Source organism: Dendrobium catenatum, unplaced genomic scaffold (assembly GCF_001605985.2).
Source record: "Dendrobium catenatum unplaced genomic scaffold, ASM160598v2 original_scaffold_117933, whole genome shotgun sequence".
Taxonomy (NCBI): domain Eukaryota; kingdom Viridiplantae; phylum Streptophyta; class Magnoliopsida; order Asparagales; family Orchidaceae; genus Dendrobium; species Dendrobium catenatum.
In genome coordinates this window covers 415,002-486,299 of record NW_021436368.1, presented here as the reverse complement: position 1 = coordinate 486,299, position 71,298 = coordinate 415,002, and the positions used below count along the sequence as shown (strand labels likewise).

The window sequence follows — 71,298 nt, the reverse complement described above, 5'->3', positions numbered from 1 at the left end:
ACCTTCACTGCGGCGAGCTCCCGTTTTGCTTCCGATCTAACAGGAAGGGAAGAGGTCGGAGGAGCAAAGTCGTTCAGCCACGGGTGAGCCAAAGAAGAAGCGAAAGGAAGAAAGTTAATTTCACAGCCGACGAGCGCCTGTTCTTGCTTCCGATCAAAATGTTGGGACTTCCGGTCCGGCCAGAAGGGGACGGCGTCGGACGAGCGAGTGAAGTCGAACAGCTACGAAGGAGGCGGGGAAGCACCTGACAGCCGGCGAGCCCCTGTCTTGCTTCCGATCAAGCTGTCGTAACTTCCGATCCGACTGAAAGGGTAAGTCGACGTCGGAACGAAGTCGTCCAGCCACGAAGGTGTCGGAGAAGTCGCACGCAAGGGAGAAAGTTATTTTCACAGTGAGCGAGCGCCTGTTGTTGCTCCGATCAAATTGCCGTAACTTCCAATTCGACTCGAAGGAAACGTCGCCAATGGAGCGGGGTCGAACAGCCAGAAGGAGCCGGAGGAGTGTTCGACGGGGAGAGAATTACCTTCACAGGCGAGCTCCCAATCTTGCTCCCGATCCGATAGAAGGAAAAGTCGTCGAAGGTGCAGGAGATCGAGAGAGAGCGAGAGTCAGTTGTCAAGAGAGGCCAAAGGCCTCTTCTCTTCAGCCCTTTAATGATGCCAAAGTGAGATCGTGCGTGAAATGGTGGATGCGACATCGATCGTGCGCGACGTGCGGAGTTCGGCGCCGAACAGGTACGTAAACTCTCTTTTTTTTTCTTTTTGTATACAGTTATGGGTCAACAGTTTTCAATGAAGGAATATTGGTTGTGAAATGAAAGATATCTAATTCTTTCACTTTAAATCTTGAGGCGTGACGGCTCTCTTTGTTATTGGAAAAGATTTGTATGATTTTAATTTGTTGGTTCACTATGTATCATTCAGTAAATGTCTTTGGTGTAATATAATTTTTGGTAATGATCACATTAATATCCCCCTTACATAGTTTGTTGTCCAAGTTTAGAAGTTGTTGCAGACTGCAGACAATTAGGAAGGACCCTTTTGCAGCAGACGAGGAAATTGGTAATGCCACATCCATTTTTGATGACTTTCTTCCGAAAGCTTCTCGAGTTTTGGGCGATGGCTTTGTTTCTAACACTTTCCCTCATGCTTCAAGCTTATTGTTCTATTCCATTAGAAATTTAAGCATGATTTTATTCTTAATGATTTGACCACACAGCGCTACATCGCTGAGACAATTTCACTTGTGCGCTTCAAATAGATCTAGTTGTTACCAATAGTGCTGGATGGAATTATAGTATTGAGTAACATAGGATTTTACTTTCCAAAGTAAATGAATAGTACTTCCAATAAAATATAGATCTGATGTATTTTCAGAGTTGGAATAGTTTTCTTTGGTTACATCCTAAATCTCTTTTGTCGTGTCAGAGTAGATAATTTGTCATTTTAGCCGAGTAAAGCTCGAGTATTCAATGCGAGAATAATACAAATATGTGTAAATTACATTCAATTGACGCCCATCACTTCTACACTTTTTATCCAATTCTTGCTGTTTGTCCAACTATCTAAATAAGACGTATATTTGCATTCGCGTTGCTACTCCTTTTAAACCATCACCAGTTGCCTGTATGTTCTGCCAGTCACCAACCCACTAGAAGGAGAAAAAGTGCAAGGCCCTACATCTACGTCTGTGCTCTATGATTATTTTCTTTCAAGTGAATTAGTGCTCATGGTTATCCAGCGGAATGATCCCTAACCATGATAAGGATATTGAAGGAGCTTTGTTTGCTTAGAAATAGCCTGAAATAACTATTTTATAGAAGTTTTGTTGTCAAAACTTCTTTTGAAAGTTAGAATTTACCTTTTAAAAAAATTGAAATGTTATTCTAAATCCAATTATTTGAAGTACAGAAACCCGGATTAGTTTTTTAGAAAAAAGGTGAATAAGCGCAGTGGTTTTCTTTGTCGCAGGTGATAAAGAATGGGGAGATGCTTGGAGTTTCACATCTCAGGAACAGAAGAGTTCTATCTAATGGGTTTGCTTTACTAGGAAAGGAGGATTTACAGGTATTGACTAATTATTCTTTGATTTTGCAGTTCTATCAAGGATCTAACTTGTATTCCTCTATTACAGTTGATGTATAGTGATGGTGACAAAGCATTTGGAACATCCGCAGAACTTTGCATTGATGAGAGGTTAAGAATTGCCTTTGACGGAATAATAATTGTCTGGTATTGTTCTAATTTATGCATAAACTTTTTCTTAAAGGACAGTCAAGTGCTTCTAATTTCGTTGGAAAGTTTTTGGATGGAAACTTGTATTTCTTTTGAAACTAGGGTGGGAAGCTTACACACAGAGTCGCCCTTTTTTATGGGGTTTGGAATTTTTTGTTTTGATTTTCTTGTCTTGTTTTTTGTGTCGCTTTCTGGATTTTAAAGAAAACAAAATTATGTTTGGTCATTTTGTGAAAATTGGTGTACAAACACTTGTTTTAAAGGGCTATTAATCAAAAAAGAACGTTTGTATTATTAACACTTTAGCAATTAACAAAATTATTTTAGTTAATTTAATTAGATTTAAATATCTTTAATTTATTAATATTACAAAGTAAAAAAAATATTTAAATAAAGTATCAAAATAATGATAGTTTTGTGTCTATGATGCACAGACACGGACACGGCGATAAGGACACTATATGACACGAGACAAGTTAATTATTGAAAATATAGGACAGACACTGGTTGGGTACGGTATTATAATTTTTATATTTTAAAAATATTATATAAAAATTGAATATGCAAAATATTAAGAATAATTGTGAAATAATAATTTAATTATGATTTATGCTTAAAATGATTAATATTAAAATATCGAGAGTTAAACATTGATGTCGTGTTTGGCATTGAGAGGAGATGATAATGCTTTCGACAGTCAAGCATCGTTATTGTGTAATGAGCATCATGCATTAATGTCAAGATAGCGTCAATCATCAATCTCGAGATGGAATTGGTCATCGATGTTAAGACAATATTAGACAAATATGAGATGTCAAGATGGCATTGGGGCATGATTTTGGGTGTCTAAATAGCTGGCGTCAAGCATAAATGTTAACACAGAGTTAAGACTTTGATGCTGAGATAGTTTTGAAATATTGATGTTGTGACGGCATTAGATGTCAATATTGAGATGACATCGAGTATTGTTGTGAAACCATAAAAACAACCTTCCAGAGAGAAATGAAAAAGAGGATATTCAAGGATGAGGTGTAGAGTCCAGGTGATTGATTTGGGCTTTGGATAGAAAATAAAAAATTTATTTATTTTTACTAAATAAAAATTTGAGATATAATAAATTTTATTAAAAAAAATCATGCTGGATAGATGTGTCCAATTTTTTTTTTTTTTTTAAATACATCTTCAGGGTGTCCGACGCGTGTCGGATGTGTGTCGTGTCCAGTACGTGTCAACCTCTTTGAGGAGAAGTATCATTGCATTATAGTTTTGTGTCCCTTTAGCTTAAAATTGCCTGTACAAAATTTTAAATTGTTATTTTATTATTAAATATTGGAATAATCTTGATTTTAGTTTGATCATGCAATTAATAAGAATACTTGAGTAATTTATAAGACTTATGAAATTTCTATAGCCTTCTGAAGAAAATTAACCATCTATTCTTATAAAGGGCTTGGGTCAATTAAAGGAATCTAATTTGCCTCTTTTAACAACCAATCTTGTACAAGAAAGTGGAGATAGCCTATGTAAAAGTAAAGCTTTATGTAAAAAATGAAATAACTATTGAGTTTGTTTGGCAAGGGCATGTTAAGAGGGTGGATTGTTCTGGGTGTCAATGGAGCACTTTGGACTTCTTTTGAAAATTTCTAAAATCCGCCAATTCGCAACTCCCACAATCTAAGTACTAACGAAAGTTACGGGAAATATAATAATTAAATCACAAATATACAACAAATTGTATGTATAGAGATATGATATACACTATGTATGTAAATTAATACAAAGAGTGCAATTATTTGCAATTTATATGTGAATAGTAAAGTATTGTACCTATATTAACCAAAGTAGGTGTGATTTACTAGTCCGTTAAAGTGGTTCGCATTTATTAATAGTAATGTTTTCAATGGTAGCATGGAAATTTTACGCCCGCAAAGCATAAATGGGTCCTCACAAGCATGCCTGAAAGGAAAAATACGAATTAGCACTCGATGTTTGTGGCTGGATAAAGGGAAGTTGTTGGATGCACTATACAAAGCTGCGCATGCTGCATTATCAAGTTGTCCCGTAAATTGTCCATTGTTTCACATGGAAAGGATTGTAGCTGAAGTATTGAGGAAGGTGGTCAGAAAATACTGTAGCAGAAGGCCCGAAGTCATTGCAATTGCTGTTGAGAACACTGTTGGTGTTCTCTCTGAAGAACTTAGGGAACGAATAGCAGGAAAGACTTATGACAACTTTGACCTGTCTGCAATCAATCAACTCTCAGATATGCATATGAGGAAGGTTTCAGGCAGCCGGTTTGATGAAGATGCACCGGACATAATGAGAAAACTTCTTGAAGCAGGGGCAGAAGGTAATACTGGTAACGTTTCTTTTTCCATTTTGGTTTTCAGGTGTAACTTTTGGCAATTTTTTATTCCAAGGGTGAGTTTTCTTTGAACGAGTGGTCTTCTAATATGGGTACAAAGTGGGGATGGGGTGAAAGGAGCATTATATTTTGAACCAATATAATAAATAATATGAAACCTTCTAAGCCTTCGTAAAATATTCTTTCAGATGATGATTTTGATGTTGAGAAATCGGATGCAGAAGTTTCTTTGTCAGAATCAGAAGATTTGGAAGTTGAAAACATATCTTCAGTAGAACATTTAGCATCCAGTAAAGCAAGTGGAAGGGAATTAATGAAGGTATCAGAGGCAAAGACTGGAAGTCTTAAATCTGGAAAAAGAAACAAATGGAAGCCTGAAGAGATTAAGTGGTTGATTAAAGAACGTGGTGATTTAAATGATAGATTCCAGACTGTCAGAGGGAGAATGGCTCTATGGGAAGAAGTATCTTCTAGCATGTCAAGCCATGGGATAATCCGCACTCCGGCACAGTGCAAGTCTCTGTGGGCATCACTTGTTCAGAAATACGAGGTCTTTACTTTGATCTGTAATGCTTATTTTCTTCTGTCTCAGTTTCAAGAAAATTTTATCTATATAACCGTGTAGATTTCAGCAATCTGAATAACAGTTATTTCAAGCTTGTATTCTAATTTCTAACAACCCTATAGCGTTACAAGCTATTTTCCAATGCAAGTTAAAAGGTGCATTTACATCTGAGGGGTGCCTTTTCATGTTGGCGTTTGTAAAGATATTTTTATCATTTCATTTGTGCGTTGAAATATGAGATTCTTGTCAGAGAGCTCTTCCTAAACCATCTGGCCAGGTTAAAATTGTAATTCTAGCATGGTTGGGAATCGAAGTAGGCTTTTAGCTGTACATTTGGAGCAGGAATGCATATCAATGTAGTTTTTTTATTTTTGGGGAAAGCTAAATTGTAGTTTTCTGTAACACATATCTTTGTGATTTGCATTTAACTTCGAAATTGCTGCAGCTTGGTTCACCTTGGTTTAGTCAGCAGTACATGTTTACTTTATTACGTACTCCTTTTCTCCTTTTCTTTAAGGATGATGCGCCAACAAAGGTGACTTCTGTTCATCTGGTTGCATGTCTCCTAAATTTTCCTTCAGAGATATCACTACTGGTTAATATATCTTGGGAAATTTCATCCCTTTTTGTTTGTTTTTCTTATATATTTCATTACACTGTCGCTTGCAGCTTATGAGGGAACTACTATATAAGCCTGGATCTTCTATTTAAAATATATGTATTAACAAAAGTGATTGGACATTTGTATGTTAGGATACTGAAACTTGGTTCAACTGACATCACTTCGTTTCCTCCTTTACAGGAAAGTAGAAAAGATGAGAAATTTAGAAAGAGCTGGCCATACTTTAGTGCAGTTGATAAGATCTTGTCAGCGCCTCAAGCGGCAGCAAAATAAGCAAAAGCCATTTGAGGATTACTAGGTGCAGATAAGCTGACCATATAGATTCTTTAATCCATTTGAGTAAAAGAAAAGCTGCCATGTCTTTCATGCTCAGTTACACGCCATGTAAGTGCAGCGGACCATTAATAAAACATGTTTTCCTTAGCAGTTCATTGTTTGGCAGTTGTTTGTTCCTCATGTTTTTAACCATAGACTCAGAAGAGTTTGTGAGAAGTCGTTTTTCAATTAAAGCATTACTTGATCTGGGGAACTAAACAAGAGTAGAATAGGATTGCTATCTGCAAAGGAGCTTTGTATTATTAGCAATGCGAAAATTATTTGTTTAGATTAGGTTCAGATACAATTGCAGTATTAGACGCTTCAGGAGAGCAATAAAATTTGTTTTTCATCAATTTTGAACGGAAATATGTTTACCTTTTTTCTTGAACCTGTACTGTTCTACGCTTAAACTTCTGCAATCAAAGAAGCACTGCTCTAGCTATGACCATCACAGACGGTTTTTGTATAACATCCTAAAGAAGCTTTTTAATATAAAAATTTTAATTTTTGCACTACTATTTTAAGAAGCGGTAAGAAAATCATCCCAAATGAAACTGTTCGCCTAACAGTTGCTTTGTAAGAATAATAACTGTATCAATTATTTTTTATTAATCCTTCATTGTCATTTTGGGATGTTGACTATTATGTAAACCCTGTTGAACTTAGTGTGTTTGGGATTGCTTTTCACAGCTGCTTTATTTTACAAACTGTCGCCACTTTTTATTTGGTTATAATTTTTTTCTATTTCCATGTTAAGCAGTGTTGTTAGAAAATATCTAGTTTTATATATATATATATATAATCAAAAGAATTTTTAATTTTTCTAATAGCCAGCAATTTCACTGCTAATGGTGAAATAGTTGTAGCCTGCCTAAATGGGCCTTTAAGATTTTAAGATTTTATTTAGGGCAATTCTTTTACTGTTTTTAAAAATAATTTTTCAGTATAATTTTTTTTAAAGGAAAAAAAGTGATAAAAAATTGTCCTAAATGAAGCCCAAGTCATTTAAAACTTAAGGGATTTAGTCATGGCAATTTATTGTTATTCTCATTTTGATCTGATGTGTGTATGACTGAGTTGATTAATGTAATTTTATTCTACTCTCAGTTGGAATTATATTCATGAAGAATATCTTCTAACAAGAGTATTGTCACTTTCGTGTTTCGAATGAATTATAAAACGATTGTGTAGAGGCAACCATCTTTATTTATGAACTTGGTCGGAGGTAAACATGTAGAGGCTATTAAGGTTTCATTTAAGCCTACGCTTCTCATTAATTTTCAAGAGAAAGTTCCTAGCTTAGAGCAATCAAATGAGCCGTAAGCTATTCAGAAATCAAATGACAGCCGAGCAGTTCACCGTAAGCTACAGATGCATGTCATATATTCATAGATTTAAACCTCTTTTTTTTATTTTTTTTTATTTGAAGGCCACCATTGTTCATTTGTTCAGCAAACAAATTAGGAAAATCAAATTCGAAAAGAAAAAATTTAAACTGATACGCTCACATAGCAGCTAAAGAAGCAGTTGAAGAAAAAACCCTTCCATAAAGATCCTGCAACATCAAACCTCCAACTGATATTGACAGTTTTGGAGAGAAGATTAGCTCATTATCTAACTTCCATCTCAAAAATAGCTAAATAAATGTGATCTTATATGACAATTGAGGCCCACAAGCTTTCCTCCGTTAGATCTTTAGGGGCAAAAAATCTAGCATAACTTTTTTTTTTTTTTCTATTTTTAAAACAATTTCAAAAAATGTGTAAAAAAAAAACGGTCTAATATTTTCATCCAAACAGTTCAATAAAATGAATACCAATGCAATGCAATGCAATGTAAGAACTGCCACTAACTGAAACATTTTACAAAACTCCCGCATAAGGGCTTCCCATTTTCTCTCCTGCTATAAGTACTAAAAGTTTCTGATACAATATTTCAAGCCTCAATGACAGTTACTACTTCCTCGTCAGTTGTATCTGATGCATCGCACGCAACAATTTCTTCCCGTCGTTCATCTTCACTTACTGTATCATCCCTTTTTGTCCCCACATCAGTTTGAGTAAAAGCCTCTCTCAGCTTCATCATTAGGTCCTTCCGTGCTTCTTCATTTCCTGATAAATAGAGTTTCATCGCATCTTTGCCATGGAAACTCCGACCATTCAACCTGTAGAAAGCACCGCCTGACTTCGTCACGAATTTATGCTTCAGTCCCAATTCTATTAGCTCTGAAGCAACACAGATGCCCTTACCAAACTCCAACTCAAACTGAGCCGTTCTAAATGGTGGGGCATGCTTGTTTTTCACAATCTTCACCACAATTTGACTTCCTACAGTCTTCAGAAAGGAAATTCCAATTTAATTATTGCTATTTAAAATGGCTAGGATAAACAGAAATCTGTAACATGAAATTAAACAGGAAACTGGGAACCATCGGGATGCTCATGTTCAAAATACTTTAGTTCATGAAATGAATAATTAAAAACTTTGTTGGGATTTTAATGACAGTGAAACTTATGGAAGAATATTTACCTCTTCACCCTTCTTAACATAACCGATTCGTTTGATATTCAAGCGAACAGATGCATAAAACTTCAAGGCGTAGCCCCCAGATGTAACTTCAGTGGGCCCACCAAACCCTCCAAATGTGCTAAGCTTACATCTCACCTGAAATTTCAAACTAGTTTTAACCGATAAACACTCCAAGGAGGTGAGTGGTGCCCATCAAATAAAAGTAAGAAATAGCATAGCTTAAACAACAAAGTAAATTGGTGGATAAAGGCAATTAAGAATAGAATCAAGACAAGTTCAGTTATTTTTATTGTTTCTAGAAACTATCAATGGAAAACTGAACTTTAACTCACCTGATTAATAAATATCAATACTGTCTGAGAAAGAGAGAGAGAATGGCTCAACTTGCGAAGAGCCTGGCTCATCAGCCTTGCTTGAAGGGCCATATGTGCATCTCCCATCTCACCATCAAGTTCACTTTTAGGAACCAAGGCAGCAACCTGATTTTCAAAAAAAAAAAAACTAAGGGCAGGAGCTGACCAATATCTCCAAAAACCTACATAGGTATGCAGGCAGAAAATGTTTTTCGAATAATGAATGTATGCGTGCTTGATTTATGTTGGACATAAAGACAGAAGCTGCAACAATGGGTAGGAGAGTAACATGACTTACACTGTCCACAACAACTACATCAATCGAACCACTGCGAATGAGGGTATCGACAAGGCTTAGAGCCTGCTCGCCACAATCTGGTTGAGAAAGAAGCAAGTTATCAGTCTTTACACCAATAACCTTAGCTAGAGCTGGATCCAGGGCATGCTCAGCATCCACAAAAGCACAATAACCTGTAAAAGGAACATCACAGTGAATTTGACTAAAATGACCCCGTAACTGAAAAGGTCAAAGAATCTTAGAAATAATGTAATATTTGCATAAAGCATACAAACATGTTTTGCAAAATAGATTTTCACTCATCATACAGCATGCAGTACAAATGAATAGAGAATGGGAATCCATAAAGCCAGTTGGGATAAGAGGAAGATGATGATTGAACATACAAGTATTTTCTAACAAAGAGAGCACAATATGGTTTGTGAAACAGTCATAACTCTTATCACAATAAGTAGTCCATCAGTTACTGCACAACCAATTAAATTTAGGAAGAAGCCAATTGGATTGTCATTATGAGCTTATGACAAGCAAGGATTGACTGTATAATAAGAAAAATGAACACATCATCATTAATTTTTCAAGGCAATGTGTAAGTACTTCCCTTCTAGATATCTCATTATGCTTACTCATTATAAAGCTAGCAATCCTTATTTGGTTCGCTTTAGAAATTATTTTTCTCATTAAACACAGAACTATTGTCAGATGGACCTGAACTAAATAAGAAAATAAGCTACCTCCAGTTTTTTGGGCTTCAGCAATTACGTGAAGAGCAAGAGTTGTTTTCCCTGAAGCCTCTTGACCATAGATTTCCACAACACGACCCTGCCAAAAGCCACGGTTGAGGAGAAAAAAAAGTTGGTAAATATTAAAAGAATAATGAAATGGTGCAGGATAAGATGAACAGCATTGAAAAAGAAGCAAAAGAATCACAAAAAGCATCTGTTTCACCTTTGTAGTCCATATACACCAAACAATCAAAAAAGTAACTTGATACGGTAGATAAAAAGGACAAAACTGTGAATCATCATTATTAGGATACATGTAATACTCCAAACTGGTGACACTTGGTTTCATTGCTTGGAGTCGAGGAAGACAAAGGAGACGCTAAGAGTTCCATCTCCTGGAGTCGCGAGAAAGGGCAAAGGGTCCACAAGTGAGGGAGACAAAGGGCTTTGTCACCTTTAAAAATTGAGAGAGGAGAGAAAGCGGAGGGAAGGAGAGTTGATAAGGCTGATAAGCATGAGCATCTTGCAATTTTATTGGCGACGAGAGGGAAAGAGACGAGTAAGAGCGGGCGAGCAAGCGAAAGCTTAGGATCAACCGACAATTGAAAAGATCAAAGAAAGGTTTGTTAAAACAAATTTTAAGTTTAATTGATATTAGGATTATTTATGATCTATTTTAGAAAATTTCAAGTTTAACTTTTAGAAAACTATATTAGAGTTTATTCTTTAGATTATGAGAGTTTATAATTTCAAACTATTTTTTTAAGAATAATGTGTAAGGCAATATATTTAAAAGCAAAAACTAATTAATTATGATATACTTTTATTTAAATGAGAGAAAATGTATATATATTTTTAAAGGAAGAAAATTTAGTTTGCAAAAGTAATTTTAAAATATCATAATAACAAATTTTAGATTATGATCCTTTTTTTTATTTAAAATGATGAGAGGTATATATATATATATATATATATAAAAGTAATGAATTAAAATAAAAAATGAGAGTTAATTATAAAAAGAGATATTATTAGACATATAACTTAGAATAACCTTACGAAATTATACATGATTATAGATATCTAACTATCGAAGTCAGAGTAAGAATTAAAAAGGGACAAAAGCTAGTTATTTAAATTCAAGGTGAGTAACTATGTTCTAAATTTACAGTAATGACATATGTTTCTTCTAAATTTAATGCAACGAGTATTATTATTATTTAATCACTTGTTGTTAATGCTTTACAAATTATCTGTGTTAAAGAAAATTGGTCATGTTGTATCGAATGAGATAAATTTAATATCATAATTAGGTCACTTATCATGTATCGTATAATGCTTAGTTGCTTACTATACATTAGCATGAAATGATATGAAGACTGTAAATAAAATGATCTATATGTTTGCATGTGCATGATTGAGTGATGGAGTGCACCTCTTTATGGTACTGGATGGGATCATAATATACCCAGTAGCGTAAAATGAAAAACTTTTGAAAAAGAATTTTAAATTGGAAAGGAAAGTACCTTAATTGATACTATTTAGACAATGCCTCTTGTAACAGTTGTATTAAGTATAGAAAAAGATAATACATGATATGTATGTCATATATGGGTATGCATAACATTTATGGTCATTCTCAAAATAAAATTTAAAAAGAATACTTTATTTTATGTTTTGTAGCAAGCAAGCATATTGCTCAAAAAATCATGAGGATATTGTAATTTAGAAATATAGTGTGCTCACTAAGTTATGTTATAACTCACCTCTACAATTTGAAAACGTACGCATGTATTATTCTAAGATTTTATAAAAGTTGAAGAGGAAAAAAAAGTCTATCGGAGGCGTGATGCTTCAAGAGAAAGATATATATTTGAAACAATAATAATATTTTACATTAACATACATTTAGCGTTTTAGTGACTCTTTCAGTGCACTAAAAATAATTAATGGTAATAACATTAGAGGTATTTTTTTTTTTTTTAATAACCATCCTACCGTTTGTTCTTACCTTGTTAATTCGAATCTCTAGGCCTATCCATAAAAATACAGCTATATTTTTTTAGATTAAAATAGTGCTAAATTTTTAATTTTTCTTTTTCATTTTTTTAACAAAGCCTTGAAAAACTTTGTAAGTGAGTTTTAATCTTATAATTTAGTATTGGGTGGCTCTTACTCGTTTAGAAAGAGCATAGGGTGTAAGACTTTCTTTGTGACGTGGAGATGAACTTATGGTTGGGACTAAGGTTTTATAATAAAAATTTAATCATGTTTTGGCTTATATCGAACTCAAATCAAGCCAAACTCAGAGCTAAGAGTCAATTTTTTGGCTTAATCTAACCTTAGAGTATACTTTGAGTTGGTTTTTGGATCATATCAACTCAGCTCAAGGTTGGCTAAAAGTATATATAGTTTGTATATTTTTAAAATTTTGTGTGTGTGTGTGTGTGTGTGTATATATATATATATAATCACATAGATGCATATTATAAATGTTTAATTAAAATAGAAAACAATTTATTTCAAGAAGGTTGGATTCAAATTCAAGCTAGCTCAAAATTAAGCTAATTCATGTCAGTGGAAATCAGGCTTATTCAAGCCAACCCAATTTGAAATTGAATCAATTCAACCCAAGAGTAGATTTCAAGCCGGCACTAACTGACTTGAATCAAATCATTCTCATCCCTACTTACAATAGCATGTTTGACATTGTAGCAACCCAATATCGTGAGAATCCTATATGGGTTGAGGTCTAGGCTTGTATGTGGATCAAGTGGGAACCAAAACACAAAAAATAATAATAATAATAAATTTGATGTCCTGAATTCTCTATAATTAGATTTTAATTCTTGCATTTAACTATTTTATTTACTTATAAATTGCTTGGACTTTAAATTATTATAGCAATTTAAATTAAATAATTTTGTTTTGATTTAATATTTCTTATTGTGGCTAAACTACAAATACTTACATTTAAGCACTAACTCATTTCTAGCCATATATTTTTGTGTTAACAATGGTTAGCAACATTAGACCTTAGCGAATTTAGTAGCATAACTTGCATGATAGAACAATTCATAGGTAATTGCACTTATAAGTTTTATACTCAGATTAGCCTTTATCATAAACTCATACACCATAGTTCACCTAGGTTTTATTTGTAACAACTTTTCGACTGCTTTTGCAGTAGAAAAAGCTATCAATAACAGTTGATGAGCATTTTGTTTATATATTTATCATTTCTCCTTTAAAAATATTTTTGTAAAAGCATGTGGCTTTGGTTGAGAAATAAGTTTTTAATGGCAAAAATAGATAAGAATAAACTGTTTCAAATGAAGCCCTAGAGATGATTAGATTTGAAATACTTCTTTCATTAATCATCTCAAAAAAGTTTAATCATAACATCTATTTAGTTTTTTTGTTATTAGTATTAATTGTGATATTGAATTTGTAGAATTTCATAAAAACATTCTAAGTTTGAAAATTTAGAAGTGATTCCCCTGCCCCCACCCCTAGTTGAATATTATGAGAAGGGAAAAATAAATAAATAAATGTTGACTATTAAGAGAAGGGAAAAATAAAATTGCTACCCTTGCCTCAACATGAATAATGACAGGGATAAATAGTGGTTGCAAATAAATTAAAACATACTTAAAGGCAAGCAATGACAACATATAATAATGCTTTTTTTGAAAAAAAAAATAGAAAAAATTCTACGCATATATTCTCTCAAGACCATGAATCGCATGTTGAAGATGGACCTGGATAATAATGAACGTCCCTAACACAAAAAGATACAAACATTCTTCAGCATCAACATGACAATTTAGAATGAGTGAGCGTTGTTATGTGCCAGAGTGGGGATTCAATATCATCAAAATACCGAAAGGGCTTAATAAGCAATGCAAATGTTCAAGTTCAATTTACCTTAGGAAGTCCACCAATTCCCAATGCTAAATCCAATGAGAAAGAACCCGTAGATATAACAGGAACTTCTCTAGGAGAATCAGAACGACCAAGCCACATAATTGCACCTTTTCCAAATGAAGCTGTAATCTGATCCAAGGCTTGCTGTAATGCCAAGTCTTTTTTTGATAGATTCTCATCACCAGAATCACTTGTATTTGATTTAGACTTTTTTTTTCCTAAAATAAGAAGGGGAAATACTTAGGTTCACTTTGCAACAAATATGACGCTTGCTTCAGTATCATAAATTAAAAAGTCGCAATGAAGTTTACATAAATCTTTTCAACTGTGAGATTGTGACAGATTAGAAAACGCTTTGCATTTGAAGAAGGTGGCTATTTGGATAGCCAAATCATAACATATGAAACCACATAGTGGATCCTTGTCCTATAGTAGAACTAATGAGATGGTATTCAAGATTAACGTAAAAGAAATACTGGACTTTATGAATACAATTTACATTTCAAGAGTATAGGAATAAGAAATCATGTAAAATGTCAAACATAAAGAGTGTCCAAATAAGAGACAACTACAAAACTAATATGCTACATAGATGGTATTGTGAAGCTCTAACTGTTACATAAATGCAGAAATGCAACTAAAATTTTGAGTACTATTTAGATGATTTAACAATGCTATTGAAGTTTAAGTCTATTTTAAGGATATTAATGAATACAAACTTCATAAATTGTCGATGATTTACAGGCCTATTGAGGGAGAATAACATGTTAAAAGTATAAATGTATTTATCTTGTAGGAGCATGGTATGCACAAAATTTTCAAATTAGGCTAATTTGTGGTAGCATACCTTTTGTGGAGAAATAACAAATTTGAGAAGGCATCAAGGACCCTTGTCTATAAACCTGCCAAGCAACAAAGCATTCTTCAAAACCATTGTAAAGATAACAAAAGATCATTTAGGCCTAACAGGCAATCCTTGCACGAGAGAAGCACACCACCAAAGACATTATTCTGAACTTAAAGTGTTGTATGTCAAAAACATCATATATTATGACTAACAAAAGACAGCTTTAAGCTTTTCATGGAATTTAGAACAAGCAGATCCAATGCCTGAGGAAAACAGCAATGATGCCCTCTAAATTGCAATAAATAGCGTCACCTATAGTTTACATAATTGAGATCACTAAGGGCAATGGCTTGTTAATGGCAAGCAAAGCAAGCAACAGTATAAAGATAAAAGCAAGCATTCAGTTATTCCGGGGCTCCTCTTCTCCAAATAACCCCACAAAGTTAAAGCAAGCAACTCCCAATCAAGAAAATCAACCCCTAGAATCAATGATGGTTGCCCAAAACTTGGCCTTTATGACATTTCGGCAAATGGTAGCAGCTAAAGCCAAAGGAAGTGTAAAAAGCGAAACGGGATAAGAAAAGCCCATGGAGGAAGAGACGAGTGAGTTAGCGAAAGTACGAGGGTACATGGAAGAACCTGCGAAACGAATAGATCTCTCTTCAAGCAAAAGGTCCGAAGGAGCCTCGCCATAGTGATTTAAGTAAAAGAGGTCCCTGATCCTAGCCTCAAGTTAGCGACATCTTCTTGCAGGGATATGAGCATAGAAGGAAAGAAGTGGGAAGTAGACAGAATCCAAGAGACTGCACTTCAGCTCACATAATGATACAAAGAAAAGATGGCGCGGTAGAGGCGGGAACGCTTTTGTCGCAGTGTTCACCGTTTTAACGAAGAGCTAAACCCTAAATACAAAGAACTCAACAGTGGAGTTTCCAATCAAACTAACATATTTAAAAAAAAAAAATACATTTTTTTATGGTAAAGAGAAAGTGAGTATGCCCTTATTCAACTATTGATGAGATGCTTTTGGTGTAGTGGTAAATTTTCATTGGAAATTATATAGTTGAGTGTGCTTATGTAAGAGCTATCTTTTGAAAAGTTATATTAGGAGGGCAAAAACATGTGAATAATTAATCATTTAGAATTGAGGCTATAATAAATGGTAATTAGTCTAGATGTTGATGCACAATATTTAATTTTAATTAGAACGTTTTTTTGTGTGAAAATTTCGTGTCTAATAAATTTAAGATCAAGCATTATAGTATAGATAATTAGTGAATGAATTTTTTTTATTTTTTTTTAGATTTTTCATATGTCTTTTCAACGAATATAATTGTATGAATTGATGTTGTCATATGATTCAATATTGAACCATAAAATAATTGGTCAATTCTTTATTCACTATATTATCTTTAAATTAATCAATTAACCCCTTTATGTTAGTCTATTGTTGAAATCTTCTAGATTTGATGGACCATCCTCATTCTCATTGATTACTAGAGAAATCATGTGCATGAGGGACTTTCTAGTGTCGTTGCCATCATTGTTAGTTGGGAGGAGGCACTAGACTAGTCCTCTCATAACACTCGCTTCATCTGTCATTTTCCAGCGAAATTATTATGTGCGATGGCAGGATGTCGTCTAGAGGGCAATCAAGATGTGCTAAGCCATCAATATATTGTGTATTGTCACACGTGTATTGTTGTGTATTAGATGATGTGGCGCGTCCTAATTGACCTCCATACCATCTGGTAACCTCACGTGATAATTTCTCCATTTTTCAACATTATTCGATTGAGATGTGTATCATGAACAAGAAATAGCATAACACTAACCAAATTTCTCAAAAAGGTAGTAACTGTCTAAGATAGAATATTCTTGACATTTGATTTGGGATACACGTGACATTCACCCCCTCCTAATCAAGGAATAGTCATTTCCATGGGGATTCAATCTGATCTCTATCACATAGGTTAACATCATCAAGAAATGCTTTAACTAGTAATCTCGGATAGGTCAAATATCATAGGAGAATGTCAATCAAATCTTAAATTCTTGATTCAAAAATTGCACAATCTTAATTATGTCTCAATCACTATATGATTAATCTCAGGGGAATTTGATCTGACATCTTCCGCATAGTTAATATCATTTAGCAATGCTTTGACACACAACCTCGGATAGGTCATACATCCTTGGTGGATTCTCTCGACCTCTTCCATACATGTTAATATCATCGAGCAATGCTCTAACAAATAATCTCAAATAGGTCACATCATTTATGTATTCTTTTACCCTCTTCCACACTGGTTAATGTCATCAAGCAATACTATGATAAATAATCTCGGATATATTATAAATCCTTCGTGGATTTTCTTTGCCTCTTTTATATAGGTTAACGTCATTGAATAATGCTCTAATAAATAATCTCAGATAGATCAAACATCCATTGTGGATTTTCTCATCATTTTCAATATAAAGCAACGCTTTAACAAATAACTCCATGAAGGCTCACCTATAAGGCAGCCTCAAAGAAAAGTTATTAATATATAAGGTCCTCACTAAAAAGACTCCATAACAATTGGTTGATATGATCATCACTTATTCAAATACCATAGAAGGATAAAAAGCCTCAAAAGGCACAGATATACAAATACCATAACATGCTACAAAAGCCCAAAAGGCAAATGTATACAAAGATCTTAGCATGCTAAAAAGCCTCGAAAGACACAAGTATACAAAGACCTTAGCAGACTGAAAAACCTTAAAAGACATGGGTATATAAAGATATTAGCAGGCTAAGAAGCTTCAAAAGGCACTTGTATACAAAGACATTACAGGCTAAAAAGCCTCAAAGGCATAGGTACATCAAAATCTCAGATGGCTTAAAGTCTCAGAAGATTACACTTATTTGATCATTTAAAAATCTCATAAGAATAAAAGTTGCAAAAAGGATAATTTCCTCAAATCTAGCTGCTCTAATTGGGGGAAAAATATATTAAATCATATCTCAAAGATGTATAAACATTAGTTTCCTCTAGGGGACAAGTTCATTTCAAATAAAAAAAATAAGCATTGAACTCATATAAAATATTTCAAATTCATATACAATATCATTGGATTTACATAGTATAATTCTATATTAGGTTTGAGTATACATTCATTTTCACTAGAAGTTAACATTAAAATTACATCAACATCATCTTGTGCATTGTAATAAATCAAAATGATAAAAAAAAATCCTTGCAAACCACTGGCCTCCACTTAATCGACAACTTGAGTGTGCTGATAGATTATTGCGATCGACATAATGTTTGATCCCATCAATTTGCATATCCATCTTCTGCCTCAATCAGTATAATATCTCCAACAAAATAAAGCATCTCTTTCATCAAGGAAAGATTGGAGTCCTGACAAGCCTTCAACTATTTGGCACTTTTTATATGTTGTTAAACTGCTTCCATTGGCACACCACTTAACTACCTTCGTTAGGTAATTCATTATTTTCATCAAGTTATCATAATTATCTACTACACTCCTTGAATACAACTCAACCACCACCACCACCATTGGCCCTTCGCCTGATATCTGTTGTCAGTCCTTCACCTCTTATCAGCCATAATCAGCATCTCGCTCAGCTTCTATTAGCACCACACCATCCAATTGTCTCCTTCGACTCACCACCCCACCACCGACTTTCGTCGGAGTTCCACCTAATGGTCAATCACCGCCAAACTTCCACCTAGATGCTAATCAACACTTCACCCACATGACAACACAAGTCGCATCTAGTCTTGGGTGGCCCATCGGTCAATTCGGCCGCCTATGCACATTCGACCCTAATTTTCTGCCTTGATAGTCCAATTCGGGCTTTTTGGGAGTCCTTGAGATTGTTTTTCGATTATTCGGATACAATTTTGACTTTTTTAGAACTCAATTGAACTTTCACAATCAATTTCAAGTAATATCAATCATTTTTTAGCTCAATTTTTTATCTTAAAGAATAAGCCGATCTTAGAACAATCTAAAATTATATTTAAGGTATTTTACTTGGTTTACGTCCCCGAGCGGAGGTCCATGTTGATGTTCATGGAGCACTAGCGCCTCATAATTACCCACAAATTGTAATTTAGAATTGGAATGATTTGAAGAGCTCTGACATATACTTTCAAACTCTCCAAGCATCAACTTCTAAAAATAGGGGGTAACTGATCTATCACGAAAAAATTTTCTTGATCAAGCATGAATCTCGAGGCAATTTTGTATCACAAACTTTTAAAATTAAATTTGGGATCATCCAAACTTTAATTTCATTAAACTTATAGTTGAACTGAATGCCTCAGAGACAAACCTAATGACACCAAATTTGATCAAATATGAGTCCAAATGGGACCAAATCAAGGACCCGAAGCTTGGAAGATTCAAAACATAAACTGGACAGTCATATAAATTCCAAATATAATATATTTATAGTTGAATCGAGTAGTTCAATGAGACCAATCTAATGAGCCCAAGATCGTCAAATTCTGACATCACTAAAGCACTCAAATGGTCAATAAATGGTGTATGATCAAGAGAATCAATATCGGTCGCCCATTCGAACTACTCCCAACATGATTTGATCTTCTCCCTATTTACTAACCATGCCACTTTTAGAAAACTATAAATATACCCTTGATTTTTCATTGAGGGAGGGAGGAAGAGAAAGGATGATAAGATGAGAGAAGAGTAAGAGAATTTTGAGATCTCTCTTGCCACCAAGCTCCTCCTCAATCGTTGCCCGACCACCGATCATTGTCGGATTTCTTCCTAACCACCAACTATTGTCGGACTTGTAACTGGCCACCAACTGTCACTGAACTTTCGTTGGACTTCCTCCCAACTATTGATTGTCATCGAACTTCCGCTCGACAACCAAATGTCGTTGGACTTTGCTAGACTCCAGCCCAGCTATCGGTTATCATCAACTATGGCCTCTCCAACCAACATATTTGACTATGGTCCTTACAACATCCATCATCATAAAAACAATCTTTCTAACCACCATCACCCTCTTACTACTAACCTTCTGATAATCGCCGCCCAACTATGGTCTTTCCGACCTACGTCGCCCTCCAACTATAATCCTTTCGACCATCATTGCCAATTATGGTCTTTTTGACCTACGTTACCTGCTAACTATGGTATTTTTGACCTCCATCGCTCGTCTACTATGGTCCTTAGGACCTTTATTGCCCATTGACTATGATCTTTCAAACATTCATTACCCGCTAACTATGATCTTTCAGAACTCCATCGCCCGTTGACTACGGTCTTTCCAACCTTCCACTGTCTTTTGACTACAGTCTTTTTGACTTCCTTCGCCCAATGACTATGATCCTTCTGATAACCGTCACCCGACTACGATCTTTCTAACCTCCATCACCTGTGAACTACAGTCGTTACATGCTATATTATTCACCAACTATGATCCTACCGACCAAACGAATATGTCAACACTACTTCTTCCAAATCCTACCATATAATGCATTATATATAATATATATTTACTACATCGATCCCATGCCTTTCCCCAATGAAGGACATCATCTGTAGTTAACTGTAAATACATGTGTATTCATTTAAACTAGGCCAGACCCCGTAGTTTTTTCCCCATTTTTAGGAGTTTCCACATTAAAACTCTAGTGTTTCTTATGAACAAAATACCCCTCTATTTGATTTGTATGCTCTCTAAATCTCCGTACAATGATAAGATGCTAAAATTTATATTTCTCTACCTTCGTGAATGTTCCAGGATGCAAGAAGTATATTAGAGTAAAGATTATAAAGGATTTTATTGAATACATTGAATGTTAATAGTTTTGAATTCATTCCATCAAATGTAATTAGTTTTCTTAGGGATCAATAGAAAATATTTTAAAGTGAATTCGAATAAATTTTTTATTGCCTCTTGGATTCATTTTGATGGTCGTAAAGATGATTCAAGTTAGTTATACAATTTTTAAAGTTATTTTATATAATTTTAATATATTCTTTAACATTTTTTATGGAGTTAGATCGAGATATTGCCAAAAATATTCTTATTATATAACTTCACAGGCTTATTAAGCCTATTTTGCTTTAATCACAACAAAATACGATCAAAATCGGAAAATCCTCCACTAGGTCGCTCTATTTTCTTTTAAAAAATGAACAAATTTCATCATGGTGAATCTATGATGAGAAATCTAAGAGACTTAGGACCATATAATAATGAGTTTAAATTCAAAGTAAAAGGTGGAAGTAAAATCAAACTATTATATTAAGACGACAAATATAAAGAGAAAAAAAAAAAACTAATCCACTCAAAATAAATAAATATTATGTGAAGTCTAGTCTATTTATAATCATTAGAGTAGGTAAATGGCTATCTAGTAAAATTTGCATCCATAAGGTCATAATGCATTTTCTCATTGTAAAATTATTTCTTAGATCATTCGTTAGTAGGTAAAAATCATTTTATTTCATTTGATTTAAGCATAATTTTAATATATTTCCCACCATCAACATAAGATTCATCATTTTAGAAATAACATAAAAATTCATTCAAATACTAACTACACTATCTTTAAAACATTGGTGTACATAATGGAAGCATTAACAAGTGTACAAATAAATGATGGTTTATAAAAATTGAGGAGTGTCAGAAATGGGAACACACAAAATGAATACATTTTAAAAAAGTCAAAAACTTATTGGATGAATTACTAGAGCACTTCAAGGACCTATGTATTTTTTTATACATTGATTGTATGAAAGTTAATCATAGTCCCTAAAATAGCAATGATATGAAGATTATGAAATTCAAAGAGTTTTTGCAAGTCTTTTTGTGTTCACGATTTATCACTGCCTCTGAAGGTTTAAATCACAATATGATCTATTCCACTTCAGAATAAATATTTCTGCTATTTCCACTAGAACTCTACCACATCTCATACCCTCTAGACTTCGTGCTGTGTTAGTAACTGGAATTATTTTTGGGTTGTCGAACTCATTTGATTGTGGACATTAATGATCTTACATATTATAATTAAACTTGATATATATTCTTTCCTTATTAATTGGATTTGCTCTTGTATGAAAAAAATAACACCAAATCTATGATTTTAATGGTGCCCACCCCCTCTTACCCAACATGCCAAGCCATTTGGTGCAGGATGTTAGCCCCATTGCTATCTTTTGCAATATAAACTGGATCAAAATATTACAAATTGGCTAGCAATGGGCCAACCCAATAGAACATACAATGAACATCAGTCCTTGAGTTTTGATATCCAATTGGTAGAGGCCAATCTAGGGGAAGACAATAAGTAACGAACAACCAATGATAGGAGTGAGGGAGGTGAGATTGTTGAGTTGAGCATGAACTGTTCGGTAGAATGAGGACTCGACTAAGAAATACTCATCATGAAAATAAATCAATAATGGGAGCTTAGCATAAGGTATGTTGACTTCTTTTGTGCATAACACTGATGTGATTCTACTGCCAAACTCAACATCAATGTCTTTGGAGATTACTTGGGGTTTGAGTGAAATGAAAGGAGGAGAATGATATTACGACATAAATGTTTGAACTTACCATCACGATGAACTCGAATTAGAGGGAGTAGCTTGAACCCAATTTTATCGGTTAAACCAATGACATTTGTGATTTCGGTGGAAACCTTGATTGTAGTGAAGATGATGGTGGCTAGGATGGTGAAAATAAAGGGTAAGATGTAAAAGGAGAACATTGAGGTGGCTTGGGAGGCAACCGTAGAGCAAGTGCTAAGCAAACTATTTTATTTTTATTAGAAATATATACACGGGGAGTTAAGTTTCTGCTCATTTACTTTGAATAATTTATCTCGGTAGTTTCCTCCTTACGAATTTGTTAGTGTGGCATGAAATACATACATATGATTTGATATAAAATAAGAATAACCATTAAGATACACATATAAAAAGCAAGCAGACCTTCAAAAAAAAAAAGGTAATAATTTATAATTGGAAGGTTTAGAGGTTAGCAACCACACCCACACTTTTTAATCAATAGATGATGCATAATTGTCTTTTATTGAATAAATATTTTTTAGTCTCCTAATTTAAATATTAATGTACTTTTGATGGGATGAGAAAAATATTTAAATTGAACCGTAGAAACCAAAATGATTAGAAAGTTTGTGTTTTGATTTCATTTGACTCGATTAAATTGATATTAAAATAAGATTAAAAAAAAATGAGATAGAAAATTTATAGCGAATTTGAAAATCGATCAAATTTAAAAAATTTCAAAATATTCAAAAATTAAAGTAATGAGCGACTTTCAGATATTTTTAAAATTTATTTTATATATTTTTACTTTAAATTAAATACAATTTTTTAAAAATTTTATTAATTTAAAATATTTTATGACATTTTTATTTCAAGCCAACTAATCTCCAAATCAAATAAAAATTTTTATACTTTGAAACCAATCAGCCCTAAACGCGGGAGAGAGAGAGAGAGTCGGACCCCGTCTTAGCGCGATCACAGCACCAGTGTCGCAGTAGCGGATCGCTGATCTCCCCCTCCTCGCATGTCAATTGCCCTCGTTCTTTGGTAAATACATCTGACTCACACACTCTCTCTCTCTCTCTCGCTCTCATGAAGCAGAACCCCTTGGGTTGGCTGATTCCTTAGGTTCGTGACATTATATACCGATCTCATCCGTTTTTGTGACAATCATGCAACGAGCTCATCTCCCGCTGGCTGAAATCCGACCTTTTAGACAAAAAAATATCATATGAATTCAATATGAGCTATTTCGGGATGAACTCGGTGAAGCCGATGCAATATTCTGTTGATTTATTCTTCCAACTGCTTTGTGATTCTGTCCCAGACAACCTCTATGATCTGAACTATCCCGTATCGATAGGTTGAGACAGCTAATAAGAGCCATGGATGAAGATGAATTATTTGATTTGATTAGACATTTTATCTATGAGGAAAACGGCCCATTTTCTTTTTCTTTTTCCCGGAAGCGAAGGAAAAGCCCTCATTCAGCTAAATACTTGCACTAGATATCACAAATTGTTATTTCAATTTATAATTATATAGTTTGTGTTGTAGTATGTTTGATTTCATCTTATGTTTGTTAGAAAATATTGAAAACCCTTGCAAATGTTTTTCTATTTTTACCCCTGATAGATACTGGGGTAGGGTTGATTGATATGCTTGATACATCTTTAGCTGCATCATTTCTTCAGCATGTTCCCAATTATACCTCGCCGACAGAAAAGGGCCTTGTTGTTCAATGTTGGCTAGCACTGCGCAGGCGTGGATTACATCCTTTGATGGTAGAAGATCGTTTGACAATTCTGGCTTAAGGTATGTGGTACATTTGGATTATTCCTTGTTTAATATTTTTCCATGAAGAATGGTCAAAGGAAGATACCGTTTGCAACATTGTCTCAGGATGTACATTTAAATATCAAAATTATTATTAGTTACTTGGAGCTAATGGAAAAACACTTTGATTTATAGATTTGAATGATGAGGTTAGTTTTAGGTATCTATATTGCTAGAAATGAGAATATAGGTGTGATATGTTTTAAGTATCCTGAAACTATTACATAAAAAAAAATGATGCTATAGATGGGTATATAACTTTATAGTTAAGTTTGAGTGGTTAAAATTGAGAAGTGACTTGAGAGCCGGAGTATATGTGATATAAGAAAATCATGCAATTAGATATGTTATATTTGTGTACCTTTGACTTCAGGAGTAATAATGCCATCAATAGCAAGTTTTTCACAAAAATAATTGTGATTGCTAAGATAATTGCACAAAATATTTGAATGGATAAGTTGATGAATGATTATATTTGGAGTAGCATCTATCGAAAATAAGGATATTGAAAATAGACTTATAGTGGTTTTGACATGTATAAAGAAGGGTAAAAATGCAGCATTAGGTAGATAAAAATTGTGTTGAAGAATTAGGAAGGGGTAGACCAAAGCTAACATGGATAGAATTTATTCAAAATGATTTGCAAGGATAGGTTTAATATCTTTTGCAACACTTAGTAGGAATGAATGATAGATAAGAGCACAAAATTAACCCTAAGTAGTTGGGATAAAGCTGATAATGATGATGATATTATTGGTTTAGTTGGAATACTTTGAGCAGCTAATGTGAAATAAAAAATGGACATGTTCTGTCTAAGTTTTATTGGAATATTAAGAAACTTATTTCTTAACTTTTGTCACTAAACTTTTTCTCTTTTGTCACTTAGGTTGGCATAAGCTGAAAAAAGATTCTTGCGATTAACTTATTATATTACTGCATACAATATTTTTTGTGTGATGCTATAAGAAATTTAGCAGTGTAGAGAGAAAATTAAAAGCCATAATTTGTTATTATTTATATAATAAGCTCAGCAATAAGAAAGAAGAAAATTGGATATACAAATAGTTGGGATAAGTTTAACAGTTATGATTGAATTTAAGTTACAATAATAGAAGTATTAGAGATTATGGGTCAATCTTGTTGAGACAAAAAGACTAAAATTAGTCAGGGATTTGTTAGGAGCTTGTTAAGATTGGATAATGAATGTTAAAGCCTTTGAGTGGCTTAAATGTGATATCCATTAGATTGATATTACCTTAATCTAACAGTTGTATTGCTATTTTATTGGATCAAACACTTTACCAAGTTGATGATGCCAACTTGAAAATGAAACTTTTCATAATGTGTTATGATAATCAAGTAGATGAGTCTAACCATGAACTTTGTATTACAGGTTTAAGACATTTCTAGATTGTTTTCTGAAACTCTCTCAAACAAGCTAAACTATGATTCATATGTGATAGATAAGAAGAAATAGATGGTTATTGTTTCCAGTATGTTTGTGTGCTTTAAACGCTTTCTCGGTATTTTTGGAATGTTTATGCTATGCTTGTTCCTTGCTAATATTACATCCTATCGCTTGTTAGAAATAATATATGTGCCTATTCTAGCTTTAGATGCAGGAGACCCATGAGTGGAGCTCTTCAATCGTTTTGGCATTCTAGTGGGCATTACCTGGTTGCGTCCAAGATTCATGTTGCTTCAGATTACTCAGATTCAGCAGCTGATTTTTCTAACTATGCGGGAAATGGAAGTTATCATCCCTTTGAAGAACTAAAATATTATGGGAAAGGCAGAGATGTACTGCTTACAGATGCTGAAATAGCCAGGACAACTGTTGAGGTAATTTTTCATTTCAGTTCTTTTTATTAGTCTCAAACATAGGGAAAGATTTCTAGGCCCTAAGTCACATTAACCCAACCAGAGTGTAATCTGCTAACAATAATTAATAGTACGAAACAAATTAACTAAAAAAGCTAATTATATGGCTAGGAAATTTAAATCCACAATCTCATCTATTTTTAAAGAAATATTTTTCTTGTAGTATTCCTATAAAAATTAGCAAACCAAAATACGACTAAATGATTAGATGTATTAGTTTTGCCTACAAAATAGTGTATGCAATGATAAGCTATCACAGAAAAACACTAACCTAAATGTCCAACATTCAAAGCAAAGAAATTTTCTTTGTGAGCTGTAAACTACTGCAAGATAATTAATGCATCATCAAATAACCAACTATTTATGGGGATCTAGCGGATGGCATGATAGGAACTAAAAATGCTGCTTGAACTCGATGTGGGCATATTCCAAATAGTTTTAACTTTTACTGTTTTTTTTTTCATTTCCCACATTGTATAATAAGCAGCCGAGTTGTATTTTTGGTTGGCCCATATTTTGATGTACTACTTGGAAATTTTCACAATCATATAAATTGTCATTGAAGATTTAAGGTTGATTAATGAAATTCCATTTAGGATGGGAAGTTTTTGATTGTTCCAAATATGGAGTTTGAAGAAAAGGTTGTGGAATTGCACATCCTTGATCTAATTCTTTCTCTCTTTTCTCTTTAGTGCCTTTTTCTTCTCAGCTAATTCCTTTTGTCTTAGTGATTGCTTATGATTAAAGATTTGTTTTCTTCAAATCTTCTATCACTTGGTTTTAAATTTCTTATAATAAAAGCATAATAAGTATTATGCTTTAATGATCTCATTTCTTGCTATAGATCTTATTTAGCTGGTAATCCATTTTTCTATTTCATGTTATCTTGATTCCCTTAATTCTATATGTTGTATCAATAAAAGTAATTATTATTAGCATTATTTTGGAAAGATTTAAACCTTTCACCTCCACTTTGGAGATCAGAAGCAATAACATTCAACCATTTGATTGGTGAAGTTATTAATTGTTTATATTAGATAGCTTGCTTCTAGGAAAGTATTGTATAATATGTTGTGTTTGGGCTTTGAATTAGATCATCATAACTCGACTCTACTTTGAGTAGAGGAGTCCATCATTCATATTACTTCCTATGGATTTTATGCTTCCTTTTCCAGTGCTTCCCTGTAATTTACCGAATTATCAACAATCAAGGTATTGCTCATTTTGGCCATTAGGCATCACAATTTTATCCCCTTGCTCTAACTTCCTAAGGGGGCCTAGGACTGATTTTGTGTGAGTACGTTTAATTTTATAGTTTCTTGCTGACCCAGCTGCAACCGCCCTCTCTTTTTATTCTTTTGTGGAATTGTTCAAAGCTAAAAAATGACTAGGGCTTCATTTGGGACGGCTTTTTTATTGCTTTCTAAAATGGAGTTTTAGTACACATTTTTTTATTTTTGTACTAAAACTCCGTTTTGGAAAGCAATGAAAAAGCAGTCCCAAACGAAACCTAGATCTCCTATTTAATGCATGGATACGAGATGAAGATGCAGTTTGATCTGAGTTTTCATATTTGCTAGGAGTCTTGTATGTAGCCTAGTATCCAAAACTGTGTTAAACATTGTTTAGAAGTGATTGTTGAGTCATGGAATATCAGTTTCATATACAATCTAGCTAGCACCCATTTTAAAGATGAGATCAGCATTCTGAAATTTGCCATTTCTACCAGTAACAATGCCATAAAGCAACGAAATTTCTTTAATTTATTTCCACAGTTTCATCTATTTACCTGTATCTACTGCAGATATTTATTTACTGTTATTTTAGTTGCTGTTAATGTAGTTTAATATCATCCATTAAATTTTCGTTTTTCAATAATATAATTTATGTGCGGTTTGTAGCTTCCAGCAGTGACACTGTTACGATTGTCCTTTTAGGCAAATAGTAAGGCATTGCTGGTTTTTCCAGGAAGAGCACATTGTGAACCTCATCGGCATGTCTCATGGGCTGAATTTCACTATGTTATTGATGACTATGGAGGTGAAGCATCGTTATTTAGATTATGTGTTGCTTCAGGTTTAGGTGCCTTTCTATATGCAAATAATAAAAATAATTTTCTCTCGTCTGTCAGATATGTTTTTTGAACTTTTTGATGATGAAAGCATCTTGAAAGATCACAGCTCAACCAATCCTGTGGTTTGTATTTTTTGCCAGATGATTTTTTTCGTGTTTGTTTAAATACCATGCGATTTGGCACAAAAATACTCTATTGGTTTCTGTAGACTGTTCTGATTGGAATGGATTTTCCTGTTAATGGGGAGAGTAGATTGGAGAGTGATAGCTTCTTTGACGATGTGGACAATGATGGTATAATCAATGCTATGCTTGATGATGATTATGAAGAGGTTTGCTGCTCAGCCCTCTGGATTAGATTGAAACAATGTCATATTGTTGCTGATACATTTTTATGATGAAATTGTATTTGAAAATAACAGATTGTTGACACAGAAATAACTGAGACCCTTATAAAATGGGGGATGCCAGAAACCTTACTTCACATTCATCCTATCTACTTTGCAAAGTTCTTGGCTAAGGTCAGTTAAAAAATAATGATCCTCCTCCTTGTTCTATGGTATCACAATAATTCAAACATGCCTTGGTATTGACGCCAAAAAAGGAGAGGTTGGTAGATTTAATAATTCTTCATTTTCTGTAATTAGCGTAGCATGATTCCTGTAGTGGTGTTGTTCAGAAGTACCGTATGGCATACAAGGTAATGTTGGCTTTACACATGTTAATGCCATTATGAACAATAAAGAGGATCTGCTATAGGTATATAACAATAAATGATAATTTAACACAAGATTGTCAACCGAAAATATCTAGTAACTTCATATAAGTAATAAGAGTAATGCCTCTAATGAAGAAGGGTACATTTATTCGTTAATAAATAATAGTTACTTCCTACCGTTAGCACAAATTCCAGATTCAATTGTGGTTTGTATGCTTTCATCAAGCGAATATCCTATAAGAATCGAAATCAAACAATTATAAGCACGCAGTTTGAGACAACTGAGTTAATCGATCTAAGATACACTCCCCAAGCTAACATTAACTATCACAAAGATGTGATCAACCTTATTGTTCCCTAATAACATTAAGTGGACAATAAGTTGATATATCCCTCGCAAGAATTTCACTTAATAAAATATTTATGATATGTTGCATGTTTAAAATTGCGCTATTATGTATTGAGGCGTCTTTTGTTCATGAGGCGAGGCGTAAGCATCAAAGCGTTTTGAGGCGTAAGCCTCAAAATAAAAAAATTGCGTAAAGTGATAATAAATATCAAAAATAATTTTTTATATAATACCTAAATAATATATTAAATGATGACATATTAACTTTTTATAGAATTATGAATTAACAAATTGACATACATATGAAACAAAAAATTGCACATGATATAAAGTGACAAGTAATAAATTCTGTGAAATAGAATTAAAATCCAAATATCATAAGAGAAAAACATTATTAAATATATAAATTGCATAAAAGTATCATATAACATTAAGTTCCACTCCAAATTACTTCTTTTTCAATTATCTATTAATTTACATTTAATTCAGAATGAAAGCTGAAATAGTTGACAACAACTTAGGAATCATCTGCACTGTCATCACTGAGGTGGTTTATATCTGAGTTATCACCCTAACAAATTAATCTATCCCCTACCTCATTCGGTAGAGTTGAATGGCTCCCAATATGCTTCTTTTTAGTTTATTTCAATCATGTTCATCTTTTAGAAATATTTTCATCAACATAAATTTGAGATTAATGCTCTAAAATTTTTAGGGTGGTGGTGTGCAACTATCAAGTGATTGTCGGTGATGGCTACGAAGGTGTTGGCTGCGGCGAAGGCCACGGGTTGAAAGTAGAGGCAACCAAGAGGAAGTTGTTGTACTCGAATGTGCATAAACGAGTGATTTATGTTAGTTTTAATAAAAAATATATACTAATAGGGTGAGGCGTAAGCCTCATGCTAGCGAGGCGAGGCGTGCCTCATGGCGAGCCTCAACCAAGCTAAGACGCAAGCCTTATAAAAAAGCCTTGATGCGTAAGCCTCGAGGCGTTTTTCACTAGAATTGCATTGAGGCGGGCCTTAAGGCGAGCCTCATATTGCGCAATTTTAAACAATATGTGTTGCCAAACTACATGATATAAACACACATGATTTATTCTAACTAAATCTTAATTTCAAAATTGAGACCCCCTCCTCGTGCAAGCTATAACCCACATGGGTAGTATTTTGGGACAATAAATAAAATTAATATTAACCTGATTTAGTTTAGCATTTGAAAAAGGGACAAAAATTATGGGCAAGGAAGGTAGGTGGAAAGTGGGAAGAGCAAGGGAAAAAAACTCACTATAGGAGAGAAAAATGGGAGAAACATTTGGTGATTGTTGTTGTTGGGGAAGGAGGAGGGAGAGAGAGAGAGAGAGTTACTGTTGGGGAAGGAGGAGGGAGAGGTTCGATGGCTGCAAAGGGAAGGGGAATATGATGCCCTAGGTTCTCCTTTCTCCTTAAATGACAAGAGTGAAGGTCGTGGTTGGGATAATCACATGAGGTGGGCAAATCCCTTGACTCTCATGATGGAAGGGTCGTGAGCCTGGGGTTGGAGATAGCTGTTGCTTAGTTTAGCTCGTGCGTAAAGGGAGGTGAGGCGGGTTGTTGGGTTTGCTTGGGGAAACCAAATTCTGAATCGGACCAATCCAAATTCGATTATTATAGTAGATGTCAAGTCCATCGTATTTATTAGGCTAGCAATCCAGGACAACACTTTTTCAAAGACATGCCTAAAATTGATTTAAACTTTTGTGTACAAAATAGTTCAAAAGATAGAACTGTCACGCTTGCATTGGAAGAAAGGTTTGTATTGGATGAATATTCCTCATTACAACGGTTGCTAGGGGATATTATCAGCAGAATTTAAGTTGGATGGTTGAAGTGGAGGAATGCATCGGGCTTGTTGTGTGATAGAAAAGTACCCCTCAAGCTCAAGGGAAAATTTTATAAGATGGTGGTGAGGCCTGCAATGCTTTATGGTGCCGAATGTTGGCCATTAAAAGAGAAGCATAATACTAAGTTAAGTGTGACAGAGATGAGGATGCTAAGGTGGATGAGTGGCTTTACCTTTAGAGATAGGATACGAAATGACCATATATGTGAAAAGGTTGGAGTAGCTCCAGTAGAAGATAAGATTAGAGAGAGTCGCCTTAGTTGGTTGGTCACATAAAACATCGGCCTTTCGATGACCCGGTTATGAGAGTAGAGGTATTAGATTTGACTTATGTTAAGAAAGGTAGAGGCAGACTTATAAAGACTTGGTTAGAAAATATTATGAATGACCTTTCTTTATTAGATTTAAACAAGAATTTGACTTTGAATAGGACAATAGAGAAAAAGGATTCATGAAGCCGACCCCATGTAGTGGGATAAAGGCTTGATGTTGTTGCAAATATTGCTAAAATATTTCCGTAGTTATAGATGTGACCTAAAGCATGCTAAGAAGTTGTGGTCGAAGATTATATGATAAGAATGATAAGGAATAATTCTTGTAAGCTATACATCTTTCCAGTGGCCACTAGTTGCAGAGCTGATCCAATTTTGTTTTTTCCAAAGGGATAATAATATCAATTTCGATTCGCATGCTAATCATTGATGGCCTTGAAAAGCCCGGTAGCAGCATCCACTTGCAGTGGTTTATCAAATATTGAATATAAGGAAAACATAACGGGCTTGTTAAGCCGGTGAGTTTAAAGACGTTGAAAAATAATCCAAATCCAAACTATGGTAATAGGAGGCTCCTTGGAACAATTAAACGAGACAACTACTTTATCGTACGCATTAGAAACCTTTCCACATAGTATGATCTCCAAGAGAAGAATGTTGAGTAATCTAATTCTTTGGATAACTTAATTAGAACATGCCGAGAATCCATAAGTCCAATAGTATAATTTCCAACGAAGCGTGGATTGGCTATGAATATGCAAATAATTTTTGTATTAGGACGACCACAAGAAAACTTGCCAATAAGAGAGAAAATAAGCAAATATATTTCCTCATTAGATAAGTTAAGAGTTGATTTACCTTAAGATGGTGCCAGCTTGTAGTGAGGCGTTATAAGCCCTTGTTGAAAAGAAAGTTGGAAAATGAGGGGAGTAAAGTAGATGAGCAGGTCCGTTGTTCCCTTTAACAAGCCTTAACAAATATTTGAAGTGTTTAAGGAGATTTCATAATGAGATAAGCTCTAGTAGTGGGAGCATCCATAGGGGTTGCTTCAGAATGTTGCAATAATTAAGGAGCAGTCGTTGAAATGAATGGAGTGGGATAGAGGAAAGATCTAGAGCCAGAGGAAGCGAGGAGACATGCCAAAAATGAGTTGAAAGCAAAAATTGAATATGCGAGTCAAACTTGAGCATCAAGAGCTCCATTGTAGGCGCTGAGGTCTAAGATGGCAGCTACGCCTAAACCAATGGGACAATGCACCATGGTTGTGATGAGGACATCGTCAGCATTTTCGACGCCGGAGATCGACGGCCACGAGCATGACTTGTATTTTGTCATTTCATGTAGTAGCGTATTTTATTTTGATGTTTTTCCGTTTTTACCCTTATGGGCATTTAGTCGTTAATGTAGCCCGAGGGGCATTTTAGTCTCTTGTTTTTCTTTGTCATTGTGAGGTCTATTTATATGGCCATTCTCTTGTAATAATTTAGTTTTGATGAAATAAAATTTTACTCCTGTTCTCTTAGTGAGTTCATCTTCTCCCACGATCTCTTAGTGAGTTCCTCTTTGTTCTCTTTGTGAGTTCACCCCGCCAAGATCTCTTAGTGAGTTCGCCGGAGAAGACTAGATCTCTTTGTGAGTTCTAGTTTTCGTACACGTCACTCTTGTGGAAATTTAAAGTGAAGATATTTAAGGTTAGTAATTCCGTGGTGGCTCGAATCCCTGGAATTTGATTTCTCCCCTCCCCTTGCATTTGCCGACGCCTAGCATTGACCTGCTCAGAGCCGCCGGCCACTTTGGCTGCATCCTCCCGCTGGCCAGCCTCTCTCCAGGCTTTTGGCCACGGGTCCAGGCCATCCCGTGCAACCATCTCCCCTCCCCTCCACCGTCCAGCAACTCCCCAACAACCTCCTGGGTCCAAGCCGTGAATCCTTTCCCACCAGCTCACCGAATTTTTCCTGCACCCCTTACTGCCGTTTCCTCCTGTGATGTCCAACCCGTGGATTCAAGCAGTTAATGCTGGTTTAATTGCTTACTCAATCAGCCATATTAAGGCAATTAATCACTAGCATTTGATGATAATTTGAAATTCAAAAGGGGCTGGATACGTTGGCATATGAAAGGAAATTTTTTCCTTTTATGAAAGACTGAATTTCCTACATGTTTTCAATAAAATCTGTTATTTAAATCTGTGGGGCCCACTCCTTTAATCCCCTCTCCACTCTTTCTTCTCCCTCTTGGCCGGCCCATGCATGAAGCCATATCTCTCCTAATCACCCTATTAACTCCACACAATTAATCCCAAATTCCCCTAATTACCCGCCCATTCTCCCTCCTTGATTTAATTTGATTTTCAAATTAAATCCACCCTATTAACCCTTCCACAACTGAAATTCCTGCAGAAATTTCCTGCAGCCTTTCTTTTCTTCCCTCCTTGGCCGAACTCTCTACCCACCCATTCTTGGCCTTTTCTCCTCCAATGCCCGAGCCGCCATTCTCCGGCACCTATCCAAGAACGACGATCCAAGGCTCCCCCTTCCTCGGAGCGACCTCGATTCTAAGGTGGAGACGTTTCTTCCGCTAAAGCCTAGACTAGTTGAGTGTATGGTCTCCAAAGGTGAAAGTTCTTATTATTAAATTGTGGATTTTTGTTCACCGTCGTAGTTTTACAATTTGAACTTTGCGTTTTCTTAAATTGTTTGGTTTTCGGATTTTGCTCATCCTTGCCTAAGCAAGTTAAAACCACGAATTCTAATGATCACTCTTTTATTATAAACGATAATTTTATTTTGGATTATTAAGTTTCAATTGATCTCTTTAATTTTTTAAAGTAACTCCTCCGTCGCATGTAGTTTCACATCAGGTTGCCTAAGTACGATTATAAACACAATGAAGAGGGGATGTCACGTGAAGTAGGTGAAGAGCCGAGGCTCCCACTCGAGCTAGAGAAGGTTATGGGTCACACTAGTGGTGAGTGGAATGAATGTTGAGATGTTAATTGACAATCGTAGGGAGTGGATGAGAGGCTACATGCATAAATGCTGCAGACTCAAAATTGTTGGGGGTAATGAGTAGGTGCTTAATTATAGAGATAAGCACCACCATCAATAATTAATGAGTGTGGACACAAGCAAGGTTTAAAATCGCGTAATCGGGTATTGAGGCGTTTTTCGTTCATGAGGCAAGGCGTAAGCCTCAAAATCAAAAAATTGCGTAAACATAAAATGATTAATTTGTATATACTAATGAGTAAATAATATATAAAATATAAAAATGCACAAGATAAATAGCAATGACATTGACATATCACATAAGAACTCACTAGTTATCAGCATTGTCATCACTCACCAGTCATCACTAAGTGGGAATTCATTTGAATCATCATTATGATGAACTGCTCTCTCCTCTTCATCCTCTCCTATAGAGTCCAATGTGTCCCAATCAGCTCCTTCATTATCAGATGGGGAGATTGGGGGGGGGGGTTTGATGGGTGGATATTTCATGAGCGGAATCAGGGGATGGAGGGCTGTCTGATGGATATTTATTGATGTTAACCAGATCAATTTTAACCTGGGAAACTCCCCGGAGGACATTAAAAATCTGACTTTTCCTTAGATTAACAAATAAATTAGTGATCACCTCTGTAGTATATACAATATCATCGGTCCATCTTAGAAAACAGAGCCTTTTGTCAGCATACATAGGAGCATGAATAGAAGTATGCTTCAGGAATCAAATCTGCATAAGATGAAAGAAAATTTTAGCAAATGAATTATAAAAATTAAATAAAATTTAATAGTTAGCACTTAGCACTCACAATTAGCAGAGGTACAAAATCGTTGATGTAACCTGCTGGCTTCTTATTTAAAATCTTGGAGGAGGTCTTATTAAACTCTCCAACTAAAAATTTCTTAATTGACCCTGCCCAGTTTATTGACAAAAAATCTTCATTATTTGTTATTCTTTGAAGCAACCAAGGGGTCTTAAAGTTGTTAAGTTGAAAAAATAAATTTGAACATAAATACATAATAAACATTCTTAACATAGTCTGGGGGGGGTTGCTTGTTCAACTCCAGCATGTTTGTATTAATTTTCAATGATGTAATTGATTTATGTGCTAAGGAAAGCCAGGATATTTCTTCTCCTTTATTTGGCAGACCAGTAAGAAGGGCCACTTCATCAGCAGTGAAAGGAATAGACTGACATTTTAGAATAAAACATTGCTTTGAAATATTCCACCTTGAGATCAGCTCATAAATAAGTGGGACATTTTGCTCAAACCCAGGAAATTGCAAAATTGTATGATCTTTAAACGTTTTAATGTGTCCACGACTTCAGGAGGAATTTGCTGAGCAAAATTATCACAGATTGTTCGAAAAGTCGAACAGAGCATTGATAGGTAATAAGACGAACATATATCTGAAAAATAAAAATTTAAAACATATGAATTATGTAAAAAGATACGCACAAAATACGCACAAATGACGCACAACATAAGCATATAGTACGCACAATGTACGCATAGAGTACTCACAACATACACACAAGCACGCACAACAAACGCATAGAGTACTCAGTGCTTATGCATAGCGTACACACATCCTACGCGCAAAATTGACACAAACTACTCTATTTTAAAAGTTTAGGGTTTAATTGTTAAAAACTTAAAATTTAGTTAGGGTTTAGGTTTCAAATTTTAACATAAAGTCATAAACCCTAATATAGAGAAAATACGATGGCATCAAAGTATCAAACATTTAAAAAGTTTCGAGAAGGAACGTATACGCATAGCTTAAGCATAAAATACGAAGAACTTCAAAACCTTAAACACCTACGCATAGCATAAGCATAAAATACGCAGAACTTGAACATAAAATATGCCAGCAAATTATCTTTCTCATTGGGGGTGACGACATCTGAGAAGGAACTGAATGAATGCTTGAAATTGCTCTGGAATGAATGCTTGAAAACTGAAACGTCGCGTGAATTGTGAAATTTTTCTCCCATTTTACCTTTACCAGGGTTTAAATGTTGATGCCACGTCGATATCTCACTATGCAATCCACGTCGGTAATTGGGGGGGTCCGAACTGAACAAAAATATATTATGTTAGTTTTTTTAGAGGCGGCGCCTCAAATATGTGAGGCGAGGCGCGTCTTATGTCGCGCCTCAGTAAATTTGAGGCGTAAGCCTCAAAACCTGAACTTATTGCGTGAGCTTTGAGGCTTAAATTGACCATATTGCGCTGAGGCGCGCCTTGAGGTGCGCCTTTTATTGCGCAATTTTAAACCATGGACACAAGTTAGCAAGCAGGAGTTGAGTGCGGGTGCGTTTACTGTATGCGAGCATGCCAACGAAGGAGTCACTAACATAGGCCAATGAGCAAGGAAAGAGCTCGAGCAACTAATGCAAGCAAGCGAGCACAAGCTAGAGCCAAGCACTAACGAGTGCATGCTCAAGGACCAAATGCAAGTTTTTGCAAGGTTGTTGTGAAAGACGAGCAAACCCCAAGCTAATAAAAGTGAAGAAAGCATGATGACATAGTATGAGAATCAATAAAAAAAGAAACATGCATATACTTTCATTAATAACACCTTGCTTCAAGCCTATTGAACAGGGGAGAATAGTGATAAATTTTTTATTTCTATCACGTTTGATGAACATTACAATATTTTTCAATGCTATGAAGACTCTAATATAATCATAATGTTGCTCTGAAACATGATCATCGACATTTTCAATAATAGGAAGAAAATGAGGGGAAAACACATTAGAAGGATCAAGCTCAATGTTCATGCTTGTAGCTACTGAGACGATCATATATCTTTTGGGGTTAATAGGAGTCAGCTAAGGCTTGATTCCATTGAAATGTAGAGTCGGTACTAATTTCTGAGTGCAAGCTTGATCTAACATAAGAGCTGCAATGATCATGTTTGTATGTCCCCCATTGTATGTGGATGTTTGATTTCCGTAGTTCTGGAAGGGCGTTGAAAAATTCAGAGTGGTTGTGCCAAAAAAATTTGTAAGAAGAATAGTGGGAACAAATGTCTTCAAACTCAATATTTGATCAATAACCACAAGATGGGAAACTAATTCACATATTTTTAAGAAGAATATAAGCGTTTAATTTAACCAGAACTCTAGCTATAAACAATCTAGAGAGAAGCTATAATAGCATCCACTTAGAAAGGCTTATTAAAAATAGAGCATAGGAAGTATAAAGTAGATTTATTGAAAAATTTTGGTGTAGATGAGGGAAAGTAACCTGAGCATGGGTAATAGGCGATTCCTCTGAAAAGCCAAAGCGAGGAGACCATCTTAAGATTTTCTTAAAAAAGTATAATTTTATAAGTAGTTAAAGAAATGAGTACAACATAGTATGAAAGGTAAAAATTACAAAAATGTAATTAAAGACAATTTAATGACATAGGAGGAAGTATAATTCCTCTGAGAAAAAGAACTATTTAAATACTCATTTGCACTGCATTGTTTAAAGCCTGATGAATCTTTGTGAGTTATGATATATATATATATATATATATTCTTGTTTCTGTCTTGCCTAGTGAGGAGGGTTTGAAATCTCGTATGCACCAGAGCAATGATGCTTTAAAGACTCCCATCTGAATCATCAAGTAGGTCTAAAATATGGTCATTAATATTTTTAGTAACAAAAAAGATGTGGAGATAGCATATTAGGAGGGTCAAGATCACTAATCATTCATAAAGATGATGGACTGATGACATCACCATATCCCTAGGATTAATAGCAAGGGTAGGCTTATAATGTTAAGATTCCATGAAATGATCTTGGGTTGGCTCCAAAATTTGTACGCAGCCTTATCTGAATTTGGAGTTGCACCCATATTTTTTTGAAGGTAGAAACTCATCATTTGTGTCTTGTATCTAGATGTTTGATTTCCTCAATTTTGGATGAACCTTGAAATATTATGAGAAGTTGTGCCAATTTGTTTTGCAATATTAACAATAGATAGGAATACCCTTAAATTCAATCTTCTTCCAATGTCCAAAAGATGAAGAAGCAATCCACACTCCTTTTTAAGGGGAATAGTAATATCTATTTCAACTATAACTCTAGCCTTGGACAGTCGAAAGAGCGATTGTAGCAATGCCCACTTTAATGGTTTATCAAAAAAAGATCCCATGGAGTTTGAGGTGGGTTGGTTGAAGTAACCTGAACACGAGTAATAGGTAGTTCCTATGAAAAGCCAAAGCGAGGAGACCATCTTAAGATTTTCTTAAAAAAGTATAATTTTATAAGTAGTTAAAAAATGAGTACAACATAGTATGAAAGGTAAAAATTACAAAAAAATTTAATTAAAGATAATTTAATGACATAGGAGGAAGTATAATTCCTTTGAAAAAAGTAACTACTTAAATACTCATTAGCAGTGCATTGTTTAAAGCTTGATGAATCTTTGTGAGTTATGATATATATATATATATATATATTCTTGTTTCTATTTTTCCTAGTGAGGAGGATTTGAGATCTCGTATGAACCTGAGCAATGATGCTTTAAAGATTCCGATCTGAATCATCAAGTAGGTCTAAAATATTGTCATTAATGTTTTTAGTAACAAGAAAAGATGTGGAGATGGCATATTAGGAGGGTCAAGATCACTAATCATTCATAAAGATGATGGATTGATGACATCACCATATTCCTAGGATTAATAGCAAGGGTAGGCTCATAATATTAAGATTCCATGAAATGATCTTGGGTTGACTCCAAAATTTGTACACAACCTTATTTGAATTTGGAGCTGCACCCATAGTTTTTTGAAGGTAGAAACTCATCATTTGTGTCTTGTACCTAGATATTTGATTTCCTCAATTTTGGATGAACCTTGAAATATTATGAGAAGTTGTGCCAAAATTTTTTGCAATATTAACAATAGATAGGAATACCCTTAAATTAGATCTTCTTCCAATGTCCAAAAGATGAAGAATCAATCCACACCTCCTTTTTAAGGGGAATAATAATATCTATTTCAACTGGAACTCTAGTCTTGGACAATCGAAAGAGGGATTGTAGCAATGCCCACTTGTAATGGTTTATCAAGAAAGATACCATGGAGTTTGAGGTGGGTTGGTTGAAGTAGTATAAACAAAACCTAGGAAAAACAACCCAGGTAGTAGTGAGTGGTGGTTCCTTAATTGACTCAAAGTGTGGAGAGCATTTTGACATTCACATCAAATAGCCACTAACATAGTAGGGATGTTGTGAAAATAGTCTATAATTTGCTTATAATGGTATGGACTTGATTGCTATGTAATCTCATTATTAGAGAAATAAGTACAAGTTTACCCTGAAAAGTAGATGGTTTCTTATTTTGAAGAATGCCTAAACATTGTTGAAGAAATAAAGGGTAATGGTTGGTTGAAGCACGTTGAATATTTGAAGCTTTATGCCCCCTCCCCCCCTCCCCTCCAATAACATCAGTACGGGTGTTGAGCGCAAATTCGTACCGCCTGAGGTCATGAGGGATTGAGTATGATGATGGAGAAGTGTTGCAAGGAGCACAACACCTGCCTCACATGAGGACACGAGGCACAATAGGGCATGAGGACTGGACAAAGCTGTGAGACATGGTTGGGCGGATTTGTTATCCAAATTCAATTAATTATCTTAATCATTTAAGCTTATTATGGAAGCAAAGAATTTATTAGAACTTTATATAAGATGTGTTGAAAAAGAGGTATCTTATAGCTCATGGAAGATGTAAGATTAGTTAGTGAGGAAGATCATCAATGTAGTGAGAGAAGATTATGTTGGATATTAAAATTTGTGAGAACAAAGCGATTGAAAGTTTGGTTGAGATAGATTAGGGGTGTCAAAATGGGTTTTCGGGTTTAGTTCGGGTCCAATTTGGAATTAACCAGGCTGGCCGACTTCAGCTTGCTTGTCCCGATTAGGTAAACGGGTTAGAAGTCTAGAATCGAACCAGACCCGGTCCCAACCTGATTGATCCTACTCTACCCGCTGACCCAAGTGCGAGCGAGCGCGATGTCGAAGCGGGTGAGATGCACAATGCGCGAGAAGGCGTGATGCGCAATCGCGATTGGCTAGCACGGAGGATGGGATGACGGGACGAATGATAGGACTATAGGACGAGTGTCTTTTCGGGTTTACCCGGGTCAATTTTGAATTTTCGGGTTGACCCGAACCCGACCGGTTTTCAAATGGGTCGACTCGGAATCTGAATTTTCGGGTCATGTCGAATATTGACACCGCTACGATAGACATCAAAAGGAGGGAGGTGACCATTAATGCATGTGGAAATACATATTTGATGGTACTGATGAAATAATACTCGAGAAATGTCAAGGAGAACTCTAAATAACATGCTACTTTATTAGCAGGAGTGCAGGGGACTAAATCTGAAGGTGAGATTATTTATTTGTACAGCTAATGAATTTAAGAGGATACTCAATCTTATGTGATAGTTGATTATAAGTTTCTTATTAATTGTGTCCGTAAAAGTCTTTTTTATTATACTGAGCTGATATCAAACAGGCATGCCATCATCTATTACAAGGAGAAGTATAACCACTTAAAAAATGAATGCTCAAAACATGGCACAACTAAGAAGAAAATTCAATTAAAAATGAAAAGTTCTTCAAATTACAATATGCTTGTCTAAGAACCAAGAAGCACTTATATGAGTTTGATTGTAAGACATAATTGAGGTTTAGACAAGCTTTTGGTTAAATCATTCCAAACAATTTTTTGGAGAAAGTAAATCTTACAATTGTGCTATAAATTTCTAATAGTAGTCTTTTAGATTAAATTGCTTTTGCTCATTCTGCATTGCCACTTCTTTCACAAATTCATTCTCTCATTCAAATGCTGTTGGTTCCATCAAGGCCTTCCCAAGTGAAATATTTTTATGATTTCTTCACATATTTATTGTTGAGGCCTCAAGGATTTTAGGAATTTGGGTAGGGGTGGAAGCATAGAAGACAAGGGTTACATAAATGTTGGGTAGTAGGAGTTTTATAATAAGTTTATAATTGCAATTTAGTTTGAGAGAATGCTACAATAATTGAAGAGATCATCAAGTAATCTAATGAAAGTATTTCATGCAAGATGAGCACTGCAAGTTTGGTCACTTCATCAATAATAACCCGATCTTTCATGATTCTATCAATCATACAAAGATTGGTCATCATTTCATCAAAGAAAGACTAATGACAGCACCATCTAACTTATTTTCACTCCTTTGAATCTTTAGACAATTGACATTCTCATTAAGGTCATACTTAGTAGTTTTGAAAATTTGAACTCCAAGTTGGCTATAATTGATATCTATTTTAGGAATTCAATCTCCTCACAAAAAAAAAAGGGAAAAAACTTAGCAGAAATCAACGAGAAAGATTTTTATTTCGACAAAACAAACCAAGATACAAGTTGATCTACTATTTGAGAGGTAGACCGACTTTCCACAAACCCTAAGTGCCGCCAGAAACAACTCCAAAGAAAACTATAATAAAATACAATTAATTAATATAAAACAACCTTATTAACCATAATATAAACCTTCATACTTTCCTCTCAGATCTCAATTTAAATCAGTCATCTTTCCTTAAATAACTTTTCCTAATTTCCTCTCTAAATTTGAATTCAAATCAGCCCTCTCTCCCTAAATAAATCTTTTCTAATTCCCTCTAAATATGAATTCAAATCAGTCTTCTTTCCCTAAATAAACTTTTATAATTTCCTTCAAATTTTAGTTTTCTATAGTAAGTAATTAAAGTATAATTAATCCTATTTGCTCTTCTTGCCCGCCGCCCACCCTAGTGGGACCCACAGACTCAGCCTGTCCATCAATCTACTACTCAACTTGAGGTGGGGTATTGGTTGTTGCTACCGTGGTTCTTAAAGAGTCCACAAATTCTGCAGTTCGTGAGTTCGTCCATCCATTTGTACTTGTCGAAGAAATTTCCAAGATTGCTTTATCCACCTCACAAACTATCCTTTATGCATCATTCACTATAACAAATATCTGAATTAAAACATCTAGATAATCTCTTATTATTTTTCTTTTTAGTTGTATTTATTTGTTATGATTATTCGACAAGTTTTATGTTGGCTGTCGACTATCTAATGCAACCATCCACTTTTCTCAACGACAGGTGATGCACAAGATTGTGTGAATTATAGAGGAATTAAGTTGAGGTGTCATACTTTAAAACTATGGGAGAGAGTTATGAAGCATATGTTTCAGTGCGATACTAATGTTTCTCAAAATCAAATTGGATTCATGTCGGGTAGGTCTACTATGCAAGCTATACATTTATTGAGAGGTTTGATGGAGATGTATATAGAGAATAAGGAGGATATACATATGATATTTATTGATTTAGAGAAAGCATATATGATAAAGTTCCAAGAGAAGTGCTATGGAGAGTTCTAGAAAAGAAAAGGGTTAATAATGCTTATATTCATGTATTACGGATATGTATGCAGGAGCTGTTACTTGTGTTCAGACAAAAGATGGTTTGGCCAAGTAATTTTCTATTTCGGTTGGATTAATCAAGGATCAGCCTTAAGCCCGTATCTTTTTGTTTTAGTCATGGATGTTCTCACTAGACATTTGCAAGAGGTTGTACCCTTGTTTATGCTTTTTGCTGATGATATTCTTCTTGTTGATAAGACTAGAGAGGTAGTTGAAGGTAAATTTGAATTATGGACTTCTCTAAAGGCTTTTATTTGAGTATCTAAAATTGAATTTATGGAGTGTAATTTTAGTAATAACAATTCTTGTGGGGGGATTGTGACTTTGGGTGATCAAGTCATTAATAAGCGTACATATTTTAAATATATTGGGTCTATTGTTCAAATTGATGGTGAAATAGATTGAGATATTATTAGTAGAATTCAAGTTGGATGGCATGAGCCCATGTAAAATAGAAATTACCGCTACTATCGTACAATGAAGGAGAAATGATTTTAATTTGTACTATTGGGTGGCTCACATTTATGGTCTGATTGATGTACGTCACAGCACCATGCATTTCTGTTCTTTGAATGGTAGAATAGGACCAATAGGTAATGTAAGATTAGTGCTAGATCTGGTTGGGCACTGTGAAGCCTAACTTTACCACATCAATTTATAACTAATTAAAGTAGATCTGGGTCATCCCACTGTCCTGCCTCATGGTTGGTATGCCATTCTTGCTGTCAACCATTATTGGACGCATCCATTATGAAATTCATTACTCCAAGCATTGTTTAAAATTGCGCAATATGAGGCTCGCCTTGAGGTCCGCCTTTGCGCAATTCCAGTAAAAAATGCCTCGATGCTTACGCCTCGAGTTTTTTTTTATGAGGCTTGCGCCTCAACTTGGTTGAGGCCCGCCTCGCCTCACTGGCATGAGGCTTACGCCTCACGCTATATATATTGCAGCACTATTTGTGAGTTTATGCCATGAAATACTGGACAATTAGTCTATGCAATTTTGTTTGGATTTTATCATTTATTTGTGGAGATTGAAGATGTTAATACTGGACCGGCTCACGTGTAACAGAGGCGGAACTTCTCCGCCTCCTGTACGGGCTGCTCAAACCGCATAGCCAAAAGCTTTGATTAGGAAGGATTTAGGAGGAGTTTATGAGGGAAAATTGAATGTAGGGACTGTTTAGAGATTTCCTTTTGGATTGTATGCATTAAATGATTTGTTTTCTTAGGGTTAGGGCATCTTGAATTCGGCTGAAATTTGAGATCTCTCTTAGGTTTTGGGCTCTAGCGGCGTCTAGAGAATTGGGAAAGATAGATCGTCCTCTCGAATAGAAGATCAATTGTATCTTGGTATTTTCCGTTTACATTTCATCAAATAACACAATATCTACTGTTTTCCTAGTTTTTGATGGATTTTTGTGGATAATTTTCACTGTTTTCCAAACATTGATAGGAATTCCTTGAGATCTACAAGTGTTTCCTATCAGAAGATGATGGAAGAGCATGTTGATGTGGTTGGTCGGGTTCCAGAATGGTTTAAAATGTTTTGAAACCAGCCCTGCTTTGGCATTTGATGATTTCAATGAGCATTTAGTTGCTGAGGACCTGAGGGAAAGCAGTCTGGGAGGGGGTTATGATTTGGCACCTTTCATGGATGTACCGATAGATCAGCATATATGTTTTTACGCTTTCACTCACTTATCTTCCCTTTTTTAGGGCAATATTATGGTGCCTAGGGAAGGAAATTTGCTTGGGAGGTCTTGTTGGATTTTGATATCCTGCTCCCATCCAAGTTGAGGGATTTATTCCCCATATCTCGGAATGGAGAAAGTCCTGCAGTTCTTTGCTTGTAACCATCCTCGTGTAGATCAATAAACTGGAATAAAGGGACTGGAATTTTTTAGATTCTTAAGATGCGCAAGAGCTGGACATGATGGAGTTGAAGAGCACATGTAGGCTTTTTGCATGACATGGATGTATGTGCTTTTCTAGTTTTGACACATTTTGTCTGATGTTTTTGCACACTCACATATAGATATAAATATGCATACATATACATGCAAATACCTTTACAGCACAAACTCTCATTCCTGCAGCTTAACACAAGTTAAAGACTTAGGCTTCTTTTGGACAATTTTCCTAATACTTTCTAAAGGAGTTTTTTAACATAAAATTTTTTTTTGAAAGCAGCAAAAAAAAAAAAAAGCCAAAAGCTGTCCCAAACGAATCCTTAATTGTTTAGATGTATGCTACCCTCCAAAGCTTATTTCTTACGGTTAAGTTGAGCCCTGCCTATGATGATTCAGACCTCCAGTCAGGGATGAATTTCATCAATGAAACTGTTCCATTTATTCAGTAATAGGATGTGACCCCATGTACTGTAGTTGTCAGTTAATTGGCTGATGTGATGCTGCTCGCACTTCAAAACTTTATGATGTAAATATCAGTTAGCTTTCACTGCAAATTCAAGCCATACACATATTTGATTACTTTTTCACGAGGAATTAAATCAATTAATGCACATATCTATTGATGAGTAATAAGTTCAATAATGATCTTCCATTATGCAACTTGTGGTGCTTAAATAATTTTACTGAAATTAATGATTTAATGCTTTTATCTTAGTGTCCGGGGCATCACTTCTGTTTAAAAATCACGGCCATAAGCAGTTTGAATCAAATGTGAACAGATTAATGATTCTCATGCCTTATCTGGTTTCGCCCACCCAACAAAGCCTAACCAAGCATAGCGTGATTGGAGCTTACCAAGCAAATGGAGCTGGTTGGGCTCCATAGCACATTAAGATTCAACACGAGCATGCCATGCCTGCACAGTTGGGCATAATATCACTTTTGTGAATATGAATTTTGTAAGGAACAAACGTTCTTAATCAGCTAGAAATACCCAACAAAGCCTAACAAAATGGAGTCTGACATTTAATAGACTAATGTTAAGCCGCCGGTTCACCCTGAACCGGCCCAGCCGGCCCAAGGGCCGGCTCAGGTTTATAGGAGGCGGAACTTGTCCGCCTCCCTTGCTATTTCCCGCCCACATGGTGGGCCCCAACTTGTCAAATAGATTTCAAATTCAAAAGGAGTGGGTGGCTTGGTCTTGGGAGGGAGATTAGATTACGAAAGTGCTTGTATTTAGAGGGGGAGATTTTTAGGGAAGGATTATGATTTGATTTGTTCTCAATTAGGGTTTCTTGGCGGCTTGGGCTCTAGACTCTATTGTCTAGAGATTTGGGAGAGACGATCCTCCTCTCGAATTGAGGATCTCTTGTATCTTTGCTTCGTTCTTGTTTTGCTTTGCTTTCTATAAGATTATCTATCGTTTGATTGTTCTTCCACCATATTTTCTTCGGGTTTCTCACTGTTTTACTGATTATTGTTAGGTTTGCTTGCGAACTTAAGTATTTCCCATTATGGTTACTTGCTAACTCAAGTATTTCCTATCAAATTGGTATCAGAGCAAGTCTTGGGATAGTTCATGGACTGTTTTTTGGCGAATTTCAGTGGTTGATTTTTGGCCAGGAAAGGAGAAAGTTGTTGTTTTTGTAATCAAAATCCAAAATTTTTAGATCTACAAAAAATCTGGATCAAGATGGCAGCCAAAAAAGTAGACGCGCTAGAAGAAAGGCTTGAAGGGGAGATAAATCAAATAAAGACATCGGTAGAGGAAAGGATTTCCTACATTGAAGGACAAGTAGACGATCTCTAGGACATAATGAAGAAAATGTTGGAAATCCACAACCAAACGGCGGCTTCCGTGGCAAAAGATGTGGAAGGGAAAAGCATAAATTTTGAAATCCGTAAAGGAGGAAAATGAGGAGGAAATCATGGAAGGAGAAAGAAAAAGACCCCATCTAGAGCCTGTCCATAGGGAAGAAAGAGGAGGTGAATATGGGGAATGACAAGAGGGATACTATGGCCGCCGAGGTGCTGATTTCGAAGAAAGAAAGGGGGAATTTGAAGGACGTTTGGGCTATGGCAGGGCAAGGGAAGACCGGGAGATGTTGATAGGGCCTAACACTTGAGAGAGGGGAAGCTATGGAAGAATAAGGGGGAATGGTGGCGATCAAAAGGTTAAGAAGTTGAAGATGCTCATATTTGAAGGAGAGGATGCGTATGGGTGGATTTATAAGGTGGACATATACTTTGCCATCAATGAACTGATGGAGAAGGAGAAGCTGACAGCGATGGGCTTGTGCTTGGAAGAGAAGGCTCTGTCATGGTATCAGTGGAGAGACTAGAGGAGACCTATCAGGAACTGGAGGGAATTCATTTACTGCATAATAGAATGCTTTCAAACCGACCGTGGAGGAGATTTTTATGAGCAGTTCTTTGCTCTGACGCAGGAGGGATCAGTAACAGACTACCAGGAACGATTTGAGCACCTAGCCAGCAGAGTGGAGCGATTATCAGATACGTTATTAGAGGGAAATTTTATAATGGGGTTGAAGGCAGAGATCCGAGTAACAATGAAGGTTCCGATGCCTCATGACTTGGGGAGGCCATGAAGGCCCAATTGGTTGAAAATCAGAGAAATCTAGAGAGGGGAGTTAGGAGCAGCAGCACAGGGGGCACTTATAGGATGACGACTACCCATTTAGCACCTAAAGGTTATGCAACAGGAGGAAATCGGGAGGCCATCAGGGAGAAGACAGGAGGAGGGAATGGGAGAAATTTCAAGCGGTTGACAGAGAAAGAGATGCAGGGAAAAAGTGTATAAGGGGTTGTGCTTCAGGTACGATGAGAAGTATACGTCAGGGCATCGGTGCAAGGACCGAACTCTTCAGGTTCTCACCGTTTGTGATGACTAAGAAACTGAGGAGGGATGTGAGGAGGAGATCGGGAGGAAATCGGGAGGCCATCAGGGAGAAAACAGGAGGAGGGAATGGGAGAAATTTCAAGCGGTTGACAGAGAAAGAGATGCAGGGAAAAAGTGATAAGGGGTTGTGCTTCAGGTACGATGAGAAGTATACGTCAGGGCATCGGTGCAAGGACCGAACTTTTCTGGTTCTCACCGTTTGTGATGACTAAGAAACCGAGGGATGTGAGGAGGAGACAAAGGAGGAGATGGAGGAGAAGCTGCATTTGGATCTGGCCGAGGTTTCCCTGAATTCAGTGGTAGGATTCACCATGAGTCATACCATGAAGGTGAAGCGGGAGATAGAGGACATGGAGGTGGTGCTGCTAATTGATAGTGGGGCTACTCACAATTTCATTTCCACTTAGGTCGTCGACCAATTGGGAGTGAGATTGGTGGATACTGGTTGTTACGGGGTGATGATGGGTACGTGGTAGAGAAAGGCCAGGGGATATGCAGAGGAGTGCTACTGACTATCCAGGAGATTCAGGTGAGGGAATATTTTCGTCCACTGGAGTTGGGGAGTACAGATGTCATCCTAGGGATGAAATGACTGCAGACTTTGGGAGACACCAAAGTGAATTGGGGAGCACTCACGATGGAATTGATGGTAGATGGAAGGAAGGAGGTGATTAAGGGAGATGCAGGGCTATCCAAATCCATGGTTTCTCTTAAAACTATGGTGAGGGATATACAGTTGGCCGGTGGAGGATATTTGGTGGAGTTATGCAGTTTGGAGGGAGCGAGGTTGGAAGAGGGAGGGGACATACCCCTCTCCATACAGTCGTTGATTCAGCAATTCCAAGAGGTGTTTCAGCCACCTCAGAGATTGCTATTGTAGAGGGAGCAGGTGCACGCCATTATTTTGAGGGAAGGTGTGTCACCCATTAGCGTACGGTCTTATTTCTACCCTTAGTTTCAGAAAGATGAAATTGAAAAGCTGATTAGAGAGATACTGGAGGCAAGAATCATTAGACCCAGCGTTAGTCCCTTCTCTAGTCCGGTACTATTGGTAAAGAAAAAAAGATGGCAACTGATGATTCTGTGTGGACTACAGGGCGCTCAATAAGGAAACTCTATCTGACAAGTTTTCCATACGAGTTATTGGCGAGCTGTTAGATGAGTTGAGTGGAAGTGTGGAACAATGATATTCAACAAGATAGATTTGAAACTAGGATACCATCATATCCGAATGAAGGAGGATGTGCCCAAGATTGCCTTCAGAATTCATGAGGGACACTACAAGTTCCTGGTGATGCCTTTTGGCCTCACAAATGCTCCAGCCACTTTCCAGGCTCTTATGAATAAGGTTTTCAAACCTTATCTCAAACGATTTGTAATGGTATTCTTCGATGACATCCTAGTCTACAACATGACAGAAGAGGAGCACTGAGAGCATTTAAAAAGGGTGTTAGAGGTACTGCAGGAGCACCATCTGAGAGCCAACTTGAAGAAGTGCTGCTTCGCATAAGCCAGTGTAGAGTACTTGGGCCATATTGTATCAAAAGAAGGGGTGGCAGCAGATCAGTCCAAAATTGAGGCAATGCTAAAGTGGCCAGTGTCTAAAAATCTGAATGAGCTAAGGGGATTCCTAGGGCTGACTGGTTACTACAGAAGGCTTATAAAGGGGTATAACACCATAGTATGGCTACTGACTGAGCAGTTGAAGAAGGACGGGTTCTTATGGGGGGAGATGGCCACATTAGCATTTGAGAGCTTGAAGATGGCTATGACTACGATACTGATCCTAGCGTTGCCAGATTTCACTAAGATCTTCATAGTGGCTACAGATGCGTCTGGTTATGGTTGGGTGCAGTGCTTATGCAGAGTCGTAGACCTATTGTCTATTTCAGCCAGGTGTTAACTTTTAGAGCTAGGCTGAAGTCTGTTTATGAGAGAGAGTTAATGACCATCATTTTGGCCATTAAGAAGTGGCATCCCTACGTACTTAGGAGGCATTTTATTGTCAGGACAGATCAACGGAGCTTGAAATACCTGCTGGAACAATAGATGGTGATAGAGGAGCATCAGAGGTGGCTGGCTAAGTGGCTGGGGTATGATTTTGAGATTCAGTACAAGCCAGGAGTGGAGAACAAGGCGGTAGATGCCTTGTCCAGATGTATGGGGGAGCTGCAGATAGTGGCACTATCTGTTCCTTTGATGCTTGATTGGGTGGCCATAAAAGAGGAAAGTGCTAGAGATGAGGATTTGGGAAAGATCATGGCAGATTTACTAAAGGAAAAGGGTAGTCAATTAGGGTACTCATTGGAGGGGGCAGACTGTTGTATCAGGGGAGGTTTGTGATGTCCCGTACTTCGATCCACATCCCAAACTTACTCCAGGAGTTTCATGGGAGTGCGGTTGGGGGCCATTCAAGAGTGGAGAAGACATAGAAGAGGCTAGCTTCAGAGCTTTACATGGTGTCCAGATGTGAGATCTGTCAAAGGAGAAAATACCTGGTCATGCCACCAGGAGGAATACGACAACCGTTGGCTCTACTGGGACTAGTATTGGAGGAGATATTCATGGACTTCATACAGGGGTTGGCCCGTTCAGAAGGTTTCACGGTGATTTTAGTGGTGGTGGACAGGTTGAGCAAGTATGCACATTTCATCCCCCTTCGACACCCCTATGCAGTGGTGACATTGACTTCAGCTTTCATCGGAGAGTGATTATATTACATGGAGTACCAGAGGCGATAATATCAGATAGAGATAAGGTGTTCCTCAGTCACTTTTGGAGGGAGTTGTTCATATTACAGGGGACAGTTTTGACGAGGAGCACAACTTACCACCCACATACGGATGGCCAAACGGAAGTAGTTAACAAGAGTTTAGAGACTTACCTGAGATGCTTTGTGTCGGAGACTCTCAAGCTATGGGCTAAGTGGCTATCATGGGTTAATACTGGTACAACACATCTTTTCATTCTGCCGTAGATGACCCCATTCAAGGTGTTATATGGACGGGATCATCCCCACTTGGTGCACTTTGGGGGTAGCAATACTCCAATTTCTTCAGTAGAGGAGTACTTGGAGGAGAGAGATCGAGTGCTAGAGGAGTTGAAGAGACATCTGCTGAGAGCTCAATATATTACGAAGAAGTATCATTTCTAAAAAGTCTTTTTCACTATTGTGTCCTGTTAAAAGTCAAATTCTCATTTAAAGCTAATAAAAAAAGATCATTTCTAATATTTTCTAACCAAGTCTTTTTAGGTTTACCTCTACCTTTCTTAACTTAAGTCAAATCTAATACCTCAACTTTCCTAACCTGGTCATCGGAAGGCCTCTGTTTAATGTGACCAAACCATCTAAGACAACTCTCTCTAATCTTATCTTCCACTGGAGCTACTCCTACCTTTTCACGTATATGCTCATTTCGTATCCTGTCTCTAAGAGTAAAGCCACTCATCCACCTAAGCATCCTCATCTCTGCAACACTTAACTTAGTATTATGCTTCTCTTTTAATGAACATCATTCGGCACCATAAAGCATTGCAAGTCTCACCACCATCTTATAGAAATTTTTCCTTAAGTTTAAGGGGGACTTTTCTATTGCACAACAAGCCCGATGCATTCCTCCACTTCAACCATCCAACTTGAATTCTGCTGATAATATCCCCATCTATTTCACCATCACTCTGAACAATATATCCAAGATATCTTAAACGTGTGCTCTTATTAATGACTTGATCGCCCAAAATCACAATCCCCTCACTAGGTCTATTGCTACTAAAATTATACTCCATATATTCAGTTTTAGATCTACTCAAGCAAAAACATGTAGAATCTGAGGTTGACCTCCATAATTCGTTTACCTTCAACTCCCTCTCTAGTTTTATCAACAAGAAAAATATCATCATAAAAAAGCATACACCAAGGTACATCCTCTTGCAAATGTCTAGTGAGAACATCCATGACTAGAGCAAAAAGATATGGGCTTAAGGCTGATCCTTGATGTAATCCAGTCAAAATTTAGAAAATACTTGGTCAAACCACTTTGTGTTTGAACACAAGTAATAACTCATGCATATATATCTTTAATGATTTGAATATAAGCGTTATTAACTTATTTATTTTCAAGAACTCTCCATAGCACTTCTCTTGGAACTTTATCATATGCTTTCTCTAAATCAATAAATATCATATGTAAATCATCCTTATTCTCTCTATATTTCTCCTTCAAACATCTCAATAAATGTATGGCTTCCATAGTATACCTACCTGGCATGAATCCAAATTTATTTTGAGAAACATTAGTATCACGCCGCAACCTACGCTCAATTACGCGCTCCCATAGTTTTAAAGTATGACACATTAACTTTACTCCTCTATAATTCGCACACTCTTGTGCATCACTTTTATTCTTAAAAATAGGAATTAACTCAATCATTCTCCAGTCATCTGACATCGTTTTAGTCTTCAAAACAGTATTAAAAAGTTTAGTAAGCCAAGAAATTTTATCTCCTAAGCATTTCCACACCTTTAATGGAATATCATCATGTCCAACAACTTTTCTACACTTCATTTTCTTTAAAGTCTCTCCAACTTCAGTTTTATTGATACACCGATAAAAATAAAAATCTTCATTTTCATTTAGGGTGTAAGGTCACTGAAGTCAATCGTATTTTTATATTCTTCATTAAAAAGTTTAGAAAAATATCTCATCCACCTTTGTTGAATATCATCTTTTAAGAAAAGTACATTTTTATGTTTATTCTTAATACACTTCACTTTAATAGGACACAATGGAGAAAAAGGATTCATGTAGCCGACCCCACGTAGTGGGATAAAGGCTTGATGTTGTTGTTGTTGTTGTTGTTGTTGTTGTCTTAATACACTTCACTTGAACTAAATCCTTATTACTCCTATATTTTTTTTTGGCTAACATATATATATATATATATATATCTTTCTCCCTTCTTAGCACCTAATCTATTATAGAAATCATTAAAAATTAAGCTCTTTGCATCGCAAATAGGTTTCTTAGATTCCTTACAAGCCTCTTTATAGCTTTCCCAATTATCAGAAATTTGACATCTAAATTAATTTTTATATCAAATCTTCTTATTTTTTATCTTTTCTTGCACATTTGGATTCCACCACCAACTATTTTTACTATTAGTAGATTTTCCATTCGAAACTCCAAGCATATCTTTTGCAATATTCTTAATATCACTAGTCACTTCCCACATAACATTAGCATCCTCATGCACAAGACAAAATCTTAAGATCTAAAATCTTATTCTCAAAAATACATTTGTTAATATCCTTTAAATGTGCCACATCTAATCCTAGAAATTTTTTTTTAATTTTCTGCCCCTTTATCTTAAACTCCAAAACTAATAATCGATGTTGGGTACAAAAATTTTCACTCGGAATAACTTTACAAACTTTACAAACTTTACAATATGAACGATCTAATTTTCTTATAAGAAAATAATCAATGTGTTTTACTATATCTATTTTTATAAGTGATAAGATGCTCATCTCTTTTCTTAAATAGCATATCTGAATATGCTACTTTTTTTAAAATTTGCAGTCATTTCATTCGAAGCATAAGGAGAAGATGGATTATCCAACAAATGGTCTTTCCATCATGGGATGTCTTAGGCCTGCTTTTGTTGATGAGGAATCTTATCTTCGGCGGTTATTCCATGAGGAAGAAGATGACTCTGTGTTTGATTGGAGAGGTACTTCATGCTCCACCATAGAGGCTGTTTATGGGACTTTTTCATTTTTCAAATGAAATTTAGTTGAGTCGACTGTTCATGTGCAGATGAATCAGAGAAGGAAGAGGAACGGATGGCTGGAATGCATGGTTTAATAGGTGCAACTATCCACCTTTGTCGTAGAAGCCCTTTTGACCTTCAATTATTCTTTAATTTGACAAAGTAAACATATTGATGCCTAGATAGAGAAATGTTGAACTTCAGCTCTAGACGAGATAGAAGCAACTTAAATTCAACCCTCTACAAATTGGAGATTATGACCATGGAGCTCTTTTCTGTATATGGTGATCAAGCAAGTATTCTGCACTTTATACTGTCTAGTGACTGCTGTTATTAGAACTTTTATGAATTACAGTTTTACAGATGCACCGATAGCTTGCTTGTGGTAACTTTAAATGATTTCATTGATTTGTTAAATTGCAGCCTGTCATTAATTTCTTTTCTTACTTTGAAATCTCGCAGTCAATTATTGATTTGCAAGATTTCCAAGATGCTGAACCTGATGTTCTTGCACACTGTGCTTCAGCGATTATAGAACGTTTTAGTGAGGACGGTATGCAGTTTGATGCTGCTCTTAAAGCTCTATGTCGAAAGAGGAAGGGTCTTGTTGTTGAGGTAAAAGTTAGCATGGACAGCACTCTTACTTTTTGTATTTCAATATGCCCGAATATTTGTTCCTGTATACTTAAACTTCCTTGTTTGCTAGTATCATATAGCATTCAGTATTTTGATTCATCCAGCCTTCATCTGAATAACTGTTGACAAATTATTTCAGTTAACAAGGAATGTCAACTCTCAATCTCCCATTCCTCTCCTCCCTTTCCTATTGCTCTTCCTCCTGAATCCAGACTGGAGCCCTTGCTGTTGCCCCCCTTTGCTCTGCTTCCTCCTCCCTCCACCCTCTCTTTGAAGTCCTATAATTTTCCTCTCTTTGAAGTCCTATAATTTTTTAAGGGTTAATATCAGGCTGTTTTTGCTAGTTTTTGTTGATGCTTTAATGTTTTTACATAATTTATATGTTGTACAACATCCTTTAGAATTTATTTTTCTTTACACCATTTATTATGTTTTGAAAATTTTTGTTTTAAGTTGCTTTACTAAACTAAAGCAAGGCTTTTCACACAGGGAGCAAATCTTATTGGTGTTGACAGCCTTGGCATGGATGTAAGAGTCTTCTTTGGGTTGGAGGCAAAAACTCTTCGCATTTCATTTAATGCTCGGGTAGTACATTGTATAACCTAATCTGAAGTTTTGGATTAATATTGTACTTAAATTTATGCTTTATAATTAAATATAATTAACTGCATTCTAGTTTCTATAGCTCTGTTTCAGCACCATATTCTACTTTATGATGCTGTTACGTGGTGCCAAAGATATTGGAATTTTATTAATTGTAGTATGAATTGGACTTGCATTTTAAGCTGTAGTGTGTTAGTGCGTGGTTGATGGAACAATAGTTGGCCCTTTGCTATGCGCCCGAGGAGGAGGTTAGGTGGAAAGCGTCTTAACAATTGATTTAGCTGGAGAAAGGGAGAACCAGCTTCGACTTAAATTCTATTTTTTATTGGCATGATTGTTACAATTATTTTATGTATTTTATGCTCCTTTATTTTATTAGAATTGTTACAGTAAATGTTATTAAATTTATCATTAATCTGGTAGCAGTTTATTAACTTTTTTTTTGAAGAATTCAAACCATGTATAGTTAATTATCCCTCTCGATAACGAGAGGGAACTTTCGATTAAGGCTAGTCATTAGAATATGCACTTATTACCAGCTTGTAGTAGCAACATAATTAGATATTGAAAATTAGAATTTATCACTGCGCACTTAAAACGGATGGTGGGGGGAATGACGATGAACCAGATCAATATCCCATGGTTTCGTCATCCCGGGTCATCCTAATCTCTAGTCTTCTTAGTCAAAGGAGGTAGTCGACCCAACCTGATCGGAGGAACCTTGTCGGCAACTATCGGTTTGCTTCGTCCATGGGTACATTGTAGACTTGGGGTGAATGTTTGCCTAAGGTGACATATTTGAGTCTACCTTAGCAAACAAAGGGCTTTATACCCTATTGATTATATATTACTGATTCATTACTCAAAGATTTAGGCCGTTGGGGGACACACGGGCTCTTGCCATGACCGTAATTTAGTTATACCATTTGGCAAAACCACTCGGTCAGAGGGTCTCGGTCATAACTGTTTACATGTGGTGCCATTTGGCAACGAAACCACCTGTTAGAGGATAAATATCACATCCTTACTGGCAATAGATGATTCAAGAATGAATCCTAGTAATATTATCAATTGAACATTAGGTGTTTGTGAGCTGAAGTGATTTTCAAATTTATCCACCTTGAGAAACTATTGTGGGTGGATTGATTTTTGCTTTAAGTTATTAGGTGATTTATTTCATCTTAAATGTTTTAATTTTTGTGATTTTTGAGTTTTGAACTTTTATTTAAATTGAAGCTCTTTAATGATTGATTTTGAGATTTGGGGACATTTAAAAAAGATATGATCCTCTCCGGTTGAGAACAACCTTTAACGCGATCATCATCAGGGATTTATGGGTATTATCATTCTATTAGTTGAACCTTGTCAACTCTGTTTGCTTCCAAACAGAGGATCGGGTCAAGCTCCTAATTTATGGAGTTATCGTTTAGATATCAGAACCAAAGCCCTACACAGGGTCCTGGTCGAGTACCCATTGGGTACCCACGCTCTGTGCGGACTGGCTTCGCTCACCCACCCCCCACTCATAATATTTTTCAGGATGACGTACCCACCCATATCCATGCATTGTTCGACCTTAGACGTAAAAGAAATCCTACAAAGAATTGAAATGTAGAAGACAATAACAAAATAAAAGTATTTTCATATTTCCCAAATGCCTGTAATATACAATACATGGTTTTATATAATGATGCAGGGGACAAGTTGTTAGAGTGCAGCACAATATGTTATATGAAGCTTGCGGTGTATTGGACTAACATGTTAACAAGCCGCGCAAGTCATTGTTCAATTGGTAGAATAATAGATCATTCACGTGAGCGGGCTTTCGACTGTTGCGCTTCTTAGTCAGTGTGTTGCCGGCGTCTGAAAAGTTGTTCTCAGACATGGCGCTGGCGCCCGTAATGCATAAAATAGAGTTTATGACTAGTGCCATGATCGGGAACGTCTTGATGCCCACCAGTCCCCACCACTTTAGGACGTCGAACTCCCCGTCCTCGTCACCGCACATCTTCTGTTCTTACAGGCTAACCTTATGCGCCATGTAGGCCGTGAACTCTAGGCCGGCTCTGACTTGCAAGCTATTAGGGGCAATGTTGGTGGCCATCTCAGGCTCATCATCATCTTTAGGCAAGTCATCGCAAACTGAGTAGGAGGCGGTGGTGTCTATCCGTGCCTTCTTAGCCGGCGGTGGCCTTATGCCATCGTCATCTTCATCGATGACTGAGTTAAGGCCATGGCCGTGCTTGATCATATATGCCTTCAACTTCTCCTTGGCCTCGTCAACCTAATCAGCATTGATGTTCAACCGATGTAAACGCATCTACATGACCGGGTCGAGCACCATCGCAACGACATGGACGGGCTGAACACGAACTTCTCCTCGAAGATGTGCTGGATGATCTCCCTGAGGGTTTATCCACCATATTGAGTACCCACCCATACCCACCCATAAGTCTATGAGTATACCCATACCCACCCATATCCATTGGGTATGGGTGGGTACGTGGGTGAGTGTGGGTATGGGTGCCCAATGCAGGGCTCTGATCAGAACCTAGGATGTTCATTTTAATATGCGAATTTTTTGTGTAAGATACCTTGAAGGCCTAATATGAATGTTAAACATTAAATACTTCAGTTAATTTCAACGAGTATCGGTTCCGAGAGTTTATACTTTTAATAATAAATCTTTATAAACCTTGAAGGTCTAATATGAATGTATAAAATTAAATACTTTGTTCGGCATTACGATCATGTATTTGTTCGGTGGTTCACCTAGGGTTAGATTTTATCTCTATTTTTGCTGAAAACTGGTGGTCCCTAATTCTTTTTGGGTCTCTAGCGGCGTCTAGAGATTTGGGAGAGCCGGATCTTCCTCTCTAATAGATGATCTATATTGTATTTGGTTTCTTTTCTTCAACTATTATCAATTAAAAATTTTAATTCTTATTTTTCTTTTAAGTTCTTTTCAGTTTCTGTTTTGCAAAGTGCTGAAATTAAATTTCAGTAAGGTAGACTCTGATGGAAATAATAAAAAAAATCAATGGAACAGAAAACCTGATGCATGCTGGAGGAGAGATGAAAATTTGTAATTGTACATGTGGTTAGCAGCGCTGCTGTAATTGCAAAAAGATTCTTGCTGCAATAGATTTTGGTCAGAGTGGAGATCCTGGAAGTATTTCTTTAAACTGTTGCAGGTCTGCGAATGAGTCTTGCGGGGTAGGTAGTCCTGGGCAAATGCTTCCTTAGTTGCTAAGGTTTGCGGCTTGAATCCCGTGACTGAGGAAGGCCTACTGTGGATGACAGGTTCTTGCGACTGAATTCTGCGGAATAGGTGCGGATGAGGGCTGCGACTGCAGTGGAATGCCGTGGCTACAAGAGCAGCAACCCGTGGTTGTTAGCAGGGAATGGATGACGATGAACAAGAAATGATGATCCCAAAGAAGTGGATTTGTCCGTTGGAGCTGAAAGTTGTGGCAGACGGTAGACTTGTGGCTGTAGGAAGAAAACATGGTGGACTGAAGATGGTCTGGCCGGCAGGTGTGAAGAAGAGGATGACTGGAATCTTGATGGGTTAACCATGAGAATGAAGGAAGAACCGCAGTGAAGAAGCTTCTTGCAATGGCTTGAGGTTTGTTTCAACGAGAGCATCATTTGTAAGCTTCTTAGAGATCTAAAAAAGTACAACACTTTTAAGAGTAAGTGTAAACTCCCAAGAGAAAATAGAAGAGATAAAAAGAAAGAAGAGAAATAAGAAGTTTTTATTTATAATATTTTTTTTACAATAGGAGGTTACTATTTGGGTAGACCAAGTTTACAAGATGGATATGGTCTACCTAACAAAAATTCAATTAAAATAAATAAAAATAAACTAGTGCTTATTACAACCAACATTATGTTGTTAGTATTTATTGTTTTGAAGTTCTTTGGTAGACTTTAATGATTGTCGGTTGATCCTTCTTGTTGGTAGCCCTTTCTTCACAATTTGTTTGTACAATTTTAGGATTCAATAACATATATTGATATGTAACATTTTCCCATGTGTTAAGAGACGATCTATCAATTCTGTAACCTAGAAAATATGCGGATCTTTTTTAGTGTTAATGATTGTAGCAAGGTAATATAACTTCGGAGAAAAACTTGTCAAAAATTCATTGTTTCTACAGCTCTTGAGATTCCGAATGGGTGCCAACTAGTCCGGTTGGTAAGGGCTTTAGAAGTTGTTACCAAAGGCTTGAGTTTGATTCTCCTCTATTGCATAAACTCTTTACCTGAAGACTTTGGGGTGTGGGAAAAAAAAAAAAACTCTTGTATTTTAGATGCGGCCGTTGCATGGTGCTAGGAAATGTAGTAGTATTCATGGCTTGTTGAAGCGTACGTGTGCATTTGCCCCTGTTTTCTGATTTTCCTCCTGTCTTCCAATGTAGAGAGGCTACTACTATTCGGTCCCCAGCACCATACCAAACAAATATGTCGTCTGCTGAATGCCAAAGCCATGAAAATCTTCACCTAACCTCCCAACTAAGCAACAACTTTTTAGCTTTGGCTCTATTATCACTGTTTTAATTTTTAGTGGAAAGAAGATAAATTATTTGGAGGTTAAAGTGGTGAAGCCACATGAAATTGAAGAGAAGCAGAAGCATTTGAAATAAGATGAGGAGAACAGCTAACCCAAACATTTTCTCTTGAAATTGTTTTCAATTCACTACTATAGCTTCCAATTTTTTTATATGAAATCCAGCTTAATTAAGAGGCAAAATATATCTCCTGCAATATTTACATGAAAAACTAGAATTCTTTCGGAATAATTTTATGAAGTAATATCCGCAATAATATTTTAATGCATTATTCATTATACATGCTTTTTTTTTTAATATTGATTGTACATATATTTCAAACTTTTTTTCCGCAAGCATCTTACATTATTTCAAAGGCTTCCAAAAAATTTGGCTATGGTCTTTCTTTTAGAAGTACTAATGCTCGTCACTTCATACAGGTGACGACTGAAAGTTCAGCAGAAAAGAAGATCCGAAGGATGCTATTCCCTCATTATCACCGCAAAAAATCGAGATCTCTCAACATTGGTGTTGAGACATGATTGAGAGTTTATACTAAAAAACACCCTGTATATTTCATTTCTAACAAAGTTTCATCAAATAAGTTCTGGAGTTTCATCTCATATAAGGCTTAGGCTATCCTGTTCTTTATTTGTATTGGCATTGAATAATGGACAGTCCTTGGAGGTCGAGAGACTCAGCAAACAAGGCATCAGGCTTTTTTATCTTTTAAGTGTTGAGATTCTTTCCACGGCATTTTATATCGATGAGAGATGGAGATTGCAACTACTTAAATAATGCTTTTTATGATATGTTGTCATCATATAATAAAGGAGCCTAATAAGGGAGCTCCAACAGAATTTGGTATGGCTTTATTTTTACTTTCTCTATGACTAATTATATTAGCGATATTTGTGAACAAAGAACTGTTACAGTTGATTCACAAGGATTGGTTTCTCTCCATCTCCCTGTTTTTTTTTTTGTTATCACTAACAATTTTTTTTATCTTAATTCTCTAGGGGAACCAACAAATGATAACAAGCACCAATGAAGAAACTTTTGAATCCAAGTATCCATCAATGATTGCATTTCCACTCTCTAAAAAACCCAACAATCTGATTGTCAAGTTATTAGGAATTTGATTGGCCCTTCTTACAGTGGTGAGTCTCTTAGCTTCTCACTCTAAATTATTTCTCAAGTCTTTTGGGTTCAATGTGTTCCTCCATTTTGATCATTTGCATTTGATTGATTACTGAAGCTATGTAAACATTCTCCTAAGAATTGTAGATTTCATTGTGGGTTTGAATCAAACCAAATTGGCAAATAATCATTTACTTCGTCTAGGATCTTGCACACCCTCCATTAAAGTATGGTTTGTCATTAACTATATCTAAATTGTTTTGGCTAGGATTTATTGCACATTCAATTCATTCAACGTAGGAAACAAAAATACTTCCAAATAAAAATTCATAATTTTTAAATATAACTAAATTATCAAAGATTGTATAAAAATCATTATGAGACATTAATCATACTATGATGTTATTTTTTAGAGTCTGGATTATTTTCTATTCGATAAAAAAATACCAAATCTAGAATGCCTAGCAAAAAAATTCAAAAAATAAATAAAATATTTATGATTATAATATCTATAACATATAAATGTTACACAAAAAATTTTTATGAATACAAAGTTATTATCTTTTTTCAGGATAAATCCAAAAAATATTAGATTATTGAAAACTGAGAGTTAAAATGACACCTACCTTGAGGTGAATAATTTTTCCAACTAGCATGATGGTTTATGGCTAAAAACTATCCGGAGCAGTTCATAATCCTTCTTTTCCTCTCCAAAACCTTTCTCCTCTCTCCTCACATCAGTTGCATGTGAACAAATGCAATTTGAACAGTGCTTTTAAAATATACGTGATGTACTATTATGGCCAAGAGCTGCGGCACTAGTTCAAAACTAAAAAGACCTGAGGCTATAACATTGCAATGTCACTATTTGGCGCATAGTATTATAGCTGAGTTGAGGCGTTCGGACGCCCAACACTTAGGCACTCAAATAGTAATATTTCTCATATTTTATCGAAATTCATAACACTTGAGACTAGTTCTAAAACACATACAATCATTTTCATGTATAAAAATACTTTGAAAGACATTCAAATGGGTTCAAAATTCAAAACTCAAAATTTTAAAGATTTGCTTTTTGGCAGTTGGGTCAACTGGCTTGAATTTGACTCTCATCCTAAAGGCCTCACAGATTGTCACTAGTAGAATAGGCTCGCCGAGTGATGAGTGACAAGTTTGGTCATGTTGAGTGATGTCACTCAAGTTCATGCAGAAAGAAATATACAAGAGTAAGGTTTATTTATCAAAGAATTGGGCTTGCATCTTGATGGGATTCCAATTACTATTAGTAATGCCAAGTTTTAAGGCCATTAGAGATTATCAATTCAAATTAAGACACGTGCCCCAAGTCATTCTCAAGTTTTAGATAACCCGGGCAAATTGTTAAGGGAAAGAGAACAAATGAGCATATGGACTACCGTTATACTAGTCGCTTGAGGTGTCACCATTGTTCTGTTGACTAGGCAAGGTCCAAGAAGGTATAGGGATTCCATTTTATGTTGAATGAGCATAAATTGAATTAGAACACCCATTTTGGGATTAGGTTAATGGATTTGACCCATTTGGGTTAGCATATTTGGGTAGCTAGCCTAGCGTCTTAACTAAGCTCATGAAAAATTTGAGGGGATTCGGAATTGATTTAAGTTGAATAGGTTCATGGTGATAAAAGTGGGTCATTTGAACGAAATGACTTGCCCTTACATTTTCAAAATAACAAAATGGCTTTCTCTTAATTTAAGGATAGATCTAAGTAATCCTAAATGGGATTATGGTCACTTAGGACCCTTGCTTAAGTTATAGGGCTATATTTTGTCTAATTGGGTTTGATTTGGATGTATTGTGTTCAAAAGAGGATTTTGTTCAAACTTAAGTTTTATCATAGTAAAAAGGGTTAGACCCAAGGTTAAGCATTAATTCAAATACTTCTGGGATGGGTTAAGATCATTTGACTTAATGCCAAGATCAATAGGTTTGGTTTAGTTAATTGGGTTTGAATTTGGGTTAAAAAAGAAATTTTAGTTATGAATCAAATGAGTTGACTAAAGTTCCTTGGCCCATTGGATGGGTTCAAGATGAAGCTAACATTACCTAGGGTCATGGGCTACTTAGGGTTAGCATAAGGTGAGTAGTATTAGAGGCAAATACAAAAGATCAATAGTATCACACCTAAAACCAATTAATATTGTAGCATATCATTATTGTACATGTGTTACTCTATTTGTACATTTCTATATATAGAGCTTATGTACGTATTGTACATCTACATTACGCTTAATGTCTTGATCTTCTTTCTTCCTATACCTGCTATGCTCATACATTTCTTCATGGTAAAAGAGAGGGACGCTCCTAAAGAAGTTCTTCCATGGCCTCCTCCGCCTCATCTAAGACCAGTGTGCGCACGGATCGTTCTACCGAGAGCTCTGTCATACCAGCTCAACTCAAATTTGTTGTCTCCAACCTCCGGACGCTCGTGCCGACGCAGTTATCCATAGACAACTATACAATTTGGAAAAGCCAAATCGTCAAATTGTTCAAGGCAAATGGCTTTGAGCAATTTCTTGAATCACCTTCGTCTCCCTCACAAACGCAAGAAACTCAACATGAAAGAACCCTTGGCTTCGATACTATCTACGCTGCATGGTTAGTAACTGACCAAAATCTCTCGGCCGCAATTTGCTCCACCATTTCAACATCAATTCTTTCATACGTGCTACATCTTGATTCCATCGCAGCCGTTTGGAAAGCCCTTGAGGTTCGGTTTCAATCTACAAGCTGTTCTAAAGTCATACAACTCAAGAATGAGCTGTACAACGTCTCTATGAAGGCGCAGTCCATGACACAATACCTCAACACAATCAAGATTCTTGTCGACCAAATTGTCGCAGCAGGATCCACCATTGACAATGAAGACATCATTATGCATATCTTGAATGGACTTCCTCTGCCCTATCAAGCGTTCACGACATCAATCTGCACGATGTTAAATCCAATAAGTTTTAAAAAATTTTATGCACTGCTCATCAGCGAAGAGATTCATGTCAACATAGATGCCGCTTGAGCCCTGTCTAGCCCATACTCTCAAATTGCTATGTACGCCATAAGAGGCAGATCCGAAAGAAATCGTGGTCATTTTCAACCAAATCAACCCACCACTGGCAGAAATACTCAGCAACCTCCCTCAATATGCCAAATCTATAACAAGAAGGGCCATACTGCCTCGGTTTGCTGGCATCGCCTCAATGTCAATTACACCCTGCAGATCTCCTCACATCCTAACAAAACAATGGTCGCCACAACCGACTCCATGCTCACGGACTGGTATTTTGACTTCGGCGCATCACCATACATGAGAAACCGGTCCGACAATCTCTCTCAAGCCAAGACTACCAAGGCTCTGACTTGGCCACCATTTGAGACAAAAGAACTATTCTGATTGCCCACTCGGGCATCGGTATTCTTCCAACTCCGTTACGTAAGCTCCACCTATCTAATCTTCTTCACATTCCTACAATCTCTCACAATCGCATATATATCTCTAACTTAGTCAAAGACAACAATATTTCTATCATGTTTAATCCTATGGGTTTTCTTTTAAAGGACATGAAGATGGATCAAATTCTATTTCAAGGACCATGTAAAGATGGTCTCTGTCCTCTCACTAGTCGATCCGCATCTACATCCGCTTTTCAAGCTATTCGTACCTCCTGTTGACCTTGATTTTGCCCAGACCCAGGCCTAGGCTGACCTATTAGGCCTTTTTGAGCCCAAATCAATTTCTAATGCATTCAAACCCATCCAAGGCTCAAACCCTCATACTCCTTGGCCTAATTGACTGGTTTGACCAAGTCAAACTTTGACTTGGTCAAATCTAGCCATTGATGGGTTAAATTAACCTATTTAGAGCCCATTCAATGATATTTAATGCCCTAAATGATTTCTAATGGATTTTAAATTCAAACCACGGCCTGCTGAGCCTGGTTTCCCTCCTAATGACCCTCTGATTAAATCCAAGCCATCAATAATAGGGCTAGGAGGTTTAAATAGGAGAAGTTTAGTCTAATTTAGGACTTTTTGCTCTTGCATCCTGTAGAGATCGTCTCAAGGCCTGAAATTTCTTGAGAGAGCTCTAGAGAGATCCCCTCACTCTTTCCAATCAAAACCCACGGCCAAAACCCCGCCGGCGACGATCCTCCGACGACCCGAGGCCAAAATCCCTTCCAAGGCTTCATCCTGTCGATCGAGGCCGTTTTAGAGTTCGAGTTCAAGAGCGAAGTTGTTCCTGGCGAGTCTACGAGTCCAACAAGCCCAAGATCGTCCGAATCCACCGTGTGGATTGAGGTAAAACCTAAACCCTAAGTTAGATCACTTAGGATTAAATAACTTTTTATACACTGCATTATATTATGTAAAGAAACTTCCCCACGGATGCTCTTTACTATTAAGGGATGTGTCTAAAATTTCATGGCGTTTCGTCGAGCCGTTTGAGAGAACGAGGCAAAAAACACCCTGATCTCTCAGATTTGAACCGGTCTGCGGGATCTCGACCGTTCGATCCGTGAGTAATGGTCCAGATCGCGCGATCTGGAGCCTTGGTTCGCCCATCCATCCGCTCTGTTGAGAGATTGAGCCGTCCAGCTCGATCTGAGCCGTCCATCTGAAAAGGCGAAGGATCGGACGGCTCTCACGCTTGGTTTACGTGGCTAAGTGGATCGACACCCGTGCACAATGATTGCGCCAATCATTGTCGGCGGTGCAATTATCACGCCGCCAGGCAATGATTGCCCCGCGGTTTCGGGAGCCATTGGGAAGGCGCCACGTGGCGCACTAACAGCCGCCGCTAATTATTTTAAATAAAATATGTATTTTAATTGTTTTAAAACTCTTTTAACTTCAAAAATTCACAGAAATTATTTTTGCTCCGTTTTCGACGCACAATACCTCGTTTTGATTGTATTTTTATTCTCTACATAATAAAAACAAACATATGAAAATGATGTGTAGATTTTAAATTATTTTTAAAACAGTAAAAAAAGCATTTTTTTTAAATATACTATTTTAATACTATTACATTATAATATTATTATTATTTTTATAATATTAATAATTATATTATGTTAAAATTTTTACTGTTTTTAATATTTATTTATTATTATTATTATATTATTATTATTGTGTTTTATTATATTTATTTTAAAATTAAAATATATATTTTTATTATTTACTTAGTTAATTACTTAAAATAGTTTTAATAATTAAATATTACCATTATTTTTTTTAATCACTTGAGTTTCAAAAACTATATAAATATTTTTATATACTTTTTATTATTATATATTTTATAGTATTATTTATCTTAAATTGTTTTTATCATATTATCGTATTTAAACTTCGGAAGAATCATAAGTTTCTTCTCGTTTCTAAATTCCTGTTTCGGCGTGCAAACCCTCGTTCTTCTAGCTCAGAACTTTTTTCAGTATCCTTGACTGGCTGTCTGGACAGTTTTTGGATTGGCTTTTTGAGATTAATTGTTAATATTCATTTTATATAATTTATTTTAAGATTAAGAAAATTGATTTGTTAAATCATGTTTTGGAAACACATCGTGAGTGTGGTTAGTGGGTCTCCCTTATATTTATGTAGATATGAATTAACCTATTTTTAAATTAAATTAATTTTCAAAGATTATATATATTTATAATTATTTTGAGTATTTGCGAAATTACTTATGTTATTAAATTCCTAATTCCGGGAGGTCCGCTATTTCATGAAATTTTAAGCATGGATTCTAAATGTTAAGAGCAATCATGGGGGAGTGGATTAGTGGATGGTTGAGTCCCAACCATTTGCTAATCCCTTCATTAGTTGTTTTCATTTTCTTATTGTTCGTAGCTTGCATGTGTAGGTTGCACCACAAGCACTTAGCTTAGGTTCTCCTAGATCTAAAGACATTACGTGTTTATTGCTTTTATGTGTTTCCCATGCATTTATCACCTTGAGGGTTAGATAAAACATCACTTTAAACTCCTACAACATAGTGACACCCTAAGGACAATAATTAAGGACCCGTCTAGCAAACTTAGAAGTTTTCTAGGAGCTAGGATAGATCATTGATTGACATGAAAACTTCAACTCTTAAACTTAGTGACATCATAAACATCCCAGAATTTTCTAGGAATTTTTAGGAGTCTTTATACCCTTAATTAACTAACCCTAATTAACCCACTAAATAAGGCCCCGAGACTTTCCGAAAATTACAATAAATACATTTTAGGTCAGAAAATTACTCATAATACCTTGAATTATTTAGAATATGACCGTTGTCTTTAGATAAATAGGGCTCTTTAGTTTGACTCTAGTTTGACCCCTAATTTGACCATAGGTAGAATTTATCATTTTGCCCCTAATAATTCATTAAAAATTATTAAAAATCTCAAATTTTTCCCAAACACTTGGGAACACCTTCTCAGGTCATTCCTGACCTTTGGAAGTGATTCCAATCAGTTTGAAGTTCATTTGGATCAAAACAATAAAAACAGCCATTTATTAGGAAATTTAGAAATTCCCTTAATTACCTGATCCTTAGGAAATCCATAACTAATTGTAGAAAATTCCAAATTAGGCAAACTTGGTGGAATTAGACTCCTATTAAGGCCTAGTATTTATGAAAAATATTATATTTCTAGAAACTCACCTAAATTAAAAAGTCAACTTTTTGATCAACCGCAGTTCATTTGGGGCCCGAAACTTAGAAAATTTATAACTTTGCATAGAAAACTCCAATTTCAACCTACTACCTGTCTAACTACTCGTATTAAGGTCTAGTATTTTTCTAAGGTGATAAGAGATCCAGACTTAGCCTTTTTCCCATAATGACTTTTTGGACCCTTAGCTAAGTTCCTATGAGGACTTGGAACTTTCCAAAATTGGCTTTTATCACTTAAACTTTAAATATCAGTATTCTAAGCTCTTAAAACTGATCAACAAACTGAAATAATTAAAATACATCCTAATTCACTAATATTTAAATTTAAACAAAAATTTTCTTTTCTGGCCTACAATAGACCTGAACTTTAGACAATTTTAACTAATTACCCTGCTTAGGACCTATCTGAACCCCACCAGCCTTACACACACATAGAATTGTTTTCTAGGGCACCACTTCTAGAGTTAGGTTAGGCCACTGGGTTTTACTTTTCTACTGTATGCCGGAGCATTCCGTGGTTTTCACTGCATGCTGTTTGAAAAATGATTAGTGTGTTTGCTTACTTTTTTCTGTACTCTGGATGTGAGCGCTAAATTTACCCCTAGGTTAGGAGCGCCATATATATATACTGTTCTTCCGTGCAGGTCACCATGCTCAAGCTATAAAAGGGGGGCACCATTATATTTTCTAATGTTGTCTTATGCAGGTGCTTGCTTAGCCCCCCTAAATAAATGAGGGCTAAATTAATAATTATAATTGCACAGGTGGAACTGCTTAGCCCTCATAATTAAGTGGCTTGGCACAAAGGGTCAATGGTTTGAGTTATTTTCATTTCCATATATACTGTCTATGTTTTTATTTAGGATTAACCATGCATGGAGTCTAGAAATTTCTTCTTATGTAATTTGTTTGTAATAATTGTTAAGAGTTGTGAAAACAACTTTTGAGTTGGGATATTCTTATCCAACTCGGATTCCAAAAGAAGAAGGCATCCCTAAAGGGGAGAGTCTTCTTCCATTTGGGAGATCGAGTGGGATGGCTTTAGATATCCAAAGAGAAAAGGCAATGCCCCCTACCAAGGGTGATTTGTCTCTTCGTTTGGATATTCAAGCCACGACGGATCCAAGGAGTCCAAGGAAGAGTGATCCAAAGAAGACTAAAGACCAATATCCCACTCAAAGTCATTTGCGTCTGTCACAGGCTTAGAAATCCGGGTTGTTGGCAGTGGTGCCCGGCCAATTTACTTTTTGCATATCTGGGTTCTAATAAGGGCAATTTGCCTATGGCCATTTAGTTGATTATTTTTGGATTTATATTAATGTATTTACCTGATTGAGCAGTAGAAAATACCAGTTTTTCTTAGGTTTCTTTCTTGCATGCCGCTTTTATTTTTTGCCTGGATTCCGTTAGGCTCTTTAAGGACTAAAAAAATTTTTCTACTCATAACCAAAATTTAATATTTAAGTTTTAAATAATTTAGAAACTTAACGAACCTAGGGAATTGTCGGAACCATCCGGGGTCGCATGCATATTGCTGCATCCTTCTTTCCTTGTTATAAGACATCTCCCTGCCTGCTGGTAGAGTCCGGATAATCTGGCCTATGAGGATGAAGTGCCGGACCTAGGGAGACTCAGTCTTTTCCAAAAATTTATTTTCTATAAGCCTGTTTTTAAAATTCTATAGCATCCATGAGCTGAAATTTCAACTAGCATGCATTGCATTAGTAACCAACTAAATAAAATTTAATTGTATTAGCTAGGAGCATCTGACCCACATAAGTCTATGACCACTTAGAAAATTCTCTAGATGTAGGTCATATTTTCAAAGAATTGTACCACCCACCCATCTTTCATAACCGACTTGATAGCATGGTTTTGAAATGATTAGGTGGTTAGCTGGCTCCCCAATCCAAGTCGGGGTAAGTCCAGGTTTTGCACTGCATTAGCTAGGACACGGGTCTTAATGCTGTGTAGAACACTAAGCCCAATTTAGAATTAGGATTCAAGACTACTACATTCAGTCTCGTAGTATGCCTTAAATAGTAGGTATGTCCCTCCCTTTCAGGGACTATAAATCCTACTCATCTGCGTCACAGGATGATGCCACCTCCATCTTTTCTCTCATGTATGTGATTGAGTGCTTTATTTTCTTTCTCCAGTTTCTCCTTAGTACCCTAGAGCCTCCGAATGCTGGTATGAGCCACGCATGTTGGTTGAGCCTCTTTGAGACCTTTCTTTCCTTTGAGTAGAATTTCCTAGTCTTCACCCCTCTGCCAATCCCACTTTAGGAGAGGATAATGTATGATCCTTAATCGAGAGTCTTGTCGGGCTTCGGCCTGGGATGTAATTAACCACGGGAGCTTGCGCCTGTGGTAAACTTGGTCCCACATCTACTAAACCCCATTCGAACTATTGTATCGAGTGGGGGAAACCCGTGATTAGGTCGTGTATATTACTACCCATCGAGGTGTGTTGGCGACAGCCTCTATCCTCAATGGTTAGTCGTATGCACGACTCAATCTGTCCCTTCCAATTGACCCGTTCGCGCGGTGCTCTTTCGAAGGTCCACACCTCCTCTGACATCTGACACAATCGATTCAGACGCCCTCATCAAAGGGTCCTGCGTCTCATTGTTGATGCTCACCCTCAGTTACATATAACAACTTCTAGTTATGTTTGTGTATCTTGTAAATCTTGTAAAGGTCATAAACTAACGTTTGATCATTCCAATAAAAAAAAATCCCTTGGAACTTATACACTCCGATGTATGGGGGTAATCTCCCGTTATTTCTAACCAAGGATTTAAATACTATGTCATTTTTCTGGATGACTATTCAAGCTTTACTTGGTTATTTCCAATTCGAAACAAATTTGATGTTACAAAAGTCTTTATCGAATTCAAAACCTTTGTTGAACTTCAATCTGCTCACAAAATTAAAACCATTTAAACCGACGACAAAACTTAGTATCTTAATCATAACTTCACTCAGTTTCTTCGAGAATAAGGCATCCACCATCAAATCTCCTATCCCTACACTCCAGAACAGAACGACATGGCAGAACACAAGCACATGCATATTCTGGATACCACCAGAATGCTTCTTCATCAAGCATCTATTCCTCCTCAATTTTGGCCGGATGCTGTCCTAACATCCACATATCTGATAAATCGATTACCGTCGATAAACACGGATGCCATATCTCCCTTTCAAAAATTCTACAACATTCTGCTATCTTACTCACACTTAAAAACTTTTGGCTGTGAATGCTTCCTGCTTACTCCCAGTCCTCTTCGTCATAAACTTCAATAAAAATCAATCTCTAGCGTATTTCTTGGATACTCGGACAAATACAAAAGCTACAAAATGTCTAAACAGAGCCTCCAACTTAATTCACATCTCTTGTCATGTCACTTTCATTGAAAACTCATTTCCATTCTAGAAATCTAGCACCTTTCAGGCCCCATTCCAATCCACACCCCTACCATACTTCCTATTACCCACATCAAATGCTTCACAAAGCCAATACACGTCTCAACCAAGAAATACACACCCCATTCTCTCTTTAAATTATTCTCAGGAAACTCAATCCCAGACCGCGATTACTCCAGCCTCTACTATTATCTCTTCTCCCACTCCTACTACATCTGGTCCTACCTACATACACCTCAACCTCCCAAACACCACATGATCACAAGATTCCAAACAGGTGCTCTGAAACCTCCCAATCATCTAAATTTGTTTCACCATCCAACCTCTACTTCCGCTTCCGTCGAACCATCAACTTACATAGAAGCCATCTAGATTTTTAAATGGCGCCATGCCATGGCATTCAAATTTTTCGAACATCAAAAATAAGGTATGTGGACTCTTGTTCCTCCTCCACTGCAAGCTTCTATACTAGGTTGCAAATGGACCTTCAGAACTAAACGTCACACGGATGGCACTGTTGCTCGATTCAAAGCCAGACTTGTCGCTCGGGGCAATCATCAAGAGCATGACATAGATTATATGGAGACATTCAGTCCAGTTGCAAAACTACCAACTATTCACATACTTATTGCGGTAGCTCTATTTCATAATTGACCAATTCAACAGTTTGATGTAGCAAACGCCTTTCTCCATGGCCACCTAACCGAAACTGTTTACATGCGACAACCCAAAGGCTTTGAAGATTCATCTCATCCTGATCACGTCTGTCATCTACACAAAGAGATATATGGGCTCA

The 71,298-nt window shown here is 36.2% G+C and overlaps 3 protein-coding genes across 9 annotated transcripts in view; 2 read left to right on the top strand and 1 right to left on the bottom strand.

Moving 5' to 3' along the window:
• The window catches only part of LOC110113979 (ribonuclease J), a gene marked incomplete at its 5' end in the record, with an annotated part of 30,855 nt that extends 24,385 nt beyond the window's left edge, over nt 1-6,470 (top strand). The window contains 5 exon segments of one of the 2 annotated variants that reach the window (XM_020846713.2): nt 1,971-2,066; nt 2,134-2,231; nt 4,142-4,584; nt 4,788-5,149; nt 5,967-6,470. In XM_020846713.2, coding sequence (XP_020702372.1) covers nt 1,971-2,066; nt 2,134-2,231; nt 4,142-4,584; nt 4,788-5,149; nt 5,967-6,059 — 1,092 coding nt within the window. 2 annotated transcript variants of the gene reach the window in all.
• Nucleotides 6,471-7,930: 1,460 nt separating this feature from the next.
• LOC110113990 (DNA repair protein recA homolog 3, mitochondrial) lies at nt 7,931-15,707 on the bottom strand. Of its 3 annotated transcripts, XM_020846732.2 has the most exons (9): nt 15,402-15,707; nt 14,781-14,835; nt 13,934-14,151; nt 10,019-10,106; nt 9,285-9,457; nt 8,966-9,112; nt 8,634-8,768; nt 8,354-8,438; nt 8,128-8,268 (listed from the first exon to the last, which is right to left on the bottom strand). In XM_020846732.2, exons 1-9 carry the CDS (start codon nt 15,471-15,473, stop codon nt 8,264-8,266), a joined length of 978 nt encoding a protein of 325 aa, XP_020702391.1. In that variant the 5' UTR covers nt 15,474-15,707; the 3' UTR covers nt 8,128-8,263. The 3 variants fall into 3 exon arrangements, with proteins under 3 accessions (XP_020702389.1, XP_020702390.1, XP_020702391.1); XM_020846730.2 differs by having other exon boundaries at nt 7,931-8,438; nt 15,402-15,706; XM_020846731.2 differs by having other exon boundaries at nt 7,931-8,438; nt 15,420-15,706.
• A 7,541-nt stretch (nt 15,708-23,248) lies between these two features.
• Nucleotides 23,249-60,194, top strand: LOC110113972 (uncharacterized protein At3g49140). Of its 4 annotated transcripts, none has more exons than XM_020846699.2 (13): nt 23,264-23,399; nt 24,047-24,167; nt 25,799-26,030; nt 28,007-28,109; nt 28,201-28,265; nt 28,352-28,474; nt 28,565-28,663; nt 53,250-53,400; nt 53,487-53,537; nt 53,622-53,731; nt 53,902-54,054; nt 54,565-54,660; nt 59,672-60,194. In XM_020846699.2, exons 2-13 carry the CDS (start codon nt 24,094-24,096, stop codon nt 59,771-59,773), a joined length of 1,359 nt encoding a protein of 452 aa, XP_020702358.1. In that variant the 5' UTR covers nt 23,264-23,399; nt 24,047-24,093; the 3' UTR covers nt 59,774-60,194. The 4 variants fall into 4 exon arrangements, with proteins under 4 accessions (XP_028547934.1, XP_020702358.1, XP_028547933.1 ...); XM_028692100.1 differs by having other exon boundaries at nt 23,271-23,399; nt 24,030-24,167; XM_020846700.2 differs by having other exon boundaries at nt 23,339-23,480.
• Nucleotides 60,195-71,298: the final 11,104 nt, after the last annotated feature.

Excerpts from the sequence above, each read along its gene's own strand:
- LOC110113990 (XM_020846730.2), bottom strand. The coding sequence starts at position 15,473 with ATGGCGAGGCTCCTTCGGACCTTTTGCTTGAAGAGAGATCTATTCGTT. Across the intron at positions 10,107-13,933 it reads GAATTGGTGGACTTCCTAAG|GGTCGTGTTGTGGAAATCTA; the intron begins GTAAATTGAACT and ends GGCTTTTGGCAG. Across the intron at positions 9,458-10,018 it reads TGAAGCCCAAAAAACTGGAG|GTTATTGTGCTTTTGTGGAT; the intron begins GTAGCTTATTTT and ends TTCCTTTTACAG.
- LOC110113972 (XM_028692100.1), top strand. The coding sequence starts at position 23,377 with ATGTCAATTGCCCTCGTTCTTTG. Across the intron at positions 23,400-24,029 it reads TCAATTGCCCTCGTTCTTTG|CTGCATCATTTCTTCAGCAT; the intron begins GTAAATACATCT and ends ATACATCTTTAG. Across the intron at positions 53,538-53,621 it reads TGGAATGCATGGTTTAATAG|ATAGAGAAATGTTGAACTTC; the intron begins GTGCAACTATCC and ends ATTGATGCCTAG.